This window comes from Periplaneta americana, chromosome 16 (genome assembly GCF_040183065.1).
Source record: "Periplaneta americana isolate PAMFEO1 chromosome 16, P.americana_PAMFEO1_priV1, whole genome shotgun sequence".
NCBI classification, from domain to species: Eukaryota; Metazoa; Arthropoda; class Insecta; order Blattodea; family Blattidae; genus Periplaneta; species Periplaneta americana.
The window spans coordinates 154729806-154793178 of NC_091132.1; the positions used below are offsets into that span (position 1 = coordinate 154729806).

At 36.2% G+C, this 63373-nt stretch overlaps 1 protein-coding gene across 3 annotated transcripts; it reads left to right on the forward strand.

The window, feature by feature from the left end:
- The first annotated feature begins 21061 nt into the window (after nt 1-21061).
- On the forward strand, nt 21062-54373 carry LOC138691483 (zinc finger protein 596-like). Of its 3 annotated transcripts, none has more exons than XM_069813450.1 (4): nt 21062-21132; nt 29666-29803; nt 41122-41204; nt 51590-54373. In XM_069813450.1, the coding sequence occupies exon 4, from the start codon at nt 51741-51743 to the stop codon at nt 52488-52490; it is 750 nt and encodes a 249-aa protein (XP_069669551.1). In that variant the 5' UTR covers nt 21062-21132; nt 29666-29803; nt 41122-41204; nt 51590-51740; the 3' UTR covers nt 52491-54373. The 3 variants fall into 3 exon arrangements, with proteins under 3 accessions (XP_069669551.1, XP_069669549.1, XP_069669548.1); XM_069813448.1 differs by lacking the exon at nt 21062-21132 and adding an exon at nt 21420-27087; XM_069813447.1 differs by lacking the exon at nt 21062-21132 and adding an exon at nt 27250-28250.
- The last annotated feature ends 9000 nt before the right edge of the window (nt 54374-63373 follow it).

Here is a 63373-nt window from a genome sequence, read left to right on the forward strand (position 1 = left end):
CAACGTCTGAATGAGATGAAGGTGATAATGCCATTGAGATGAATCTGGGGTCCAGCACCGAAAGTTACCCAGCATTTGCTCATATTGGGTTGAGGGAAAACCCCGGAAGTAACCTCTACTAGGTAACTTGCCCCGACCAGGAATCGAACCCGGGCCACCTGGTTTCACGGCCAGACGCGCTGAACGTTACTCCACAGGTGTGGACTGGAGTGTGGCATTGTATCGGGCAGAAACATTGACATAATAACGAAGTGAAAAGAAGCGACTAGAAGGATTTGAAATGTGGATATGGAGAAGAATGGAACATGTGAAGTGCACAGACATAATAAGACATGAAGCTGTGTAGGAAAGAGTTGGTGAAGAAAGAATGATGCTGAAGCTGATCAAGAAGAGGAAAAGAAATTGTTTGGGTCACCGGCTGAGAAGAAACTGCCTACTGAAGGATGCACTGGAATGAATGGTGAACAGGAGAAGAAGTAGAAGAAGATACCAGATGATAGACGACATTAAGATATATGTATCATATTATGAGGTTACAAAGAGGAAGGCAGAAAATAGGAAAGACTTAAGAAAGCTGGGTTTGTAGTGAAAGACCTGCCCTTGGGGAGAACACTAAATGAGTGAATCAATGATTGAATGAATGATCATAGCAAAGGAATCGTGTTGAAGCTTTAGTAATGTATACTTCATAACTTTACCCGGCAGTAATTATGAAGTTAAACTGGAATAAATTAGTGTGAGGACACAAGTACTGTCAAAAACAAACTGAACCAGTTCATTATACATCTAGTAATGTAAAAATTTGAGTCCATGCAATGACATAGTATTAGAAATTGTCAGAAAAGGGGCATTGTATCAATTTCGTCCAAAGACGTGGAGTTACAATTAGCATGTCTGTGAATCTAGTGAACCGGTGTCTAGATAAAAAGTTACCTGTTTGAAGTATTTCTGGGATTATTTCCCAAACCGTTGCGAGCAAATGTAGAGTAACGTTTTGGTTATTATTACCAATGGTGAACCCTCTTAAGGCTTAGCCTAACCGAAAAAATTTGAGTTATATCTAGTGATAGTAGGCCTTCCACATATGAAGTTCACTGTTCGCAGTTATTCCAGGATGGACTTCACTACGAGGCCTGTGTCTGAAGCATCTGCAGGTATGGCTAAGACTTTGACTGGCGTACTGGGGAGATGGTATCGATTCGGTATATCTCAGTACGAGATGCGACTAACCTCAACTTGCGCAATAATACTTTGCGCTATATTGGTGTTTTGTCAATTCACTGCGTTGTTGAGTGTTAGTTTAATCAAAAGTGCATGCGCGTCCGATCATGCGTGTTTGTGTGTGTGTGTGTGTGTGTGTGTGTGTGCGTGCGCGTGTGTGTGTGTGTGTCTGTGTGTGAGTGTGTGTGTGTGTGTGTGTGTGTGTCATTTTAATTTGTTTTAACTCTCTCATACCTAAAGAACATTGAGGTCATTATTTAAAGAATTAAAAGAAACCCATTTTCACGTTTGACGAATGAAACAATATGCTTACAAAGATAGGAGATTGATACCACATTTACATAATAAACAGTGGATGAAGACAAAATAGAAATTTTCGGTTGTTATGGTATACGAAATATCCTTGGTTAACAGAATGCTCTGATGAATGATGTGTGGAACAGAGAAAAATTCTCATCGGGACCGGGATTTGAACCCAGGTTTTCAACTCTACATGTTGACGCTTTACCCATTAAGTCACACTGCATTCCCATCGCGATGTTGGGTTGAATCCTCTCAGTTTAAGTTTCACCTCTTGGGTTCCCTATAGTGGCCTACCCTCATGCACTGCGTCATAGATGTATGACAGTGGCACAATGTCCGTACATGTGCAGGGGTGCATTCGTTATGAGTGACGAAGTGGCTGGGATCCTACAGAGTAAGCGCTGTCTTAAATCACTAAGTGATTATTTTTCGCATATCATATATTATTACAATGTACCGAAGTACATATAATATCTCCGTATAGAAATTCTGCGTCATCATATGATGAATGATGGGTGGAACAGAGAAAAATTCTCTCCGGCACCGGGATTTGAACCCGGGTTTTAGCTGTATGTATGGACATTGAGCCACTGCCATCACCTTCATTTCTGTCAGGCACTATATAACCATTGCAGTTTATAAAGTGTCGTAAAATGAGCCACTTAAAAATCCACCAAATTCGTGACTAGAAATTGAATTCTTCCTTCATAAATAATTTCTCCTCCAGTGCAGTAATTTACTATTAGTTGTTCCATTACAGCTATTTTCTGCTAGTGTGCTACGGCACACTCAAATGATCCACTGGTGAGCTTTGGAAGAATTAAAACAGTAAAGATTGTCGTGGCGAAAATTGGAAAAGTAAAAGTGAAAAGAGTGATGAAAACGTGAGTCCACAACAGTCAACTTTCAGGGAACGTGGCACACGTCAGCATTCATTAAACACAGAGTAGGTATTCAAGCAGCAGAGAAGAGACTGACATCCTCAGCTAGGGTTGCCAGATCAGTTAAGTTCGAATATCGTACCAACCTGAAAAATATGGTATTGTACTTGTCTCTATGAAAGTAAAAAGATCATGCATTAATAACTTAGCAAAACATAATAAGTTTTCGTACTTCCAAAATGAATTAAGAAATTTTTAATTATACAGTGTATCCTACACTCTATCGAACCCAGAATTTATTTTAATATTTCCGATACTAATGAAGACATTGCAATGAAATTTGAAGGCGACTTACCTCATTCTACGACAAATGTGGTGACATCATAGCAAATGCTGGAAGTGCCCGCCATTTGCATCCAGGCAAGAATGAATTCGCCGGACTGTATTATTGGATGTCTTCGCTAGGATGTCTGCGTTTATTGGCTGGTTCTCTGTGATGATGTTCTCTTTCAAAACGTCTATGGTTCGTGGGTTCTTATAAATTTGCCTTTTAGATGTCCCCACAAAAAAAAAAAAAAAAAATTAAGTGATGTCAGGTCGGGCGTGCACTGGCGACTAAGACCTTTCGAAATGACACGGTCGCCGAAAAAGGACTGATGTGTGGCATGTCACACCGTCTAGTTGGAAATTCCCATGCTGAGTTCATCGTCGTCCAGTTGATTTACAAATGTATTGAATATTTCAAGGTATTCATTTGTTGCTATGGTTACTTTGAAGGAGTTGAGACCAATTATTCGCCGCAGAGATATTGCACACCAAACACCAATCATTTCTGACTGAAGGGGCTCTTCGTGTATCTTATGGGGATTTTGATTTGCCCAAATACGGAAATTTTGATTATGAAACCACGACTCGTCCGTGAACCAAGTGTAGTCCAGAATGGTCGGATTATTTTGAAGAAATGTTTGAAACATTTGACGCTAACGTACTCATTTCACTTGTCAATTTCTTTTAATTTGTGCACGACAGTGAAACAGTAAGCGTGAAACTCTGCTCTTTTTCTTTTTTGCAGGATGCTGACGAGTGCTTCCGGACATTCCTATCTCTTGCGAAAGTCGGTGGAGTGATTTAGAGGGAGATGCCAGTAGCCTATCCTTCACATTTCACATTCTCAATCGGTTCCTGTGTCATTTGTTTTCTACCTCCTGCATGTATGTCCAGTAAAGTTTCTTGTGTTTCAAGTTTCTTCGATAAGGCCCAAATGATAGACTTACTTGGTGGATGTCGGTTGTCTCCAAATCTCTCTACGAACCGCTCATTACAGGCCTGTATTGAGTCTGTCTTCCAATACACTCGAATTACTAATAAACACAATCACCACTCAATGATTACACACGCAACGCAACAATCACAAATAAGCCAGTGGACAAGCGCATTGTTGCTACTCCAAGTTGCACCACGCAACAGTGATCAATATGTTCATTAGTATTGGAATTATTAAAAAGAAAAGTCCTAGGTTCGGTAGCGAGTAGTACACAATGTACCATAATTGAATGGCAATATTGAGAAACCCCACATGTCCACTTTTTTACGAAATTGAGTTACATGCCATTTTGTATCCTATTCACCAAGACGCATCATTCTGAAGAGAGACACTACATCTTTCGTCATACCCTATGCCAGGATTCAGTTCAACTCATTTCCAATATGAAGAGAAACCACACCTATTCAGGACTTGTGAGGTTCCTCAATATTTTAGATTCTTAGATTGGTAGTACATGCATAAGATTTATTATCAATTAATTAAAAATAATTATTGTTTATAGTTTTGTTACATTGTATATTACATACAATTTTTCCTAGCACAAGAAAGATTCGAAACAATCGCACAATACTTCCCCATAAGGGGCCATTCCTTCCTTTTCTGCGACCGTGATTTTGGCGTTATAAAAAGGAAATTGGAAAGGTTATGTAGTTCAAAATATAACTGTGACTTTACAGTTGCAGAAAGAACTGAAATATTGATTTTAAAGAATGGTGGTCTCACCATTATCCCAAGAAGACATAGTCTCTGGAAACTCAAGTGAGAGGAACAGCCCACATTCTCAGTAAGAACCATTTTCAATATATTGTGACGGCCACGTGAGATTCGATCTCACGACCGGCGGAGGAAGGGCTAGGTCGGCCGTGGTTCGGTCGGCCGTGGTTCGGTCGGGTTGCGTGCGCAACTGCTTCCTGGGGCATGTGCTGTGGCGGAGAGAGGAGAGAGAGCGACCGCAGCAGAGAGGGGAGATATCCAGATAATTCGAGAGTGGACACCCGTGGAAATTTCGAGCAATCGTACTTTCTCGTAACTATGGTGTGGTTATAAATTACGACACGCGAGTGAACTGGAGCAGTGTTGTAATCGTTGGATAGCAAGCCAGCCAGTCTTGTATAGCAGTGAAGCCAGCTTTGAGACCGAAGTTCGACTTGAGTTGTGTCCGTAACTGTGGAGCCGGCAGTCCTGAGTTTGAGTGCAGTGGACCGCAGTTGGGGGACCTGAGTTCGAAGTTCAGCGGATTGTCTCTGAAGGACTGTGGTTCGAGATGCTGTGAACTCGAGTGACTGAACTAGAAGAACTAGCCAAGGCAAACGAACTGTGAACTGGCAGTTCTGATTTGTAAATAGTGCTTTGTGAACATTAGTTAAAATTAGCAGTACATTGTTGTTCTCAATAATTCAAGTAAATTGTCATTGTCGTCTGTGGAGTGCAATAACGAATACTGGTTACTATGTGGAGTGGAAATTCCATTGTTGACGGGAGCAGAATTAAATTGTAGAAAGTAATTATTGTTGTGTTGAAATAAAAGTTACAATATGAATTTCACCAGTTTCATTACTCCAGTGAAAATCCCGGAGTTGTAAAAGCAAAAGTACACATAGAAAAATAATGGAACATACTTTTGTAATATCTGAACGTTCAATGATTCCTCAGTTCTCTAAAACCATATCATATAAAGGAAGTTTGCCAATCAACAAGAAAAAGACGGATGATCTGAAAAAGTCCCACAGATTCCTTCCAGAAAAGGAAGAGATGCAGCAAGTTTACAGTATGATTACACAGGAAAATGGTTATCATAATATGATATTGATGATCTGTGAAGGATTTGCAATATATACCCTTTGTTCTGAGGAATGCACACTGGTTCGAGTCCTCATTTGTGAAGAAATTTTCTCATGATATTTCGGCTAGTGTATGGAACCAGTGTCCACCCAGCATTGTGATGCACTTGCAGAGCTGCAATATGTAGCAGAAATCCTCTTTAGCAAACCAGCTATAAGGACTGGGCACATCATCGTGCTAACCACACTATACCTCCATTCTGGTTGGATGAACGTCTACCTCTCCTTCAGCTGGTCGGTCTTGGCCCTTCATTGGCTGTAGTGCCATGGACTTAATTTTTTTTTTACCGTTTGTTCTGAATAAGAATGTAATCTTATTGTTCTATTCCGACGTTTACTGTTTCCGTCCATATAAAAATAAATGATTATTGTATTATATTGATGATCTGTGAAGGTTTAGAAATAAGTTACAATTTCTTCCTGAATAAGAATATTATTTTAACGTTCTATTCTGAAGTTTAAAGATGGACTACAAATGAAAATGAATTAATATTTTATTGTATTGATGATCTGTGAAGGATTTGCAATCCTAAGTAACAATTTCTTCTGAATAGAAATTTAATTTTATTGTTCTGTTTTGAAATTTACAGTAATACTACACATGAAAATGATATACAGGTGTGTTCGTAATTTCTATCACATATTTCTAGGGGTTTTACAGGGGATTAAGTAGATAAAGTTTTGATTGGGAACTCATGTCTGAAAATGTATCGTTTCGATGCAAAATTAGTTTGAAGATCGATTCAATTTAAAATCTCCCACTTCACGGTACGCAAACACAATGGGCTGAGGGCGACTTCTGCAGTTCCTTGATATTTGTGTCTTCTGTTTACAAGCAGTTCTACGGAGTCCACTTTCACATCAGTTGTGATTCAGTCATTGAGCAGTACAGAACGAGAAAGACAGTATCAGAGGATTGTAGAAATGGCCCTCAGCCCATTTTGTTTGCGTACCTTGAAGCAGGGAGATATTAAATCGAATCGTTTTCCAAATTTATTTTGCATTGAAACAATACATTTCCGGACATGGGTTCCTAATCAATATTTTATCTACTTAGTCCCCTCTACAACCCCTAGAAGTTTGTAATAGGAATTGTGAAACACTCTGTATTGGGGTGAATATTCTGAAATGGGGAAATATGAATAACAAAACTGGAAAAAATATATTATATTACATTGTGTACATTTTTCTCACATCGGTTACATTTGCTCCTATTATTGAAGATTCTGGTATCAGTTGATCTTAAAAAATTTTTATGTGAGATTTTCTAATTTATAAAAAACCAAGTTATTGTTGTTATCTTTCCCTTACAGCCCATTGTTAAAGGTATCTTCTAAACTTCTGTACTTCAGATTTCACTTGTCTTCGATCATTTCTTTTTTCACGATCAGTCATATCTGCTATTTTCTTTCTTTTTTTTTTATATTCTTTGCCATGGTCCCTTTTTTTTCTGCAACTCCTCTTCACTCTTATTTGCCCTCTGCCTACGTATCTTCTCCCTTTCATATTTCCTACTTTCATCATCTTTCCTATAAACAATCACATGAAATAATATTCGAAGTTACTTTATCCACCAGTATTTAATATTTTGTATGTTACATGAAACCTCGGTCCCACAATAAAGGGACCGTTGTTACAGGGACCGTTGTTACAAATTAGTATAATTTCCGCATTAGTTCTGACAAAATAAATCGTTAAAAATATCATGGAGATTAGTTTTTTTAGTCGACAAATGTTGTAATGTTTTGCATATACTACGAAACTTTAATATATACAAACTATATTTAATGCCACCTGGGACCGGTCTTACCAATGGAAAACATAACATTCAGTCATCAGTGATGATTTTTGTATTTTCCAATAAAATAAATTACGACAATGGTCGAAAAGTTTTTTAACTGGCGCCATGTTGACCTGTCATCACTACCAACAGTTAAAATTTGCCACATGAAGCAAAATTGTCTTTTGTGTAGCTCTTTTATTTCGAGGGACCGGCTTTACGAAAATTTTGGGGACAAACTTTGTGTTTAAGTTATGTCCTTTCAGAATTAAACAAACAACAATTCCTGTCTTTCATAAGTATTTTAACTTTATTTTTTATAATCTTGGCAGAGGAAATAAAATCAAATGCAAACATTCCGAGAAAAACTCGGTAAAACAGAGTAAAATGTAGTTGGGAACATAGGCACCATAGTTCATTTTGACGTTTGGACGTTATTTTTTAATTCTAAATTTTAAAATTAATCCTTTTTTGCTTTGTTTCCAACTAAAACATGTGAGACTTTGTTAATTAGACGCAAAATTAATCAGTTAACATTTTCAAGAAAATCCTTAAATCAGCCGGGACATACATTTACCCATTTCACAATATTCACCCATTGATGATCTGTGACAGTTTTGCAAAGTAACCATTTGTTATGAGTAAAGACTTAATATTTTATTATATTCTGCTACTTAATATAGCTTATGTTCAAACTATTGAGAAACAACACATATCCAATGGTTGTTATATATTTTTTCTCGGAAAATAGAAGCCGCATAGGTATGAAAACTACTGAAAATCTGAGACTTGTACTTAACCGCATATATTTTTTTACGAGTTGAAAGTATTAAGTGAGAGTAGCTGTGGTTTTTTTGTTGTTGCTGAAAATTTTACTTTTTTGGACGTGTGGGTTTTGTTACTATTCCCATTCAATTACACATTTATATTGCATTGTAATTATTTTGTATCAATAAATTTTACATTTCTATCATAAACTTTAAATACAATTCTCTTACTTCAGTTAGTGAATAATATGTAATTTGTTTCTCTTAATTTTTTTCCAACATGCGCCATTTCACCATTCATCAAGTTGTCATTGCCCCTTATTTTGACTAAAAATAATGCATGTATAATTTTAAATATTTTACTTTATAGGTTAATGCATACACATTAATCTCATTTATTTGCATTTTATAGTACCCATTCCCTCCTAAAATATCCCGTGCCGTTTGGGAACTACACCTTTAGAATAATTGTAGTTTGAGACCGTAACAGGCCAATTGGCCTAATACTTGTTAGGAAGACGACAACGACGACGACGACCTTTAGATTATATGAGTGTGTCGCGGTAGTTTAAATTACACCTTTATTTTGCCACATGTTGAAAAAAGGTTGAAAAACGCTGTTCTATAAGGAAAAGAGTTACCCAATGAAATATCTGCCCCAGGAATAGTCATTTGTTACGTAAACTTCTACTGGCCTAATATGACTTATATGCACTTCTGTGGCATATAGAATCGTTGCACTTTTATTAATGTAAATTGTGCTATCTTTCTATTTTATTTGCTCTGCATTAGGAAGAGCAGAGTGACTTGGCCACAGTGAAGGAGGAGCCAAGGGTGGAAGGAACAGCAAAGGACAACGAGAGTTTCACGGAATGGTGAGTGTGGTGTGCGAGTTTATGTAAACATTTAATTGCGTTTGAATATTGCTTTTCATTATCTGGCTAGAAGCACCTTCAGAAGGGCTGTATCTATGAATTAGACCAACAGTTTGCATGCGTGTATGTATAGGAATGCGCTTTGCGTTTGCATTTGTTTTCCAGTATGTAATCATTGAGGATTTACGTAGTGTATTGATATTTTAAACGCTCTTAAAAATAGATTTATATGACAAATTATTGTTCTATTCCACTGTGTAGGCCTATTAACCAGGGAAAGCTTTTTACCTAGAATCAGTTTCCGAAAGATACTTACAGCTAGGTCAAACCTGGTGAAGTGTCTGTGCATTGTTGCGTAGTGCAAGGTCTCTAGATGTCGTAGGCGAACAGCTGTTTTCGACGGACCTTAGTGTAGTATTTTCACAGAGTGATTGGTATTAATAATGAGGACATTCCTGTCATATGTTGTTTAGTTTATGGTTCTCCGGTACTTAAACAAAATTAATTAAAATATTAAAACATGTTAATTAGAGCAATGTGGAAATGTATCAATGAAACGTGTATAGGTATTCGAAATGCTTTATACTCGTATTTCGTGTGTTATTATGGACTAAAAACTGCCGACGTTTCAAACTTCCAATCCATTTGTAGCAGTCAGTAATTTAATTCTAAGTAATGGTGAATTTCTTTGTGCAATATAATGATGTACATTCACAGTTTTTGGTTGTTTTACAGTTTTCATAATACACAGATTTTATTTGCGTCACGGCATAGTCATGTAGCAGATTGTGTTGGTATCAGTGGATTATATTTTCTTTGTTTGGGGACATTTTAATATTTACAGTGAATGAAAAAAGAAAATTAATTGAGGCCAGGTTCTTAAAATCTAAAAGCAGCGTGTTGAAAAAAAAAAAAAAAGAAATTTGCAAAAGTTCCGAATATTAGTAGGTATTTTCATTGTGGCTCACAAAAACAGCAGCATATTTTGAAGAACAATCGTCCATAACATCCGAAACTATTCGAAAGTAATGTTTCGCCCTAGTAATCTAGTAAAGGAATTATCGAAGAGCATTATAATATAAAATCGAAATGTCAAAACAAAGAGACAACGATATAAAAAGGCACATTCACAGACAGTGAGTGTCGCAAGGATGGCAAGTGTATTCCGAAAGCAGGGGTGCGGTGATTTGAGCGCCTTGTAGTGTAGTCGGTGAAAACAAGCCTCACTTTTGAAATTCCTGGTACATTGAATGGAAGACTGCAAATGTGCGTGTTAATCAGCACGAAAACTCATCTGCTCTAATTCCACTTAAATCTAGAGAGAGTCCACACCTGTGGAGTAACGGTTAGCTAATCTGGCCGCGAAACCAGGTGGCCCGGGTTCGATTCCTGGTCGGAGCAAGTTACCTGGTTGTGTTTTTTTTTTAGATTTTCACTTATCCCAATATGAGCAAATGCTGGATAAGTGCTGGTTCACAAACCGAGAATGGATTAACTAGTGTGAATGCTTACATTTATATACATTTATTTTAACATTTCTGTTCTCGTTCTCGTCGTTTCCGTTTGCAGTTTTTTGTGAACCGGCCTTAACTTTCGGTGCTGGACCCTGGACTCATTTCACCGGCATTATTACTTTCATCTCATTCAGACGCTAAATAACCTAAGATGTTGATAAAGCGTCGTAAAATAATTTACAAAGAAATTTATTGTGCAAACTGTAGAAAAGGTGGAGAGAAAACTCCTTAAATAGTTTCAGTCACGTAAAAATATTGGCGGAATATTCTTCAAAGAATTGTCGCCATAGTGCAATGTCGCGCAGTTCAGGCACATTCACTTCGTGCATCTGATGAACAATTTGATTCAGCAAATACTGGTAATTTCTTACATTCTTTGGAAATAATTTTGGATTTTGATGGTTTTTAGCTACACATGTTGTACTGCCTGGCAACAATGGAAAAATTAACCTTATTTGAAAGTGAAAAATAAACTAAATGAACTGTATATTAACGTTTTATATAGCATAAGAATAAACTACAACAGAAGTTAAACACCACTGAAAACTGATTTGGGAAGCAATCGCACAAACTACAAATTCATGTCCAAAAACGATAAAGCAAATGTAAATGATTTTTCTTTGTGGGATACTTTCGATTAATGGTAATACTCATAATATGCATACAAGGTACCGGCGTCCCTCAGTCGGTTAAGGCACTTCCCTGCCGGCCTGATGTTGCGCTCGGGCGCGGTTCGAGCCCCGCTTGGGCTGATTACCTGGTTGGGTTTTTTCCGAGGTTTTCCCCAACCGTAAGGTGAATGCCAGAAAATCTATGGCGAATCTTTGGCCTCATCTCGCCAAATACCAACTCGCTATCATCAGTTCCATCGACGCTAAATAACCTTGTAGTTGATACAGCGTCGTTGAATAAACAACTAAAATATACATACAAATGTTTCAATTGAGAAGGTAACTGTAACATGAAAACATAATTTCACTTTCATGTTGTTTTGATTTTCCGATAAGCTAACTATAATGTAATAAGTTTCAATTGGACCATCTATGCTTATCTTATGTTACAAATATAAATTTTTATTGATTTGTCACATTAACGTTTTCGGTACTATGGTGTACCATCTTCAGATGTATACTTGATAATAATTATGAACCAGGCCAATAGATGCATGTATCGTGAACTTGAATGATCTGTGTTTGTGTACGTAATATACTATACCCATGATCAATTACAATGCTTACATTAATACCATAAACACTTATATGCTATTAGATAGGTAAAACAAACAATTAAAATCAATTATTTAAAATAAATTGTTTAAAACAGTGGTCGTTTCTGTTATGACGTGATCTTGGTTACATGATATTGTTGATGTGTGTTACCGTGATAGTTTAATGGGACAACAAGTTGTTAAAATTTCACTATATTAGTTGCACTGTATATTGAATAAATATAAATTAAACCTTGAGATTTCTTATCTGATGGGTATTGTCACTTAATGTTCATTCTTGTGCACACCCTTAATGTTGAAGCACTTAAATTGGAACATAGCGTGGAGTATACCAATGTTAAGAATTTTTGCGCGTAAATAAACTAATTCACCTTACATATTTAAGTTACAATTTGTTTTCAGTTGGTTGTCACTCCCTGGATTCCAGTCAAGCCTTGCTTTCTGCGAACAATATAGATTAAGCTGTAAAATTTTGTTGATATTAATTGATGCACTGTAAATGATATGTGATGAATTTACGTTCTAAATGCTGGATGTGGTGTATTCTCGGTGACGGTTTGGCTTAGACTGGGATGCGGTTGATGCTCACAGCGCCTTAACCTAATGTACATCTCGTGGTATTTTCCAGATAAAATTTGTTGTATATGTTAAGAATGGAATGTTGAGACAATATTCAAATTTCCAACAAAACTCACAATTTATATGTGGTATTGTGTCTGTAATGGTAACGTTCCTTCTAGTGAAATAGGTTCGTTTAGGTTTGAAATCCATTCCTTTAATGTATATTTGTTGCGACTATTCTGTTGACTGATAGTATATTTTCGTCAGGATTGCAGCTAACAAAGAGAGGTGTGTATCATCAAAATTCGACGGTGTTTCACAGGAAGAGAACGAGACTGTGTGTCAGATTCCAAAGATTTCAGATTCCTCAGAAAAACAACCCTGTCCTCATGAAGATAAGAGGAAATTGCAATTGGAAATGTCTAAAGAATGTCTCTCCAATCCCGCAAAATCGACGACGTATTTACGTGAGCGAGTAGGGAAGAATGCTTACAAATGCGATATTCGTGATAGAAGTTTTTCGACGTCGTGTAATGTAAAAAAGCATGACTTCCTGAACACTGCAGAGAAACCTTTCAGGTGTAATGATTGTGGTAAGTCTTTCTCGCAGTTGCGTTATCTACGAAGACATGAAGGCCGGCACACAGGCGAGAAAGCTTTCAAATGTGATGTTTGTGGAAAATCTTTTACGGAGTCTCATCATCTACGAAACCATGAACGTCTTCACACAGGCGAGAAACCTTTCAAATGTGATGTCTGTGGTAAGTGTTTTTCCCAGTCATGTAGTTTAAAATATCATGAACGACTGCACACAGGCGAGAAACGTTTTGAATGCGATGTTTGTGGTAAGTGTTTTTTCCTATCGAGCACTCTAAAAGCTCATGAACGCCTGCACACGGGCGAGAAACGTTTCAAATGTGAAATTTGTGGTGAGTGTTTCTCGCAGTCGAGTAATCTAAGAATACATGAAGGCCGGCATACAGGCGAGAAAACTTTCAAATGTGATGTTTATGGCAAGTGTTTTCCCCAGTCTTGTAGTCTAAAATATCATGAACGTCTGCACCACACAGGCGAGAAACCTTTCCAATGCGAAATTTGTGGTAAGTGTTTTACCCTGAAGTCGTGTCTCTAATCTCATCAACGCCTGCACACAGGCGAGAGACCTTTCAAATGTGATGTTTGTGGTAAATACTTCTCGGCGTCGAGTAATCTTAGAACACATAAACGCTTACACATTGGTGAGAAACCTTTCAAATGCGATCTTTGTGGGAAGTGTTATTCGCGTTCGAGTCGTTTAAAAAGACATCAAGGCTTTCATACACGCGAGAAAACTTTCAAATGTGATGTTTTTTTGTTACTGTTTTTCGTTGTCGAGTAGTCTTAGAAGGCATGAACGTGTGCACATTGTTGATAAACCTTTCAGATGTAATGTTTGTGGAAAGAGTTTCACGCAGTCGAGTAGTCTTAGAAGGCATAAACTCATGCACATTAGTACGACACCTTCCAAATGTGAGGTGAGAAACGTTTCAAATGCGGCGATTGTTGTTTTTCCCTAAATCGAGTGGCCGAAAAAGACATGAACACACGGAGAGAGGCAAGATACCTTTCAAAGGCAGTGTATATGGCAAACTATCTCAGGTTCCATATCCCTAAAAAGCCTGCAATCCTGCACACATGCGTAAATGCGATGTTTTTGCTTCTCGCATTCGAATGATGTAACTGGACATGAACTCGTGCACAGAGGAGAGAAACCTTTGAAATCCGGCGTTTCTTGCAGTCTACTCCAAAAGCCGATGCACGTTTGCACAGACACAAGAAAGCTGCGAAACCTTATGTTTCTTTCAATCGAGTGGCCTGAAAAACTGGTGCACACAGACGAGGAACCTTTCAGATTTAGTTATTCTAGTCATTTTCGGTGATGAATTACGTAAAGAGCCATCAACACCTGCACACAATCGCGATGTCATTCAAATACGATGTTTGTGTGAAATGTTTTCTTTGTGTGTAATCTTAGAAGGCATGAACGCTTGCACATTGGTGAGAAACCTTGTCTAATGCGGTGTTTGTGGCAAGTATTTTTCGCAGTCGAGTCGTTTAAGAACCCATGAAGGCCTTCACACAGGCGAGAAAACTTTCAAATGTGATGTGTGTGGTAAGTGTTTCTTGGGTGTCGAGTAGTCTTAGAAGATATGAACGCATGCACATTGGTGGGAAACCTTTCAGAAGTGATGTTTGAGTTAAGTGTTTCTCGGTGTTGAGTAGTCTTACTTAGAAGGCATAAACTCGTGCACATTAGTTCGAAACCTTCCAAATGTGAAGCGAGAAACGTTTCAAATTCGGTTACTGTTGTCTATCCCTATATCGAGTGGCCTAAAAAAGACATGAACACCCGGACACAGGCAAGAAACCTTGTAAAGGATGTTTATGTGGCAAACTATCTAAGGCTCCAGATCCCTAAAAAGCATGGAATCCTGCACATATGCGAAAATGCGTTGTTTGTTCGATTTGTTTCTCCCATTCGCATGACTTAAGAAGACAATGCACAGAGTTGAGAAAACTCTCAAACGTGATGTGTTCCTTTCAAACGAATGGTCTGCAAAGAATCTCCAGCACACAGATGAGGAAAATTTCAAATGTAATTATTCTGGTCTTTCTCGGCGATGGTTAACTTAAAAGGCCATCAACACCTGCACACAATCGCGATATCATTCAAATGCGATGATCGTGGGATTTGTTTTTCGATGTGAGTTATAAATATAAGAAAGCATGAACAATTCCACTCAGGCGAGAAGCCTTTTAAATATAACTGTTGTCTAATTTAATTCCTCGTGTACATGGCAGGATGAATAGAGACTCGATTAATTGCAATTTCATAATTTATTTGTGAGAAATTGCCAACTACACGATTTTTGTAGCCGTATTGTTTTACCATTCGTTTGTTTTCTAATCAAAGACTATCATTCTTGTGAATTAGAAATCCAAGCAATGCAGAGCGATGAACACCAAAACAGATAACTGCAACTAGTACTGAACTGTGACTGGATTGTAGTAATTAATAGTATAAATTACTAAACTAAAGCTTTTATGAATGCAGCATTATGCGGCGATATTTGAAACGATAACTCGAGTAAGTCATCGTATATCGCAAGCCTTCTTCTTTCGAGCTCAAAGTCTGTTCATGCTGCTAAAGGCTGCAGGAGGAAATTCTGTTCAAGTTCACTTTCTTCCTGAAAACAACACTCTTTGACCAATATTCAAAATCATCGATGTTAGTGAAATTCATTTCTACGGATTATCCTTCGTTATTCTGATCGACTGAGCTTTCGAGATCTGAAGTTTAGTTGCTGCAAGAGTGTCTTGAAAAGAAGTTTTAAAGCTATAGAACAGAGATAAATGAGATACTTCCAACGTTAGGCTGGTCCTATTTTTTACACGTCTTGATTACTTACCTTTAATGTCACTATAACGATTTAGTAAATTTGTTATATGAACATTTTCCTGTATTAAATGAAACCATTATGGTATTTTATCTTATTGATTAGCAAGTGCTATTTGAAATTTTAACGAAATTAATAATTTTTGTATTTTTCTATTGAATCACACATCTTTTTCCCCGCCAGACTTCATATAATCTCTTCCATTCTTTGTTCTTTTTAATTGCTTATGTGCACTATCATTGATGTTGCAACAAAAACACGATTCCGGTACAAAAGACGTCATGTTTACAAAAATGTGACAGTAAGGATACTGTAAATAGTACAGACATTCACTGGTGTTAAAGCTGAAAACATTGCTTCCTAATGGCACTTCATTATATCTGAAAACAGTGATTTTCCTAGCCATGTCTTTTGATAAAATTTGGAAATATTTCCAGGTCCTGTGTTACTTGACCCATTCCGTGTTTACATAACGGTTGTTTCGTTTACTTCCACTGACTCGTAAAATTGATAATTATTAATAAATGTTCATATAATTTTTATATCTTTATTGTTGACTGTTTCCGTATTATTAGTTACTTGAAGTTTGGAGAGAACAAAATATTACACACTTTATTTCTTGTGTAATCCTGCATCATTTTTTGTTGTGTAAAATAGATAACCTGACTTTATAGTTGATGTCGCAAACGTTTTTGTAATCTATACGGTGGTTATGTTTGATTAATCTAATTTAATCGCCATTTTCGTAGGAACATTTATGAAAAGCTTTTCTCTGTCACCTATGGTTTTTTTATATTATGTTGTGATATATGATGTATGGAGATTTTATTGATAAAGTAATATTTTGGGACTTGGTGGGCCTAGCTCCCTAAAATAATGTAAATTTGTCTAGGTACAATTATATCATTCAACTCCCATAAAATTTCTTACAAAATGACGACTGTATTACATTAATCCAATAAGTTCGCTGTATAGCTTACGGAAACGTTAATGACGTCACGGTTCTTATTTTGATTCTCTAAAATTATGTAATATTTATTCCCATGTATGCACCCTATGCATTTATTCTCAATTTTTCCATAAGAACTCTTATGTCAATCAATAAGATGCCGTAACATACCTTCATGCCAGCCAGTGCTTTTATAATGTGTTTAAGATTTAGCAAGGAACAGAGGGCTACAAAATGCAATTACCTCCTAATTTATACATAATAAACTCTTTGCTTCCATATACATATGTTAAAGACAGTGGTGTAAAGATAATTTCGAACGCCTCACAAACAGCAAACGCTACCTTTCTGCTATAGTTCTTTTAGTTGTAATGGATGTGATAAGATGGAACCCAATTTGATCCATTAGCTGTACAATGGAGACAAGACTTTCACCAAATGTAAGTATGGCGAGACCATTGGTTTGAGTTCAACTTCAGCATATCTTCCATTTTATCTTTATTTCTAGTGGGCAGTGGTTAAGTTATACCCTTTTCATACCAGTACACTTTTAATGAATCTCTCGTATTTTGAAACCCACATTTCGTCTGTAGAAAGTAACAAGACTCGTCTTCAGTGAAGAGCAATTGCTATAACATTGTTATCACTATCAGAGCTCAGTCTAGTAACTTTCCTCATAATACAAGTCGTTGAATTTCGGTGTCCTGTGTGTAGAATCCATAAACAGTGTGAATGTTCATATATAGTGTGTTATAGGTAAGAATAGTCCTACAGTCCTACAGACTCGTGTGGTTATTGTTTCTTCCCTCTTAAAGTATTTAATTCTCGCTTTATCTAGAATGAAATGACGGTCAAATACTTCTGTGAGAAGCGATTTCTTCAAGATCACCCATGGAATGTAGAGGAAAATGATTGTTTTCTATATATATTTTTTTTAGCTTATTTTACGACGCTTTATCAACAGCTTAGGTTATTTAGCGTCTGAATGAGATGAAGGTGATAATGCTGGTGAAATGAGTCCGGGGTCCAACACCGAAAGTTACCCAGCATTTGCTCATATTGGGTTGAGGGAAAACCCCGGAAAAAACCTCAACCAGGTAACTTGCCCCGACCGGGATTCGAACCCGGGCCACCTGGTTTCGCGGCCAGACGCGCTGACCGTTACTCCACAGGTGTGGACTTGTTTTCTATATTGTGTATGAAAGGTATATACATATTGTAACTGCAATAGGTATTCTTATTTCACTAAATTAAAATTGTAACAACTAAAATAATTACTAGTATACATCAAACGTTAAAAGGGCCGAAGTCCAGAAAGACAAATTTTACACGAGAAACAAAAAAACTATTTGCTGCTTAATCGTTACAGTTTATTAATTTTTTTAATAATCCAAATTCAGGAATTACACCTAACTCACATTCGTGAGAAGTGTATTTGGAAATATAATCAACCATGCTCTTAGTAGGGGCACTTAAATTAGCTGGACATATGTCTTTTTAACAAATAATGTATTTTACCAGCGATTCTTTTGTTTTAATGTAATAAAAACGAGTTTTGTGTGAAAAACAAGATTTATTAATATGTATTACTATATACAAAACATTTCATCATGATTTAGAGCAATTTAAAATTTATTTTTTTACAATCTGATAATACAATACCATATTGATCTGTTTGATTTTTTTCACATCAGTGTTCGGTCCACTATTCAATCTGCTCATAAAAATATACTTCAACATTATCTTAAATGTATGATTTTACTTTATTTGCGTCATTAACTTTCGCCTTTCTCAGTCGAAGTTTTCCTTCTAGATATGCGATAACACTAGACCTGTGAAGTAATGGTTAGCGCATCTGGCCGCAAAACCAGGTGGCCCGGGCACGATTCCCGCTTGGGGCAAGTTACCTGGTTGAGGTTTTTTCCGGGGTTCTCCCTCAACCCAAATATGAGAAAATGCTGGGTAACTTTAGGTGCTGGACCACGGAATCATTTTACCGACATTATCACCTTCATTTCATTCAGACGCTAAATAAACTCAGATATTGATATAGCGTCCTAAAATAACCTTTTAAAATAAAAAAAAAATTACACTTGACAGTTCTATAGATGTATGTGAATTACTACGCAACACAAGGATGCGAATGGTAAACCCAATGATGAACTATAAAACATTAATAACTCCCGGACGATCCTTGTCATAAATAAAGTGGTATGAATCACCAATAGCAAAGCAATACCTTCTTATACCGCTCGGCATTAGCTTTCTGGACGGATATTTCTTGTAATATTTCTGCCACTATCTTTTAAAGCTATAAATTTGGACAGATTTTGTTGCACTTGGGCAACGGGAAATTTGAGCGAAGAACTGCTCAAAAATAATTATTTAAATCAGTTGCCATATGCTGTAAATTCGATCATGCTTTGTAGAGTTCGTTTTATAATCGCAAAATCCGTCGCAAGGCTCAAACTGTGGCCTCTGATAGATTTTACATCAGATTTGTCACTTCGTGACATGGATAGCTAGTTGTGTAGCTGCTGCTCTTTTGGAAGCATAATTTAGGTGTGTAGATGTCTGCATTTGCAAGCCCCTTCCCTTTTTTAATATTAATATTAACTATAGCGTCTACTTCACTATCAGAATTCAATAAATATAAAATATAACTACTACTACTAACAATATAAAAATAACTACTTACTGGTGTTGAACGGCAAACTCGTACCGGTATGTCAAAAAAGTCTGTTTTACAGGAGAGTCAAAAAACATGTGAATATCTTGAAAAGTAATAGAATATCCCACATAAAAAGATATTAAAATCATTCTTAAGATGTGTTTACAGAAATTTCAAGAAAATATCTGTGATACCAATCAAGTGAAGTTTTATTTCGTTCACATTAATTATTGACGTACGAGGTTGCCGTTCAATGCCATCTACTATATGCTAAAAGACTTCAGTTAATTTCGTGAGCCCTTAGGTTTAGACGTGAACGAATATCTTACGCAACACTCTCTTTCCTTTTTTTTTTTCTTTCTGCCTGTTTATATAATATTTTATTTCAGTAGGTTATTTTACGACGCTTTATCAACATCTGAGGTTATTTAGCGTCTGAATGAAATGAAGGTGATAATGCCGGTGAAATGAGTCCGGGGTCCAACACCGAAAGTTACCCAGCATTTGCTCTTATTGGGTTGAGGGGAAACCCCGGAAAAAACCTCAACCAGGTAACTTGCCCCGACTGGGAATCGAACCCGGGCCACCTGGCTTCGCGACCAGACGCGCTCACCGTTACTCCACAGGTGTGGACCTGTTTATAGAACAAGTGTTATAAATTCCATCTGTAACTGATATATATTCCAGATATAAATTAGTGCAAAATAAATATCCTTTCCCTAGTCATTTTAACCAGGTGCTGCCCAAAGGTGTATTTAGACAAAATTCACACCATAGCATATTGTTCAATTTTGTGTCTGAGGCTGCACATGTAATGAATGCATCTCTGTACATAGTGTTGGTCATTGTAACACTATCACATATTCTGTGGCACAGTGGAAGCGGGTAGGTCACCAAAGGGGGAACGGAGAAGTAGAACTTAAACTGATAAGTATTCAATATTGCAGTGGAACTAGAATCCGGTGTGGCTTAGTGGATAAAACGTCAGCACGTAGAGCTGAAAATCCGGGTTCGAGTCCTGGTTTCGGAAAGAATCTTTCTCCGTTCTACCCTTTCTTCACCGTTTGTTACCGGTAATGTAGAATTTATGCACGGGAATATCATATGTACTTCTGTAGATCACAGTTGTAATCAGGCATTATTCACCGGATGGGATTTGTACTATCCCTATATGGATGATGAGATGGAACCAACAGCAAAAGAAACAATAATAAAGATCTAAACACCAGAGGCGATGTATTTAAATGCGATTATGTACAGATGCGGTCAATTAAAGAAATAGCTTCCGTTTCTTTCTTTTTGTTTAAAATATTACTGGATTAATATTAATATAGGCATTAACTTAAAAATGTTAATACTGTTATGTTTAACATGGTGAATATGAATGGTAACAATCAGTGGCTCGTATCTATTGTGTGAAAAATTGTCAAAGACGGCGTGAATTATAATGGGGACATTATATTACTCAACTTTTGAAAGTCTGAAAAATCTAGTTGGGAGGTCCATCCCCGGTCCACTCACTGGAGAGGCCTACGACTCAACTGAAATCTTATTTCATTCACTTTAATATTTTACATACGAGATTGCTGTTTTTATTTTCGAGCGTACCTGCAACAACGGCTTCCTTAGTTACTGCGCACGGCCAGCTGGCTGTTACATGATATGTGTCTTAGACGGATTTCTCAGATGAAGCTGGATTGCTACAAGTATTATATCAGAAAACATACCTCAAGAATCTCCAGTTCTGATCGCTTTTCCTATAGTAAGGTGTGAAGCTGAGGTGAGGTGGTCTTTCCACACGAGAGAGTGTGATAACATAAGTGTTTACTTTTATATCTATTTGTTTAGTATGTTGTGTGTTTTGGCAACCCTTACCGAAGAGCACCTATCCTTGTGGGATTTATATATAATATTTTAGTTTCCTGATGATGATGATAATAATAATAATAATAATAATAATAATAATAATAATAGTGTATTTTGTGTGGGTGAAACCTAGGATCCTCCCGGGCTTCAAAATTCCACGCCCTCATTTCACATTAATAAATCCCTGAACTAACCCACTATCTTTGTCACATGCTTCCAGGTTGTAAGGTCTATAACAAAATGTCCACAAGTACAAAAGGTCCACATAAGAATGTCCACAAATTAAATAGTCCAAAATTTTTGGTCCTACGTATAATTTGTCAAAGAAGTGAAAATGCCCAACATCTACGTGGTCCACCATATTATAAAGCCCATCATACGAAACGTCAATACAAAAAGGTCCAACATACAAAGTTGTTCAACAGACATGAGTTACTAACAGTAATTATCTGTTGGGTGTAACAATAGTGTTTTGTTGCTATAGCACTGATCAATCAGAAAAAAATTTACAAATGATGTTAATGCAATGCCGAAAATAATTCATAGCCAGAAAAGAAACCCTCCTGGCTGTATTGTCAGACAGGTACTTGCTGGAGTTCATAACGAAGAAATTATTGTAAGTCTTCCACAAAGAAATGCAGTAATCAGAATGGTTTCTTATCAGCAGAAGCTAAATCGTCCTCCACTTCCTCAATCAATAAGACAAATTGACTTCGTTGAACCCTACGACAAACCATTGATCGGAGAAAATTTTTTCTTCTTTTATTCAGTTATTATTGATGTAGGATGAGTGTTAATGTTTGCCACCGATAGAAACTTAGAACTTCTGGCTACCAGTGACACGATTGTCAGTGACGGTATGTTCAAGACTGTACCAAATCACTTCTTTCAGCACTTTACAATGCATGGGATTGTTGGAGGTTTTGTATTTCCTTTATATATTGCCTAACTGCATATAAGACTGAAAATACTTACCGCACTATATATAATGAGATAAAACATTATTGAGCACATTTAAATCTCACTTGCAATCCTACCTACACAATGTGTGATTCTGAAATCGCCAAAATGAATGCTTGTCGACTGGCATTCCCTCAGCCAGTAGTGAATGGGTGTCTTTTCCACTTCAGTCAAGCAATATGGAGAAATGTAGTCGACAGGGGCCGGAGGGCACAATATTTGGATATTGAGAACCCTGAAGTAAGAAACCAAATACAGAAAATTATGGGACTGCCGTTTATTCCGCTAAATGACTTGCTATTTGTTTGGGATTTATTAAATGAAAAATTTGTGGACGATATCTTGGACTTAGCATCATACATTGAAATTACATTTATTACTGGTCATCCAGCAAGAGAGCAAGGGCGAGCAGTTCCTCCTAGATTTTCTCCTGAGATATGGAACGTCTATGAATTCGTAATTAATGGCAGACAGCTTACGAATAATGTGGTTGAAGGATTCCACTCTCAATTCCAACGACTTGTGGTGGCACATCACGTGAACATTTGGAGATTCATCAGCCATTTGGAACGACAGCAAGCGGAAACAGAACATTTAGTAACCCAGGTCCTTCCTTGGTGGGCACACAAATATTAAGCGGCCACTAAATAAACGGTATATCAATAATCAAAGGAGAATTTTCAACATTGTCGGTAATTACCAAGATTACAAAGATAGGAATGAAATTTTTCGATCTCTTACAGCGATATCATACCATATTAATTTACATAGTGATCCTCAAGATGAACAATAGATGTATCTTTTGTATTATGTAATATGTATAACATAATTGAAATGACAATAAATTTCTCGGCACTTTCTTGCAGTTTTCCTTGTCGGACATGTTAGGGAAATGGACGAATTTATTTGTGGACATTTTTAAGTGTAGGATATTTTCAAGAAGAGGACTTGCTGACAGTGGACCTTTTCAGGTAAGGACATTTTTATGGCATGGACGAATTTTCTATGTGGACATTTTCCTAGCGAGGACCTATTGCAAAGTGGACTATATCTCACTTAACTGTCACATACCTCGGATTAATGTCACTTAGCTATTCCCTCATTTAACCCATAAAGTAACTTAATCAGACCTCAGTCCCTTGTGTGGTGTGGTGCGATATCGAAGATTGGCATTTGTTTGCTGTACAACTAGATGTTAACTAATTTGTTTATTTTATTTTGAAATGAATTACCTATCAGTACCGTACTTTGTTCATATATAGGAAAAGTGGGTCTATATGACTATAGGATATCGGTAGTATGTTTATAAGAATATATGTTGGCTAAATTGGGGAATGGGGTGATGTAATAAGATTGACGTCATCAGTTAGTAGGTTTACATTTTGTGTTTGCGGTTAAATATAGAGGTGGCTGTTGATTCCGGTGGTTAGGTTGGTATAAGTGTAAATGTTATTGGAGGTTGTTACTGATGAGGTTTGAATGGCGTACCGGTAAAGCATGTGTTTGGATGGTGTGTAAATCATTCTATTATTTGTTCAATTCGTGAGCAGTTGTGCTACTGGTGATTTGTTTGGCTATGGAGTGCGTTGCTGGCCCAAGAGGAGTGGTACGGAGGGCTGAACAAGGTCAACGTATGTGAGAAGGTTAGAGGGTTAGTTGAGGTGATATTTCAGTGACATGAGGTCGACTTATATGAGAAGATTAGAGGGTTAGTTGAGGTGATATCTCAGTGACATGAGGTCGACGTATGTGAGAAGGTTAGAGGGTTAGTAGAGGTGATATCTCAGTGACATGAGGTCGAATACTGTGAATTCAATTATATAAGTGCGTTTTCTCTGCCGTGTGTAATGTCGAATTGCCGAAATTTCATCTATGGGATCGTGTTGATATCCTATTTTCAATAAGAACGGATGGGTTTTATCCCAGAATGGGATGTTGTGAAATTGTTTTGCTGATATCCTATTTTGACTAAGAGCGGATGGGCTCTGTTCCAGAATGGGATATCGTCAATTTATGATTATTGCTTTTTAGATAATGGGATCGTGTTGATGATATCCTATTTTGAGCGGTTGGGTTGTATTCCAGAATGGGATATTGTGAAATTGTTTTGTTGATATCTTATTTTGGATAAGAGCTGATGGGCTCTGTTCCAGAATGGGATATCGTCAATTTGTGTGATTATTCTTTTTAGATTGTTTTATTTACTCGTCGTGTTGGTTTACGTCGGCAATGTTGTGACGTCACTGTGTTGTGACGTAACTTCCGCCATGTGACGTCATCGTTTGTCAAACTTGACGAAAATTAAGCGATATCCTATAATAAAAAAATCCCGACTTGCTTTCTTTTTATTATAATTATATACTGCTTTACTCCCACATGAAAAACCCACTGATCGTCCTGACATTGCTACTTGCGTGTACGCGTTGAAACTCAAAAACTAATGTAGATAGGTTCAAGATAAAGTATTTGGCATAAAAAACATTCAGAAGGAGAATGTTTCATTATTATGAAAGCAGATAACTTTCAAAATGCTGGTATTCTTCAATGAAAATAAATCTGGAAAATTTTTATTTGAACGTCTAGCGAACTTAGTTTGCAGCATTTGCTGCACAAGCCACTAGTTATTTAATAATTACACCATTTTTGCTGTCTGCCTTTCTTTGGTTACACTGATGTAAAGATAGACTACAATCAAGATCTTCAAGGTAAGACCATCATTATTATTAGGTTAGGTTAGGTTGGCTTAGCTTACACGCAAACATTCTAATGGGGGCAGATAAAAAAGTTATCTTTCTTTCACCATGTTACTAATGTGAAAACAAGTGCTTATAAAAAGTTTGGTCACTCGACCACAATTACGAGGGCCGTAATAAAATGAGTTCACGGGGGCCGTTATTGAAACCGACACAGCAATTGCTGAGCTATTTTTCAAAATATTCCCCACAGGAATTAAGACATCATATATTAACGACAGAGATATGCAGACGGCTGTAAAATGCTGGTTCCGATCCCAGGCGGCTGACTTCTACACCAGGATGACACAGATATTGATCCCATGTTATGACAGATGACTCAGTTACAGTGGGGTATAAAGGTAAATGTATCCCCGTAACATGCCATGAAGGCACTTTGGGGGGGGGGGGCACGAAGGTAGAGACCCATGCTTTCCATGACCACGGCACTAGAATGAGGTGGTGTGGTCGGCACCACGCTCTGACCGCCTTTCACCCCCGGGAAAGACACGGTACTCAATTTTATAGGAGGCTGAGTGAACCTCAGGGACACTCGAAAAGTTTGGCAACGAGAAAAAAATTCTGTCACCACCTGGGATCGAACCCCGGACCTTCCAGTCCGTAGCCAGCTGCTCTACCAACTGAGCTACTCGGCCGCCACAGTGGAGAATATGTTGACAAATAGCGCAAAAATTGCTGTATCTGTTTCAATTAATCTTTCCATTAAATTGTCTTTTTTTTTTTTCCTGTAAACGAAAATCACTTTCTAGACGGCCTCGTAATTGCGGTCGAGTGGCCGAAATTTGGATAAACACTTCTTTTGACAATATTAATGATGGAAGGAAAAGAAACTTTATCTCTCTCCATGAGAATGTTTGCTTGTTGGCTTAGAAGGTGTCAAGGGCATTTATCGTGGCCTGAAGATGAATATGACAGCCATTGAGTGCAAGATTTTTAAGCAGTGTACTGGTAATTTTTTTTGTTAGCGACATTGTCAGTATTGGTGCATGAGAAGTTACTGTCACAGGGGAAGTATAAAGTAAGTTACATTACGAAATGTGTGCATTTTTTAATTATTATTTGTTCTCTTTTTTACAGTTTTTGAGTGCTTATTCCATTAACACAAGTTATGCGTTCTTCATATTATAGACCATCATTCTTTCTTATCCATCGTTTCTTTTTCCGACTACTCACCGCAACATATTCATCTCTATTACGACGCACCTCTCATTGCAATCGTAATTTACTATATATGTTCTAACAATTTTTCTACCTCCAAAATATATCGCTATAAAATCCTTTCATTTTTAACTCGAGCTCCACAAAAAAGTCCGTTACAAATTCAACGGTTTTCATTTCCAAAATCATCAGAAGTATGTGCGCGCTAGTTTCTCCATTTTTTCTGAAACCTTCGCAAAACATGGTGAGGAAAGAAAACGAATATTTGTCGACCATCCTCGAAGCCAGAAAATTTGGAAGACAATTTATAATCAGTAAATAAATACAAATGTGTTTATGCACTTTATATACCAGTATTTATTCGATAGTGGAATAATCTGCAGTCTACAATAAGAAATTTGATGTACCCAAGATGTTATACGAATAATTAATAATGTATTAGTTTTTAAAATGTCTTTCGCATTTCTTTTCAATTGATACCTTTGAATATGATTCACAAGTCTACTGGGAATGAATTCTGACTAGTTTAATAAAACACTGTTCTTAAACTGAAGACGACATTTACAATTACTGTACATCATATAGGTACATTGTGTTCTGCCCTTCTGTAGTAATTTTGGTCTTCCTGATACATTGTCAAAAAGTGCGTACCGTATCTGTTCTTTTTAAAAGGGGATAATATGTATTGTTTTCACGATAATTTTGTTTACATAATTGTTATGTCGTCTTTACATAGGCCGTGTTTTAAAGTCATTGCGGAAATGTTACGTCATCGTTTGTTAAACTTAACGAAAATAAAGAGATATCCTAATGTAAAAGTATCCCAAAGTGTTCAATTATGATACCTTGTTTTACTGCTGGAACAGAATCTTTTGGATGAGCATATGACTATTGTAGAGATGGAATATGTTGACCAGAGCCATGATCTCGCTTCTGATGTGAAATTTGAGGAAAATCCGGAGCCATTTTCTTTCCCTGTGGTGAAATATGAACCTGAGGTGAGTGGAGCTCAAGGAATGTGCTGTGTTCTTCTTCCAGTGTTTATGGTATATTTTGATTGGCTTATACGTTACTCTTTGGTCTAGAGACAGGAAAAGTATCATCACATTTTGTTATTAATGGTTATGTCTTGTTGCAGAGAAGTCTAATTTTGAACTGTTATCTCACTTTTTGTTTTAAATTTGAAAGCAAAATTGCTTGTTACACTTCCTCTTAATGGTTGCCAAGCTACACATTCCACAGTGAGTTTGGTATTATGTTGTACTTAAGGACACGACTTCTGTTTGCTGTGTCTGTGCCTTTGTCTAAAATTCTCAATACATTTACTGCTTCATATAGGTAATTATGTTCTATTTGTAGGTCTACGTACAGGTATTGGCGCCATTACTTCAAGAATTGGCCTATCTTTTAACATTTTCTTAAATTACAGTACCTAATACAGCGACCATAATAGAATGTTCGGAATATTTCATAACATGTACATGTTCCGATTAAATTGTACATTTTCTATTTTCTGTGTGTGCTTGCATGTGTTTTTTTACTTGAATGTTGTATATGTGTTTGTGTGTATTGTCTGTGCGTGTCTATCCACGCTAGCTATGTTAAGCTGCTGTTATGGTAATTGTCGAGTAATCAGAATGCATTATTTTAAATTTAGCATCACCCACTTGACCATATAGCCTCTGTCCATATGACCGGATTCCCTTCAGAATTCTGACCATAAAATTCTAAATGAATTTCTGTACGGTCTGAGATCAAATTAGAAAATATCATAGCCATGTCATGGCAAAAATATCGACTGCAAGACCTTCAATCCCACTAATATCGATATTATAATGAAATGGATGACGCGAAGCTTATCTTATTAAGTCGTGCTGTATGAAGAGCTTTTTAATTTACGACATTAGAATTATAGCAACGTAATATGGAGAAAGAAATATGAGATGAAATTGGGAAAATGTTAAACTAATCAGGTATGTCCTTCATAATTTATTTAATTTACAAAGATATTCATTTTAATTTCAGGTTCAGTTCAGAACACTGCAATGAAATAATGCGCTTTAGCGGTAAATTACAATACAATTTGGTGATTCATTCGGAAATTCGGACAAGTGAGCAATACTATAATAAAAATCCGAACACAGCGACCAAATTATTTCATGTAAGTGAGCGCCTATCTTTATCGTCTGCTTCCCGTTATTTAAACATTGAATTTTTCTTACCTGTGATATAAATGCTGCAAGTAATAAACTGGGTACCGACTAGATGGAAGCAGAGAACAACCAGTGAAACTTGAAATCACATTCAAAACTGCAAATAGGTATAAATATATTATTACGTGTATGCGATTTCTAGGAAGTTACTCTATTGGAACTACTCTTGAATGAGGTAAGGATGGAATGCATTTTTCTTTTCTAATCTTGCAATGCTCTCTATGATTTCCCTCTAAAAAATTAGTTTTTTTTTTTTTTTTTTTTTTTTTTTTTTTTTTTTTTTTTTTTTTTTTTTGTGGGAACTTCGTTCAAGATTCTTCTCTTGTCTACTGAAAACAGTATTTATGATACAAAGTTGCCTTACATTTGAAAGTAAGTTCCATTGGAAGAAGAAATCGATCTGGGTTCATTTCACCAACTATTAAGATTTCCTGAGAACTAATTATATAAGAGAAGTGTAATGTGTGAGGAATTAAATATGCGAAACTGTTAATGTACACTCAAGGAAAACAAATATGACTGATTTAGCAATGCAGTACAGCTTATACAAAAATGTTGGGTTAGGCCTATACCATCTTCATGATTCTGCATACTATTTTCTCTCTCACACCTCTAAATGCAACATAACCCTTTTGTGACGTAATCTCTTTCTAATTTAGATAGTGGTACAATTCACGAATTCGACAGTGAATAATTTCCATGTCCCACATGCTCCCCACTCAAACTTGTCGAAAGGACATTGCCAAAAGCTTCTTGTCGAACTGTATGGTAACTGAATGGTATAATGTTTGAGTACTTGTCGATACGAATCAAAATACACCTAGTGCAACAACTCAGAATAAGTTAAACATAGAAAATGAGGGTAGGGATATTTGGCAATGTTTCCATTTGTGCAGCAGTTCAATGGAACAAAAGTAGGCAATGGTGGTTTTTCCACAGTTTCCCTTCATATACAACGAATTTCTAGCCAATGAGTACAGTCATCCAAAAAGTATTATGTGCTGGCAACAGAGCAATCAAGTGTTTTGTTTTTGTTTTTTTTTTACAAATTTATGCAAATATGGTTGTTAATCTATTACCGTGTTGAAGATATGCCACAATATAATGCACATTAGTATATTATATATAGGATAATGCACTGAATATTTAAAAAATGTGAACAGTTAGCTTTGCGTTTTCATCATCACAGACTTTAATAACATGTATACCAAAGGTTTTTGCATGAAAATATGCATTTGCATATGCTGTGGGTTGTGATCAAGTTGTGACATGTGGACACATAGAGAACAACTAGTAAAGTTAGAAGTCGTCTTGTAACAACCTGTAATAAATTGCTCATTTTAGACGTCTCTTTGTATTGCAGGAACGGAATTTTTGGGATCAGTGTGTGACTAGTATAAAGGTGGAATATGAGGACCACAGCCAAGATCTCACAACTGAGATAAAATTTGAGGAAGATCCGGTGCCAATTTCGTTTCCTGTGGTGAAACGTGTACCTGAGGTGAGTACAAAACACAGAATTCATGTTCTGATTCATCTGGATAGATACAGCATACATCAAAATATTATACAGTTTACTTCCATTTTTCTGTCAGTGAAGTGCATTCAGTTTTAATTTAGGCAGGAAATGAATAGTGGGAAAGCAACAGGAGTTGTTGGAGTCCCCATTGAATTAGTAAAATGCTTGGGTGAACACAAGCAGCAAATTCTCTCATTATGCAACGAAATATATGAGATAGACGCGGGGCCTGAAGATTTTACGGAGACATTGTTGATTCCAATACCAAAGAAAACGATGCCAACAAATGTAAGGAGTTCAAGACTATGAATCTAATATCGCACTCGGCGAAAATTCTCTTGCAAATACTAAATGGACGTTTATATTATATTCTAACGTGGAAGAATAGTTGGAAAGAGCAGTTCGGCTTCGGGAAAGGAAAAGGTAAGAGAGATTCAATTGCACTGCTACGGACAATCAGTCAAAGATACCTGGAGAAGAATAAAGAAGTGTATATAGTATTTGTGGATCTAAAAAAGGCTTTTAACAGAATATACTGATGGGGATGCTAAAGAAAATTGGTGTGGATTAGGAAGAAGGCTCTAAGATATTGATAAAAAACGTTGTAAAATAACCTACTAAACAGAAAAAAAGAAGAGAAGACTGTTCAGTAATGTTTATATGAAACGAGTGAAAGTCAGGATAAGAGAAGAAATGTCAGAAGAAAGTGAAATAGGGATAGGAGTACGTCAAGGATAACCTTTATCACCTATCCTGTTCAACATCTACTTGGAGGTTTTAGTAAAGAACTGTTTTCAGATCATGAGAGGAGAGATAGTAGAGGGAAGAAGAATAAATTGCGTAAAATTTGTTGATGATATGGCGTTGCTAGATGAAGAGGAAATGATACTAAAGAATACTGTATGCTATTGGAGCTAAATGACAGCTGTGAGCAGTATGGGATGAAGTTAAATGCAAATAAGACGAAGGGCATGGTCATAGAAAGAAAAATAGAGATGATGAACTTGCGAATTCCAAGTGAGGCAGTAGAGCAAGTGGACATCTTCAAATACTTGTTGTGAACTGTAAGCAGTAACATCAGCTGTTGCCAGGAATTCAAAAGGAGGATAGCAATGACGAAGGAAACTTTATTGAGGAGACTAGTGAAGTACTTAGTATGGAGTGTGGCATTGTATGGGGCAGAAACATTGACATTACAACGATGTGAAAAGAAGCTACTAGAAGCATTTGAAATGTGGATATGGAGAAGAATGGAACATGTGAAGTGGACAGACATAATAAGAAATGAAGCTGTGTTCGAAAGAGTGGGTGAAGAAAGAAAGATTCTGAAACTGATCAGGGAGAGGAAAAGAAATTTTTTGGGTCACTGGCTGAGAAGAAACTGCCTACTGAAGGATGCACTGGAATGAATGGTGAACAGGAGAAGAGGTAGAAGAAGATACCAGATGATAGACGACATTAAGATAATATGTATTATATGAGGCAACAAAGTGGAAGCAGAAAATCTGAAGAAAGCTGGGTTTGTAGTGAAAGACCTGCCCTTGGGCAGAACACTAAATGACTGAATGAATGATCCTAGCAAAGGAATCGTGTTGAATCTTTAGTATTGTATACTTCATAATTTTGCCTGGCAGTAATTATGGAGTTACACTGGAATGAATTAGTGTGAGCACACAAGTACTGTCAAAAACAAACTGAAGGATTTCATTATATACCTGGTAATGTAAAAATGTGAGTCCATTCAATGACATAGTATTAGTCATTGTCAGAAAAAGGGGCATTGTATCTATATCGTCCAAAGACGTGGAGTTAGAATTAGCATATCTGACTGTGAATGTAGCGAACCGGTGTCTAGATAAAAACTTACCTGTTTGAAGTTTTTCTGGGATTATTTCTTAAACCGTTGCGAGCGAATGTAGAGTAACTTTTGGCATTATTACCAGTGGCGAAACTCTTAAGACTTAGCCTACCCGAAAAAATTTGAGTTATATCTAGTGATAGTAGACCTTCCATATATATGAAGTTCATTGTTCGTATTTATTCCACGATGGACTTCACTACGAGGCCTATGTCTGAAGCTTCTGAAGGTATGGCTAATACCTTGACTGGGGTACTGGGGAGATGGTATCGATTCGGTATATCTCAGTATGAGATGCGGCTAACCTCAACTTTCACAATAATACTTTGCGCTATATTGGTGTTGTGTCAATTCACTGCGTTGTTGAGTGTTAGTTTAATCAAAGTGCATGCGCTGGCGTTCATGTGTGTTTGTGTGTGTGTATCACATATTAATTTGCATAAAATCTCTTATACCGAGAGAACATGGAGGTCATTATATAAAGAATTAAAAGAAAATCATTTTCAAGTGTGACAAATGAAACAATATGCTTACATAGATAGGAGATTGATACCACATTTACATAATAAAACAGCGGATGAAGACAAAATAGAAATTTTCGGTTGTCATGGTATACGAAATATCCTTGGTTAAAAGGATGCCCTGATGAATGATGAGTGGAACAGAGAAAAATTCTCTCAGGCACCTGGATTTGAACACAGGTTTTCAGGTCTGTGTGCTGACGCTCTACCCACTAAGTCACACCGGATTCCCATCCTGATGTCGGGTCGAATCCTCTCAGTTTAAGTTTCACCTCTTGGGTTCCCTATAGTGGCCTACCCTCATGCACTGCGTCATAGATGTATGACAGTGGCACAATGTCCATGCATGTGTAGGGGTGCACTCATTATGAGTGACTAAGTGGCCAGGATCTGACAGAGTAAACGCTGTCTTAAATGACTAAGTGATTATTTTTCACATATATATTATTACGATGTACCGAAGTACGTATGATATTTCCATGTAAAAATTTTGCGTCATATGATGAATGTTGGGTGGAATAGAGAAAAATTCTCTCCGGCACCGGGATTTGAACCCGGGTTTTCAGCTGTATGTATGGACATTGTGCCATTGCCATCACCTTCATTTCTGTCAGCTGCTATATAACCATTGCAGTTTATAAAGTGTCCTAAAATAAGCCACTTAAAAATCCACAAAATTGAATTCTTCCTTCATAAATAATTTCTCCTGCTGTACAGTAGTTTACTATTAGTTGTTCGATAACAGCTATTTTCTACCAGTGTGCTACGGCACACTCGAATGATCTGCTGGTAAGCCGCAAAAAAATTAAAACAGTAGAGAATGTCGTTGCGAAAATGGGAAAAGTAAAAGTGAAAACAATTTATTTTAATAATTCCGAAAGTGATGAAGACAGTCGAATAAAATTTTAAGGCGACTTACCTCATTCTGCGGCAAATATGGTAACATCATAACATGTTGGAAGTGCTGCCATTTGCATCCATGCAACATTGAATTCGCCGGACTATATTATTATCGGATGTCTTTGCTAGAAGTACACGTTTATTGGCTGGATCTCTGTGATGATGTTCTCTTTCAAAACGTCTATGGTTCGTGGTTTGTTTGTATAAATTATGCCTTTTAGATGTCCCCACAAAAATAAATTAGGTGGTGTCAGGTCGGGTGAGCGCGGTGCCCAAAGACCTTTTCAAATGACGCGGTCGCCGAAAAAGGACCATTTTGGCCATGCTGGCGATTGATGTGTGGCATGTCGCACAGTCTTCTTGGAAATTCCCATGATGAGTTTCTGGTCGTCCAACTGATTTACAAATGTATTGAATATTTCAAGGTATTCATTTGTTGCGATGGTTACATTGAAGGAGATGAGACCAATTATTCGCCGCAGAGATATAGCACACCAAACACCAATCGTTTCTGACTGGAGAGGCTCTTCGTGTATCTTATGGGGATTTTCACTTGCCCAAATACGGAAATTTTGATTATGTATGAAACCACACATCGTCCGTGAACCAAGTGTAGTCCAGAATGGTCTGATTATTTTGAAGAAATGTTTGAAACATTTGACACTAACGTACTCGTTTCACTTGTCAATTTCTTTTAAATTCGTGCACCACAGTGAAACAGTAAGCGTGAAACTATGGTCTTTTTTTTTTTTGCAGCATGCTGACGAGTGCTTCTGGACATTCCTGTTTCTTGCGAAAGTCGGTGGAGTGATTTAGAGGGAGATGCCAGTAGCCTATCCATCACATTTCACATTCTCGATCGGTTCTTGTTTCATTTGTTCTCTACCTCCTTCATGTCTGTTCAGTAAAGTTCCTTGTGTTTCAAGTTTCTTCGATATGGCCCAAATGGTGGACTTACTTAGTGGATGTCGGTTGTCTCCTAATCTCTTTACGAACTGTTCTTGACATGCCTCTATTGAGTCTGTTTTCCAATACACTCTAATTACGAATAAACACAATCACCACTCAATGATTACGCACGCAACGCAACAATCACAAATCAGCCAGTTTACAAGGGCATTGCTGCTACTCCAAGTTGCACCACACAACAATGATCAGTATCCTCATTGGTATTGGAATTATTAAAAAGAAGAATCCCAGGTTCGGTAGTGAATGCGACACACTGTACCATAATTGAATGCTAATATTTTTTACAAAATTGAGTTACATGCCATTTTGTATTCTACAAACCAAGACGCATTATTCTGAAGAGAGACACTACATCCTCCATTATACCCTATGCCAGAATCCAGTTTAACTTATTTCCGATATGAAGAGAAACCACACCTATTCAGGACTTGTGAGGTTCCTCAGTATTTTAGGTTCTTAGATTGGTAGTACATGGATTAGGGTTACTATCAATTAATTAAAATTAATTATTATTTATAGTTTTGTTACTTTGTGTATTACATACAATTTTCCCTAGCACACGGGAGGTTTGAAACAATCACACAATACTTCCCCATAAGGGGCCATTCCTTCCTCCTCTGCGACCGTGATTTTGGCGTTATAAAAAGGAATTGAAAAGGATATCTAGTTCAAAATATAACTGTGACTTTACAGTTGCAGAAAGAACTGAAATATTGATTTTAAAGAATGGTGGTCTCTCCATTATCCCAAGAATACATAGTCTCTGGGAACTCAAGTGAGAAGAACAGCCCACATTCTCAGTAAGAACCATTTTCAATACATGAATTTCACCTGTTTCATTACTCCAGTGAAAATCCCGGAGTTGTAAAAGCAAAAGTACACATAGATGGAAAAATAATAGAACATACTTTTGTATTATCAGAACGTTCATTGATTCCTCAGAGCTCTATAACCATATCATATGAAGGAAGTTTGCCAATCAACAAGAAAAAGACGGATGATCTGAAAAAGTCCCACAGATTCCTGCCAGAAAACGAAGAGGTGCAGCAAGTTTACAGTCCTGATTACATATGAAAATGATTGAATATCATAATATGATATTGATGATCTATTAAGGATTTGCAGTATGTAGCCTTTGTTCTGAGGAATGCATGCTGGTTCGAGTCCTCACGTGGGAAGTAATTTTCTCATGAAATTTCGGCTAGTGTATGGCACAGATGTCCACCCAGCATTGTGATGTGCTTGTGGAGCTGAGATATCTAGCAAAAAGTGTGTCGCACAAACCAGCTATAAGTGGTGGGCACATCATCATGCTAACCACACGATACCTCCATTCTGGTTGGATGAACGTCTACCTCTCCTTCAACTGGTCGGTCTTGGTCCTTCATGGGCTGTAGCGCCACGGATTTACTTTTTACTTTTACCTTTTGTTCTGAATAAGAATGTAATCATATTGTTCTATTCTGACATTTACTGTTTCCGTACTTATAAAAGTTAATGAATATTGTATTATATTGATGATCTGTGAAGGTTTCGAAATAAGTAACAATTTTTCCCTGAATAAGGATATGATTTTAACGTTCTATTCTGAAGTTTAAAGTTTGACTACAAATAAAAATGAATGAATATTTTATTGTATTGATAATCTGTGAAGGATTTGCAATCTTAAGTAACAAATTCTTTTCAATATAAATTTAATTTTATTGTTCTGTTTTGAAGTTTACAGTAATACTACACATGAAAATGATATACATGGTGTGTTCGTAATTTCTATCACATATTTCTAGGGGTTGTACAGGGGTCTAAGTAGGTAAAGTTTGATTGGGAACTCATGTCCGAAAATGTATCATTTCGATGCAAAATAAGTTTGAAGATTGATTTGAATCTATTTAAAATCTCCCACTTCATGGCACGCAAACAAAATGGGCTGAGGGCGACTTCTGCAATTCCCTGAGATCGTGTGTCTTCTGTTTACAAGCAGTTCTACAGAGTCCACTTTCACATCAGTTGTGATTCAGTCATTAAGGAGTACAGAACGAGACAGACGATATCAGAGGACTGCAGAAATGACCCTCAGCCCATTTTGTTTGCGAACCTTGAAGTGGGAGATTTTAAAACGTTTCGATCTTCAAACTTATTTTCCTTCGAAACGATACATTTCTGAACATGGGTTCCTAATCAAAACTTTGTCTACTTAGTCCCGTCTACAACCCCAGAAGTTTGTAATAGGAATTCTGAAACACTCTGTATTGATGATCTGTGACAGTTTTGCAAAGCAACCATTCGTTGTGGGTAAAGATGTAATATTTTATTGTATTCTGCTAATTAATATAGCCTATGTTCAGAATATTGAGAAACAACACATATCCAACGGCTGTTATATATTTTTTCGCATAGGGATGATATCTACTGAAAATCTGAGACTAGTTGTACTTAACCACATATATATTTTTTTTTACGGGTTCAAAGTATTAAGTAAGAGTAGCTCTGATTTTTTGTTGTTGCTGAAAATTTTACTTTTATGGACGTGTGGGTTTTCTCAATATTCCCATTCAATTACTCATTTACATTGCATAGTAATTATTTTGTATCAATAAATTTTACATTTCTATCATAAACTTTAAATACAATTCTGTTACTTCAATTAGTAAATAATATGTCATTTGTTTCTCTTCTCAATCTTTTTGCAACATGCGCCATTTCACCATTCATCAACTTGTCATTGCCCCATATTTTGACTAAAAATAATGCATATATAATTGAGGGGCGTTTTCACAAAACTCGTTATCTACATTTTTTTCGATTTTGAGGTTTTAACGTATGCTATTTTTTGGGTCAGGAGAATCCAATGGTGCTATCAGAATTAAGCTAAAGTTGGTAAATATATCAGTAAATTGATGTTGAAATAAAAGAGATTTTTCAAAACTCGGTATCTACATTTAGTGAATTTTTACAAAACTTGTTATCTACAAGAGTTGGTATTAAATAAATGTTATATTAGTTATTTTTCACTTGGTGGCCACGCTGGCTAAATAATACTTTGTATACAGTTTTCTTTCACTGTTAGACCAGTTTGTACTGCTTTAGGACGCATTTAAATCTCAACATTCTGTAGACTGTTGCTCAGCAGAACAAGGTTAAATAATATTCAAGAAAAATGAGTGAGTGTGTGTCACCCAGTGCAAGAGATTCCAAGAGGCGCAAGAGGCATTGATGTGAACAAGAAATTCTACCTAAATATTAAAGGAATGTTGATTCCGGTGATTTACCGAATGTCACGTGTGTTCACAATCTTGACATCGAGAGCAAAAAGGTAAATAAGCTTTGCCCCGCGTGTGATTTATGTTAAAATGACTTGATACACATCAGACAAAATTTTTATAACAATGATACAAAGTTGAAGCAGGATATGTTTCCAAACAAGTACATGACAGTTGCAAACCCTGCAAGGCGAACTATCACTAAAGAGGAGAAGAAGAGAAACAGATCTGTGACGATTTGCTACCATGTAACAGATGAAGATGTATCATGAGTTGAGGACAGATTACAACGTCTGGCTAGAAAATATGTAATCACAGGACAAATTCCAAAAGAAAATCGTGGTGGTCGGCGAAAGAATGAAAGGGTTGAAGAGAGACAGATCAGATTAAAAGAAACATTTTGAAATACAAATGTAGCGAGGCACACTATTCCCAACGAGATACCTGCTGTTCTTTTTTGTCACCTGAACTGAACTTGATTATGTGAGAACGATACGACAAGTGCATTTGGTTTGGTGGTTTGAGATGTTCTTTGTCTAAATACAAGTATTTCAATCTAGGATTTGGTTATCTTGAGAGGTCACAGACATCTGTTCTACATGTGCACATTTCTTATTGAAAATTAAAGCTTCCTCTGTTACATTAAAAAGAATGGGAACAGTATTATAGGCTTCACAAAATGAATGCCAAAATTTTTTTTTTTTGTTTCAAATATTAAAATCGACTATCAGTTTTGACTGCAAGCAAAACCAGACACTTCCCAAAAGTCCTGATATACAGTGTTTTTCATAATTCCTATTACAAACTTCTAGGGGTTGTAGAGGGCACTAAGTAGATAAAGTTTTGATTAGGAACCCATGTCCGGAAATGTATCGTTTGGATGAAAAATAAGTTTGAAGACTGAATCGATTTCACATCGCCTACTTCACTAGAAACAATGAAGATCTTCCTCCGACTCTACAGCTGTCTCATAAACAAGGTTCTTCATGTGGTCCCAAAGGAAAAAAGTCGAGAGGAGTTAAATCTGGCGACCGTGATATCATGTTGGGACCATATTTACTGACGTAGTGGCAGTGGCAAATCTTCACATAACTCTTCCAGTACCTCTTACAGGATGGTCAAGTACCTGAGACCCGTTAGGCGGTGCGTGGAACTACTCTTGTAGTGCACACTGGCAAGAGTTCATTGTCTCTAGTGAAGAGGGAGATGTGAAATCGATTCGATCTTCAAACTTATTTTGGATCGAAACAATACATTTCCGGACATGGGTTAATAATCAAAATTTTATCTACTTAGTTCCCTCTACAACCCGTAGATGTATGTAATAGGAATTATGAAACACCCTGTATAAAGAAGCCAATAAAATACTTTGACAAAAATTGATAAAAGTAAAGTGTTATACTAGGATGTGTTGAAATGGTACACACAGAATGACAATGACAACATCGATGCAGAATATCAGGAAGGAGCTCCATACTAGCTACATACTTCATAGTCAGTATTTGTGTCATCCTGTGAAAATAAGTATTTTTTGTGATTGTTTCACAAAAAATTTGGACATCATTATCTAGCAATAAAATGTGTGTATACTGTGAATAATATAATATTATTGAGAAACACTGTAGAAAAACATTTATGCTTATTCTTGGCTAAAGTGGAAATATTAATATGAAATGTAACATTTTCCAAAATTTTCAACTTCATTGTGTAATGACAAAGCGTTTGTGTTACAATAAATATCAGTGTCACACATAATAGAACAAACATTTTGGATAAAATGATATACACCTCATATTAAGGGATGCAGATAACGAGTTTTGTAAAAATTCAATAAATTTATTAATATATTCTAGGAAAATACAAATTCACAATTTTGTTTGAAATGTGTTTACCTATTCTACTCTAAGATTGCAATATATTATATTTTTTACGCATTAAATTTTCATCACGATATAGGTGTATTTTAAAAAACAGCTCTCCTGAAAAAACAGGATTTTGTAGATAACGAATTTTGTGAAAACGCCCCTCAATTGTAAATGTTTTACTTGATATGTTAATAATGCATACACATTAATCTCAGTTGTTTGTATTTTATAGTACTCATTCCCTCCTAAAACTTCCCGTGCTGTTTGGGAACTACTCCATTAGATTATCTGAGTGCAAGGCTGCCAGACAAAATTTATGGGCCCCTATGCAGTACTGTACTCAGACCCCCTTGAAAAAGTAACAATTACAAGTTACCAGTTATTCTAACCATAATAATTATTTTCAAAATAAATAAAAGATAGTCTCATACACAGATACAAACCTAAAAATATACACTTTTATTATATGAAACCTTTTAGCAAAACTTCACATTAGTACAATATAATATTATATTCATAAGACATTATTCCTAAACACTAGTAATTTCTAATTTGCAGTCCAACATCAGTAAACAACTCTCCTTGACTTCATTGATGCAAAATCATCAATTATATAATCAAAATTTAAAGACCTAGCAAGATCGCTACCCAGACTAAGGAGGCCAAGGTTACTCAGTCGTTCTTGATACATTGTTTATCTGAATACATTTTTTATTTTCTTCATTTTGCTGAAGGGTATTTTAGCATCAGCAATTGTCACAGGAATTGTTTAGAATATTCTAATGGCTATGCAAATATTTGGAAATAAACTGACCAGTTTTAAATCCCTCAGACTACTTAGGAGATTCGTATGTTACAGTGGGGTTGGTCCTAAATAAAATGTATTCATTTTAAATATTTCGGCTCATCACTGATCTCTTTTTTAATGTCTTTATAATATTTTTCAAGATTAAATGTTAAGCACAGAAACGCCATTTCGTAATTTCAATTATGAAACACGCCAAACAAAGCCAGAAGTCTTGCTAAAGCACTATGAAATGGCGTTCCTGTGCTTATCGAATACATTTTCAAGCAGTCTACCACCCATATTAATATCTTATAATTTTTTCTGTCTCTCCTTGTGCTTCTCAGCTCCCGACTTAGGTCTGTACTTGTCCATTGTGCAGTTAAACTGTAATTGGTAACACTAATGAACAGAATTTACTACACAAACTACAACGAAAAAACGAAAGTTTCGACACGAAACATACAATGTACTGAAAAAGAAACGTGATCCTGTGACTTCGGTTTGGAAGAGTCGACTAGCATATTGTGGTGGCTAGCCAATAAATAATAATTATTGAACATGTTCGGTATAAGTGACGGGAACATAGTTCAGGCAAAAGCCGGGCCCTCAAGTGTTGTATAGGTGAAGGTTAATGCGGGAAACCGATATTCTATTATATAAAAGTCAAATATATTCATATGAAGTGGTAATTTGTATTAATACTACTGTTGTTGAGTTAATATGTCAAATTTATGTAACAAATATTCTTACAAAATTTTATAGTACCTGTATGTATCTACGAATAATCATTTATAATAATAAAAAGTAATCAGACTCACTTAATCTGACGGGCCCTTATTGCTCACGGGCCCATATGCACTCGCCCCATTTGCCCCCCCCCCCTTCTCGGCGGCCCTGTATGAGTGTGTCGCAGTATTTTAAATTACACCTTTATTTTGCCACATGTTGAAAAAAGGTTGAAAAACGCTGTTCTACAAGGAAAGAATTACCCCATGAAATATCTGCCCCAAGAATAGTCATCTGTTAACTAAACTAATACTGGCCTAATACGACTTATATGCACTTCTGTGGCATATAGAATAGTTGCACTCTTGTTAATGTAAATTGTGCTATCTTTCTGTTTTATTTACTCTGTGTTAGGAAGAGCAGAGTGACTTGGCCACAGTGAATGAGGAGCCAAGGGTAGAAGGAACAGCAGAGGACAACGAGATTTTCACGGAATGGTGAGTGTGATATGCGAGTTTATGTAAACATTTACAGTAATTGCGTTTGAAAATTTCTTTTCGTTAACTGACTAGAAGCACCTTCACAAGGGCTGTATCTCTGAACTAGACCAACAGATTGCGTGCGTGTATGTATAGGAATGCGCTTTGCGTTAGCATTTATTTTCCAGTATATAATCATTGAGGATTTACGTTGTATATTAATATTTTAAACGCTCTTAAAAATAGCTTTATATGACAAATTATTGTTGTATTCCACTGTGTAGGCCTATTAACCAGGGAAAGCTTTTTACCTTGAATCAGTTTCCGAAAGATACTTACAGTTAGGTAAAACCTGGCGAAGTGTCTGTGCATTGTTGTGTAGTGCAAGGTCTCTATATGTCACTGTCGAACAGCTGTTTTCGACGGACCTTGGTGTAGTGTTCTGACAAAGTGATTGGTATTAATAATTAGGACATTCGTGTCACATGTTCTTTAGTTTATTATTCTCAGCTATTTAAAAAAATTAATCAAAATATTTAAACCATATTAATTAGAGCAGTATGGAAATGTATCAATGAAACGTGTATATGTATTCGAATTACTTTAGGCCCGTAACACACTTGAGGTTTCGCTAGCGAGAAATGTGTTGCGAGAAAGAGGCGAAGAGCATTCTTCCGCACACTTGGCGAGTTCTCGCTATGACAAATCACACCCTCGCTATGATAATTTATGCACTGCCTTCATGCAGAAAGCATTTTTCTAATAATAGTAAACACTCGTTGGGGTAAATATTATAGGTTATGTATTTACGTATATTGTCGTACTTAAATATATAACCAGTAAGTATATTGCCGTACTTTACAAATTACGTAGGAACGCTATATTGAATCTGAGTATTCTGATGATGACGAAATGGAGTTACATGAACATATTTTGTTAATAAGAAGAAAAAGTAGGCCTAAAATTAAAGCCTAAAATCACATATCTTACGGAAATAAGGGCGAGTTTTGGACACTGGTTTCGACTTGAATGATACGTTTAGGTGTTATTTCAGGTTGAATGGACCTCAGTTTTTTGCCATTCATGATATGATGGAGGATTCTTTGCTATGCTGTGATTGAAATAAAAATATGTAAACTGTTAAGACATATAGATACATTATTTCAAAATTGTAATTAATACCATTAAATCTCATCAAAATAAAATGTAGCCCTATTTATTTTCAGATAATCTGATATCTGTCTCCAGATTTCTTCTTTAAGTTTCGTGTTTTTATAATTCTCATCCCGCGCATCATATAAATAGGCCTACGGGTGCCATTGTACAAGTTCAATAAGTTTCTGACTGCTATTATAAGCCATCTTTCCTCATTTTCAAATATAAACAATAGAATTCATAGCCACATCACAGTCTACTATATACAGTCGCGAAGCTCAATATGTAGTAAAAATGCAAACATGGGTAGTTGCCCACCACTAGGATCGCTACTATCGCCTCATCATCGCAGATCTCTCTCCTAGCAGACGAGAAAATATATTACACTTTCGTTGTCGTGTTCTTTTCGAAAAATTAACACCTTCCTTCCATTATTGAAATATTAAATGCATAAAGTTAATTTATTATTTTAATTAAGTATATTAAATTCCACCATAAACTCGAAGATACCAGCAAGAAATAGGTTAATATTATTTTTGTTTGTGCAAAACGAACTGATATTTACTATAATCGCTTCACTCATTCAAGATCAAAGACGTTGTTCAAGATTATAGCGATAATTAACTATGAAACCAATAAATATTAATTTGCATTTCCCTTTACTACAATAATAATGGAAATATGAATTAATGGAATAACTTACGTGCACCGGTACTTGTAGTGTACGCTTACGTAGTTAACAAAGTGAGATGAGGTTAAGCAATAATAATCACACCAGAATTGGAAATAAAACGTGATCAATACATTTTATTGTAACAGACTTTTTATTCGTCTCTAGTAAAGTAACAAATAAAAATAACAAAATTAACAGCTATAATTAAAAACATATCCTTTGAAAAAAAAGTATGCCTAAGCAATAATAATCCCACCAGAATTGAAAATAAAACGTGTTCAATAAATTTCATTAAAACAAACTTAATTTTTCTACGTCTCTAGTAAAATATTATTATTCCAATTATTGTATTTTAGCCATTAACATTTTCATTACAATCAATAACGAACATTTCACAAGCATCAATGTAAAATACGCAACGAGCTAGCACTCGATGGAAATACGACCAGTCCAAAGTCGACCGTGGACAGTCTATTGTTCCTAGTTGCTAACCGCTTGGAGCACCTTATCATGAGATTTGCAAAAAATCACCTCAAGCTTCGCGACTGTATATAGTAGACTGTGGCCACATGTGATATCTTTTTCTACATTCAATCGTCATAAAGAGGATAAATGTCAAACATCATGGATAAATGTGTCAAGAAAATTCGCTGAGCTATCGATTCCAGCAAAAAACTCGCGCGAGGTTTTTGCCTTGAGCGATAATCACTTCCAGTGTGTGCACGTCCATTTGAATTCATTTTATCAATTTTTTTAATTTTCTCGCAGCACATTTTTCGCTGGCGAAAACTCTGCAAGTGTGTTACGGGCCTTGTGCTCGTATTTCGTGTGTTATTGTGGACTAAAAACTGCCGATGTTTCCAACTTCCAATCCATTTGTAGCAGTCTGTAATTTAATTCTTAAGTAATGATGAATTTCTTTGTGCAATGCAGCGATGTACATTCACAGTTCATGAGTGTTGTACAGTTTTTATTTGCTTCACGGCATAGTCGTGTATCAGGTTGTGTTGGTATCAGTGGATTGTATTTTCTTTGTTTCGGGACATTTTAATATTTACAATGAATAAAAAAAGAAAATTAAATGAGGCAAGGTTCTTAAAAAAGAAAAGCAGCCTGTTGAAAGAAAAAAAGAGAAATTTGCAAAAGTACCAAACATTAGGACATATTTTCATTGTCACTCTCAAAAACAGCAAAATATTTTGAAGAACCGTCGTCCATAACATCCCAAACTATTCGAAAGTAATGTTTCGTCAAAGCAATCTAGTAAAGGAATTATCGAAGAGCAGGATAATATAAAATCTAAATGTCAAAACGAAGAGACAAAGATATAAAAAGTCACATTCACAGACGATGAGTGTCGCGAGGATGGCTTGTGTATTCCGAAAGCAGGGGTGGGGTGACTGAGTGCCTTGTACTCTAGTCGGTGACAACAAGCCTCACTTTTCAAATTCCGGGTACATTGAATGGAAGTCTGCAAATGTGCGTGTTAATCAGCACGAAAACTCATCTCAACATAGAACTGACCTAATTCCACTTATATCTAAAGCTAGTCCACACCTATCGAGTAAAGGTTAGCACATCTGGCCGCGAAACTAGGTGGCCCGGGTTCAATTCCTGTTCGGAGCAAGTTACCTGGTTGAGTTTTATTTTGAAATTTCCACTTAACCTAATATGAGGAAATGCTCGTTAAGGCTGGTTCACAAAGGGGGAACGGAAACGACAACGAGAACGAGAATGGAAATATTGTGAATGCTTACATTTAAATATATTTATTTTAATATTATTCTGTTCTCGTTCTCGTTGTCCATTCCGATTCCGGTTTATTGTGAACCAGCCTTAACTTTCGCTGCTGGACCTCATACTAGAGTCGGGCAGACTGCCTCATATTATGGCGCGTTCTCGGTTGCGTAATCATCGCAGTCTCGCTCGGTGCGCGAGTACCTAACGTAGCCAAATGACTCATTGATAGAGAACACGAGATTCTCTTGGTCCCGAGATTACCGATACTAGGTCATTCCCGACAGTCTCGGACGTCTAGGCGGGACTGTAGTACTGATAAGCAAGCAATATCACTCGGGCCGTGCTCCTATAGGAAGCATTGGCTTATACATTTCCCGGTTCTTTAAATATACGTATATCGTGTCGTAGCTTCTATAATACTTAATCAATAGCGCTGTAATTTTTTGGATTGATAGCTTAATGTCTAAGGAAAACATAGGAAAAAAATCGAACTGAAAATATTTTTTTGGAAAGTGAGAAAAAAATATTAACTTCGATGGAGATTGATGTGTTCAAAATAGACATTTGCAACTTCACCTTTGTAAGCTGAAAACTTTTTTGTTTTTCACTTTAGATGGGGGGTCAAAGTGAGAGAAATGTTGAGAAAGGATGGAAATTACTTTTAAAAGTGATGGCCACTCAAAATCTTTACTGGTTCTCGAATAATGGCGAGTTAACCAAAGAGCTGTTTGCGAATGACTCATGACTCAAACGTTTGTTCCTTAAAATTTGTACGGAACCTTTCAACGCATGAAAAGCCGTTATTGTACGGATGGTATTAAATGATATTTTAATATAGGTTGTTGAAAATGAGGCTATATAGTCCAAGATACACTTTACAGTAATTAGGCTATCTTTTATAGCAACTAAATAAAAAAATAGTTTGTAACAAAATGATATGAAACATGAAAATATTAAAAGCTGGTTCACAATAAACCGGGAACGGAAACGGCAACGAGAACAAGAACGGAAATATTATTAAAATAAATGTATTTAAATGTAAGCATTCACAATTAATTATTCTGAATGCTCACATTTAAATACTGTAGGCTACATTTATTTTAACGTTATTTCCGTTCTCGTTTCTGTTCCCGGTTTATTGTGAACCAGCCTATACTATGGAAAACTACACTTTATACTGGTGTGCACGTTATAAATTATTGTTACAGAAAAATCCTTATTGTATTGCAGCCATGTTGCAATATAAAATTATACAGGCCTATATGGTTTACAATAATTATCCTATAAGTTATAGGAACGAGAATAACAAATTAAGAATTAATAAGATTTCTAATTCGTTGTACCTAATGGTAACTTACAAGACAATAATAAATAATAACTATCATAATAATCCTGATAATCATAATCTTGATCATCCTAATGATTACGATAATGATAATGATGATAACAGTGATACTAATAATAATAATAATAATAATAATAATAATAATAATAATGATATATAATAATAATAATAATAATAATAATAATAATAATCCATCACTGTAGAGTAACGGTTAGCACACCTGACTGTAAAACGATCCGGTTCTGGTTCGAATCTTGGTTGGGACAAGTTAACACTGGTTCACAATAAACCGGGAACGGAAACGACAACGATAACGTTAATATTCTTAAAATAAATGCATTTAAATGTGAGCATTCACAATTAACTTTCACGTTCCCGTTCCCGGGCTCCGGAAATCTTCTCGTTAATTGTGAATGCTCACATTTAAATACATTTATTTTAACATTGTTTCTCGTTGTCGTTTCCGTTCCCGGTTTATTGTGAACCAGCCTTTACCTGGCTGAGGCTTCTCGCCTCAGCCCATTGAGAGCAAATGCTGGGTAACTTTCGGCACTGGACCCTGGACTCATTTCACTGGCATTACCATCATCCCATTCAGATGCTAGATAGCTATAGCAGTTGATAAAGCGTCGTAAAGTAACTAATTTAATAATAATAATAATAATAATAATAATAATAATAATAATAATAATAATAATAATAATAACCAGGGAACGGATTTATATGGACTAAAAATATATGAAATATGTAAATATATATGTAGTTATTTTTACCAAAATATGGAATTAAATATGGATTTTTACCAAAATATGGAATTAAATATGGACTTAAAATTATAAAAAAATGACTATGTACGTTAAATATTGGTACATTTTAATCAAACTAAACAAAAAATATAATGGACGTACCTTATCTTCCAATGTAGTTTCAACAAAACACAATTTTTATTGTCTGTTACCATAACAATAGGTTACAAACATTTCTTTCAAGTGCTGAAAAGTGAATCTTCTTCTATTGTCTCTGAGGATAGATTTATACTGACTAAAAGAGCGTTCGACGTCACAAGAAGTAACTGGTACATAATTCAATTTCACAATGTCTGCTGGGGATAAGTCCAAGTTAATCTTCACTGTTGATTCACCACTCATCACAGCAACAACCTTTTGTAGTTCTTCATATCCAGGGTTTTTTGAAAGTACAGTGTCCACCTTAGCTCTTACTGCATCTGCAACTTTACCTCTACCACGATTCAGTTGTTCCACAGTACTATTTATAATTTCAAAACTTTCAGATAGTGAAAGGTGCCTATTTTGGAGACTTTTGAGCGTTTTTATGATGCATGAAAATGTATGCTGAATGTGAGCTAAGTCATTCTTCACACTTATGTCACAGGTAACTGTTTTCGCAGTATCAATTGAGACTGCATCTTCAGAGTCCAATGCAAGGAGAACATTGTTAATAGAGTCTATATGTTCGGCATAATATTCAACTGCTTCTAGCCATGTACCCCATCTAGTTAAAATTGGCTTTGGTGGCAATGGAATTTCAGGGTACATTTCTTTCAACACGTTAACTCTACTGGGAGCTTTGAGAAATACTTTTTTCACTGATGAAATCAACAAATCTACTTTAGGGAAATTGTCTCTGACCACTTCTGCCACACGATGAAATGCATGCGCCACACAAGTAAAATGAGTCAATTTAGGATATACAACAGATAATGCTTGTCCAGCTTTGACCATATAAGGGGCAGCATCGCTAATAAAGAATAACACATTATCGTACATAATACCCTTTGGCCACAGGATACCCATAGCTTCGTTGAACAGTTTAACTATAGTTTTGTTATTGCACTTTTCTAGAACATCACAATGTAAAAGAATTCGTTCAGAATATTGTTCACTTAACAAACCGATAACTACATTACCAACAAGTCTACCTTCTTTGTCGGGAGTCTCATCAATGGAAACCCAAATTGAACTATCTTTAATTTCATCTCTTATCTTCTGTATTGTCTCATCGTAGATGGATGGAGCATACGTCTTCCTAAGTGTTGACTCATCCGGGATTGTATGTTGAGTATATTTTTCAAGGAATTCCCTGAAGACCTTATTCTTTAGTTTGTAGAGAGGAATATCAGCAGAGATGAGAGAACGGCACAGGTCGATGTTAAACTCAGATCTTACATTCGATGTTGTTGGTTGTGTTAAAAACAATTGTCTCTGCTTGGAATTTAGTTGTTTGTTGGCCTGATGTTTACTAGTTGTAATGTGTTGTTGCACCAGGAACTTTTGTGTAGATGATACTGCACACTGACACAAATTACAAAATAATATTTTATTGTCAGTTGATAAACCATCTTCTTTAAATTCTGAAATGTAACTTGTTAGTTTTGATTTTAAATTGACTGAATGACGTACTTTTGGCATATTTACCGTCTTTATAGTATGATTTACAAAACTGAACCTATGTGTACTCTGACTGGCATTTAACTGTTGAGCTGCACAACTGAAGTCTGTTAAAAATTTTAAATTAAATTAATACAGTTTTGTAACTTACTTTCCCATTGTTGATAGGACTGCTAATTTTCAAATAACTCTGATGTTAAAGGGATTACTGAACATGTGTTTAAATCTCTATTGTTGAAATGTATTTTTAAAAGTTAATGGAATTTTGTTTTGTTTTATTGTTAAACCTAATATAATATGGACTGTTTATATGAAATATGGAAAATATATGGAAATTAACGAAAATATGTACTAAACTCTAAAATATGGAAAAATATGGAAAATAAAAGTAGGATTTTTCAACCCTACACATTGTGAAACATAAAGATAATGCAAAATATAAATTATATTAGCTTTATAAGTAAATATGTATTTACATATAAATCCTTTCCCTGATAATAACCGTTCCCTCTTTTATTCTCTGTTATGATATAGCAAATATAAACGCAGGAAGGAAACGCAGAATAAGTATGAGGAGAAATGCCTGTTATTATTCGGTCGAGAAGCTTTTGTCATCCACCCTACTCTCAAAAAACTTGAAAGTTAGAATTTATAAAACAGTTATATTACCGGTTGTTCTGTATGGTTGTGAAATTTGGACTCTCACTTTGAGAGAGGAACAGAGGTTAAGGCTGTTCGAGAATAAGATCCTTAGGAAGATTTTGGGGCTAAGAGGGATAGAGAATGGAGGAAGTTGCACAACGTAGAACTACACGCATTGTACTCCTCACTTGACATTATTAGGAATATTAAATTCAGAGGTTTGAGATGGGCAGAACATCTAGCAGGTATGCGCGAATCCAGAAATGCATATAGAGTGTTAGTTGGATAGTCGGAGGGAAAAGACGTTTGGAGAGGCAGAGACGTAGATGGAAAGATAATATCAAAATGGATATGATGGTAGAGATTGGATTAATCTTGCTCAGGGTAGATACCGATGGCGGGCTTATGTGAGAGCGGCAATGAACCTCCGAGTTCCTTAAAACGCGTTTGTAAGTAATTATGATCAATTTGTGAAAGGGTCTACTCTATTTAGGTATTCTGTCCTTCCTCTTGCAAAAGTGTTTCCATTTCACATTCAGCATTTTATCAGTTGGGAAACAAAAATATCTTTTGTCAGAGTCTTTGGTCCTTTATAATAATATAAATAAGTATTAATTATTTTATTTCGTCCTTACACAGCGCAATAATTACCCATGCTGATGAAGATGCCCTTGCATAACAACGAAACATCCAGATGTGAACGCGTAATGTAATAATACAGTCGTGTGATATCCATTACTATAGCGTATACAAAACACTATCGAATGATTGTCAACGAAATGCTGATAGCGAGAAAGTATATCATAGCGCCAACCATAACTTGTTATTGTTTTAGACTAGCTTAGGATTAGGTAACGACTGAAAGTGCTGCATTATTTTGCTTCTCCAGAAAGGCAATAAATAGTTCATTAAATTAGTGTGACTTCTGTAAGAATGTCGACAATCATAATGTGCTGTATTATTGCATACCACACTGCTGTGCCTTCTTAAATTACTTTATGAACATTAATATTTCAGAAAGAGTCACGAATTGCAGTGATGAGCGGCAATTAAGCCGGCAGTCAGTGTACGCATTTCATAACGATAAGTGGTCGTGCGATAACAGGCCAGGACCCGGTATTCCTCGTTCCTGAGAGTGCCAATCTCGAGAATGCGATTCTCGGAACAGGCATTATCGGCCAGCTAGTCTCGCCTACGAGAACGAGCGGGAGTAAGAGGCTGTTTGCCCGACTCTACCTCATACTCATTTCACCGGCATTATCACTTTCATCTCATTAAGACGCTAAAAATAACCTAAGATGTTGATAAAGCGTCGTAAAATAATTTACAAAGAAAATTAGAGTGCCAACTGTAGAAAAGGAGGAGAGAAAGCAGCTTAAATATTTTCAGTCACGTAAAATATTGGCGGAATATTCTTCAAAAAAAGTCGCCATAATGCAATGTCGCGCAGTTCAAGCACTTTCACTGCGTGCATCTGATGAACAATTTGATTCAGCAAATATAGGTAATTTCTTATATACTTTGGAAATAAATGCGGAATTTGATGGCTTTTAGCTACACATGATGTACTGCTTGGCAACAATGGAAAAATTAACCTAATTTGAAAGTGCGAAAATAAACTATATATTAACGTTTTATATAGCATAAGAATGAACTACAACAGAAGTTATACATAATTGAAATCCGAATTGGGAAGCATTTGTAGGATACATTCGATTAATGGTAATACTCATAATATACATACAAGCCACCGGCGTAGCTCAGTCGTTTAAGGCGCTTGCCTGCCGGTCTGAAGTTGCGCTCGAGCACGGATTGGATCCCCGCTTGGGCTGATTGACTGGTTGGCTTTTTTCGGAGGTTTTCCCCAACCTTAAGGTGATTTCCAGAAAATCTATGGCGAATCTTTGGCCTCATCTCGCCAAATACCAACTCGCTATCACCAGTTTCATCGACTCTAAATAACCTTGTAGCTGATACAGCGTCGTTGAATAAACAACTAATATATACATTCAATTGTTTCAGTTTAGAAGGTAACTGTAACATGAAAACATAATTCCACTTGCTTTTAAGGACATGGAAACATTAATTTGTTACGTTTAATTATATACATAATAATAGTGTTTTTACTCGTAAAACAATAATTGTGTCCAAAGTAACCGCAACCGGCAGGCGACTCTAGACAGAGGAACTTCTCAATAGAAAGGCAACCAACTAAGAGTCGGCAAACATGGTATTTTCCACATAAAATTTGTTGTATATTTTAGAATGGAATGTTGAGTCAATTTTGATATTTCCAACAAAACCCAGAATTTATTTATGCCATTGTATCTGTAATAGTAACGTTCCTTCTGGTGAAATAGGTTCGTTTAGGTTTGAAATTCCCTCCTTTAATGTATATTTGTTGCGACTATTCTGTTGACTGATAGTATATTTTCATCAGGATTGCAGCTAACAAAGAGAGGTGTGTATCATCAAAATTCGACGGTATTGCACAGGAAGAGAACGAGACTGTGTGTGAGATTCCGAAGAATTCAGATTCCTCAGAAAAACGAATTCGAACTCGTGAAGACAAGAAGCAATTGCAATTGGAAATGTCTAAAGAATATCTCTCCAATCTGGCAAAATCGACGACGCATTTACGTGAACGAGTAGTCAAGAATGCTTACAAATGCGATATTTGTGGTAGAAGTTTTTCGACGTCGTGTAATGTAAAAAAGCATGAACTCCTGCACGCAGGAGAGAAACTTTTGAGGTGTGATGTTTGTGGTAAGTGTTACTCGCAGTCGCGTTATCTAAGAAAACATGAAGACCGGCACACAGGCGACAAAACTTTTAAGTGTGATATTTGTGGGAAGTGGTTCTGGGAGTTGTCTGCTCTAGGTCGCCATGAACGCGTCCACACGCGTGACAAACCTTTCAAATGCGATGTTTGTGGCAAGTGTTTTTCGCAGTCTAATCATCTAAGAACGCATGAACGTCTTCACACAGGCGACAAACCCTTCAAATGTGATGCTTGTGGCAAGTGTTTCTCGGATTCGAGTAATCTAAGAAAACATGTAGGCCGGCACTCAGGCGAGAAGATTTTCAAGTGTCATATTTGTGGCAAGTGCTTCTCGGGGTTGTCCGCTTTAGGTCGCCATGAACGCGTGCATACACGAGACAAACCTTTCAAATGCGATGTTTCTGGCAGGTGTTTTTCGCAGTCCGATCATCTACGAACACATGAACGTCTTCACACAGGCGAGAAACCCTTCAAATGTGATGTTTGTGGTAAATGTTTTTCGCGGTCTGATCATCCACGAAACCATGCACGTCTTCAAACACGCGAGAAACCTTTCTAATCTGATGTTTGTGGTAAGTTTTTTCCCAGAAGTGTAGTCTGAAATCTCATGAACTCCAGCACACAGGCGAGAAACCTTTCAAATGCGATGTTTGTGGAAAGTTTTTTTCGCAGTTGAGTATTCTAAAATGTAACGCCTGCACAGACGTGAGAAACCTTTCAAATGCGATGTTTCTGGTAAGTGTTTTTTCCAGTCCGGTGATCTAAATATACATGAACGCCTGCACACACAGGCGAGAAACCTTTCAAATGTGATGTTTGTGGTAATTGTTTCTCGGTGACGAGTAGTCTTAGAATGCATCAAGTCGTGCACATTAGTGCGAAACTTTTGAAAGCGAAAAACGTTTGAAATGCGGTGTTTGTTGTGTTTCACTAAATCGAGTGTCCTGAAAAGACATGAACACCCGGACACAGGTAAGAAACCTTTCAAAGTCTGTGTATGTGGCAAACTGTCTCACGTTGCAGATCCCTAAAATGCCTGGAATTCTCCACACATGCGAAAATGCGATGTTTGTTCGATTTGTTTCTGGCATTCGAATGATGTAAGAGGACAAGAACTCGTTTACAGAGGAGAGAAACTTTTGAAATCCGATGTTTCTTGGAGTCTACTCTAAATGGCGATGCACGCATGCACAGAGACGAGAAAGCTGTCAAACTGTGGCACAGCAGAAGATGGTAGGTCAACAAAGGGAGAACAGAGAAGTAGAAGTTAAACTGATAAGTATTCAATACAGCAGTGGAGCTAGAATCTGTGTGGCTTAGTGGATAATACGTAGAGCTGTAAACCCTGGTTCGAGTCCTGGTGCCGGAGAGAATTTTTCTTCATTCTACCCACACTTCACCGTTTGTCACCGGTAATGCAGAATTTATGCACGGGAATATCACATGTACTTCGGTAGATCACAGTAATACTGTGAAATAGGCTAAGCTTGCTATTGTATAAGTGTGGGCGCTGTTGAAATCAGGCATTATTCTCCGGATGGGATTTGTACTATGGCTATATGGATGATGGGATGGAACCAACAGCAAAAGAAACAATAATAAAGACCTTAACACCAGAGAGGGCGTATTTAAATAGGAAGATGTACAGATGATGTGAATTAAAGAAATAGCTACCGTTTCTTTCTTTTTGTTTTAAATATTACTGGATTAATATTAATATAGGCATTAACATAATACTGTTAAGTTTAACATAATGAATATGAATTGGTAACTATCAATGCCTCGTAACTACACTTCTGTGTAAAATTGTTAAAGCCGGCGTCATTTATAATGTGTAAATTATATTACTCAACTTCTTATAGTCTGAAAAATCTGGCTGGAAGATACATCCCCGGTCTACTCACTGGATAGGCCTATTAAACAGGTGGAGTCTTATTTCGTTCATTCTACTTTTTTACATACGAGGTAAACTGTTTTATATTCGAGCGTACCTTTACCAGCGAAGATACCACGGCTTCCTTAGTTCCTGCTCATGCTGGGTTGCCATACGTCCGACTATAGTCGTACGCATGGCTACCCTGTTCTCGTTGTTATGTATGTTGTGCTTGGAACAATTTGGAACTTTGAACTCTCACGTGGATGGATGAGGACGTATGGAACTTTAAATACTTGTAGTGTGATCATAAGTATTGACACAAACCGTGGTGATGCGAAGTTTAAATTACTACGCTCTGGTACAGATGTGTTTCTAACATTTTACTAAGCTAGTGTGGAGTTTCAGATTTCAATACTGCGAATATATACATATAAAGACCTACAGTAGTTGTATATTTTTATAATTTATGATATTATGATGTAATTATTATTATTATTATTATTATTATTATTATTATTATTATAACTAAACTTTAAGAAAAATAAAAATAAAAATTGTGAATCTTATTAATTGCGAAGCTTGGGAATGCCATTTCGAATTGCTCTGAAAATTCACCAGGACTTAAGACAACCATTATACACTACCTTCACAGCACACAAAGCACTTATAACACTTCTTATATTATTGAAGAAGATATTTTTTTTTCCATTACGTCTATGAATTTTATGACTAATAAACATAACAAAGGGGATTTTGGATATTACACATAATGTTGAGTAATTGGATCGAATCTGCAGACAACCATATTGTAAGCGATTGTCATCTTCACACGAGTTCCAAAATTTTACACTAGGATACCATACCAGTGATGGCAACATATGAAAGGCTTAAAGAGGGAAATTGCTCATGATGTAACTATAATAATCCGTGTAGGGCTGTAGGCCTGTATGGATTAGGGCATTGTTGCATAAATCCACGGACGATTGTGTAATGCCTAAACGCATATCCTCGGCATACGTTTGCATTAAAAATACGAAAGTACTTTCGTAAAAGACGAATTTCCAACTACGAAAGTATTTTCATAAACGAAGAGAATTTTCCTACACAATAAATACGGAACTACTTTCTTAAAAGACTAGTATTTTCTTTGCACTATAAACAACATTCGTACAGAGAAAGTTATTTCGTAAAAGACGAGTTTTAGACTTTCGTAAAAAAATATTTTCGTGCACTAAAAATACGGAAGTGCTTTCTTGAAAGACGAGTACTTTCGTTGTAGGATATATTATTTATCATATATGCTACAATATGCTACATTATTGCAGCGAGAGTGATTTCGTAGCAGACGAGTTGTAGATCAAGTAAAATGCGAAAGAAGTCTCTTAAAAAAGTATTCGCTATACTTCAGAATACCGCGTAAGTACTTATGTACAAAAAATATTGAAATTAAAAATAATTAAAACGCATGTTCTTTTTTTTACTGGAGGCACAAGGGTAGATAAATAAATAAAGGACAAGGTAGAGTGTGCACACTTTTATCACTGCCAGTGTGGCTCTATAAACCTATTTTCAATACTTTTATCACAGCCACGACACATGTTAGATTAAGTATATATTGTGTGACAGGTTAGGTTACATTAGGTGTTAGTGTACTATGTGACAGGACAGGTTAGGTTAGATTAGGTGTATATTACGTGACAGGTTAGGTTAGGTTTATTAGGTGTGTATATTATGTGACAGGTTAGGTTAGATTTGATTAGGTGTATAGTATTATGTGAGTGGTTAGGTTTGATTAGGTGTGTAGTATTATGTGAGAGGTTAAGTTAGGTTTCACTAGGTGTGTAGTGTTATGTGAGAGGTTAGGTTAGGTTAGATTAGGTGTGTATTATTTGACAGGCGAGATTAGGTTTGATTAGGTGTGTAGTATTATGTGAGAAGTTAGGTTAGGTATGATTAGGTATGAAGCATTATGTGACAGGTTAGGTTAGGTTTATTAGGTGTGTAGTATTATGTGACAGGTTACGTTAGGTTTGATTAGGTGTGTAGTATTATATGACTGGTTAGGTTAGGTTTATTAGGTGTGTAGTATTATGTGACAGGTTAGGTTAGATTTGATTAGGTGTGTAGTATTATGTGACAGGTTAGGATAGGTTTGATTAGGTGTGTAGTGTTATGTGAGAGGTTAGGTTAGGTTTTATTAGGTGTGTAGTATTATGTTAGAGGTTAGGTTGGGTTTGATTAGGTGTGTAGTATTATGTGACAGGTTAGGTTAGGTATATTAGGTGTGTAGTATTATGTGACAGGTTAGGTTAGGTTTGATTAGGTGTGTAGTATTATGTGACAGGTTAGGTTAGGTTTGATTAGGCGTGTAGTATTATGTGACAGGTTAGGTTAGGTTTGATTAGGTGTGTAGTATTATGTGACAGGTTAGGATAGGTTTGATTAGGTGTGTAGTGTTATGTGAGAGGTTAGGTTAGGTTAGATTAGGTGTGTAGTATTATGTTAGAAGTTAGGTTGGGTTTGATTAGGTGTGTAGTATTATGTGACAGGTTAGGTTAGGTTTATTAGGTGTGTAGTATTATGTGACAGGTTAGGTTAAGTTTGATTAGTTGTTTAGTATTATATGACAGGTTTGGTTAGGTTTGATTAGGTGTGTAGTATTATGTGACAGGTTAGCTTAGGTTTGATTAGGTGTGTTGTATTATGTGACAGGTTAGGTTAGATTTATTAGGTTTGTAGTATTATGTGACAGGTTAGGTTATATTTATTAGGTGTGTAGTATTATATGACTGGTTAGGTTAGGTTTGATTAGGTGTGTAGTATTATGTGACAGGTTAGCTTAGGTTTGATTAGGTGTGTAGTATTATGTGACAGGTTAGGTTAGATTTGTTAGGTGTGTAGTATTATGTGACAGGTTAGGTTATGTTTGATTAGGTGTGTAGTATTATATGACCAGGTTATGTTAGGTTTGATTAGGTGTGTAGTATTATGTGACAGGTTAGCTTAGGTTTGATTAGGTGTGTAGTATTATGCGACAGGTTAGGTTAGATTTATTAAGTGTGTAGTATTATGTGACAGGTTAGGTTAGGTTTGATTAGGTGTGTAGTATTACGTGACAGGTTAGGTTACGTCTATTAGATGTGTAGTACTATGTGACAGGTTAGGTTAGGTTTGATTAGGTGTGTAGTATTATGTTACAGCTTAGGTTAGGTTTGATTAGGTGTGTAGTATTATGTGACTGGTTAGGTTAGGTTTATTAGGTGTGTAGTATTATGTGACAGGTTAGGTTAGGTTTGATTAGGTGATTAGTATTATGTGACAGGTTAGGATAGCTTTGATTAGGTGTGTAGTGTTATGTGAGAGGATAGGTTAGGTTTGATTAGGGGTGTAGTATTATGTTAGAAGTTAGGTTGGGTTTGATTAGGTGTGTAGTATTATGTGACAGGTTAGGTTAGGTTTGATTAAGTGTGTAGTATTATGTGAGAGGTTAGGTTAGTTTTGATTAGGTGAGTAGTATTATGTGACAGGTTTGGTTAAGTTTGATTAGGTGTGTAGTATTATGTGACAGGTTAGGTTAGGTTTGATCAGGTGTGTAGTATTATGTGAGAGGTTAGGTTAGGTTTGATTAGGTGTGTAGTATTATGTGACAGGTTTGGTTAAGTTTGATTAGGTGTGTAGTATTATGTGACAGGTTAGGTTAGGTTTGATTAGGTGTGTAATATTATGTGACAGATTAGGTTACGTCTATTAGATGTGTAGTACTATGTGACAGGTTAGGTTAAGTTTGATTAGGTGTGTAGTATTGTGACAGGTTAGGTTAGATTTGATTAGGTGTGTAGTATTATGTGACAGGTTAGGATAGGTTTGATTAGGTGTGTAGTGTTATGTGAGAGGTTAGGTTAGGTTTGATTAGGTGTGCAGTATTATGTTAGAGTTTAGGTTGGGTTTGATTAGTTGTGTAGTATTATGTGGCAGGTTAGGTTAGGTATATTAGGTGTGTAGTATTATGTGACAAGTTAGGTTAGGTTTGATTAGATGTGTAGTATTATGTGACAGGTTAGGTTAGGTTTGATTAAGCGTGTAGTATTATATGACAGGTTAGGTTAGGTTTGTTTAGGTGTGTAGTATTATGTGACAGGTTAGCTTAGGTTTGATTAGGTTTGTAGTATTATGTGGCAGGTTAGGTTAGATTTACTAGGTGTGTAGTATTATGTGACAGGTTAGGTTAGGTTTGATTAGGTGTGTAGTATTATGTGACAGGTTAGGTTAGGTTTGATTAGGTGTGTAATATTATGTGACAGGTTAGGTTACGTCTATTAGATGTGTAGTACTATGTGACAGGTTAGGTTGGGTTTGATTAGGTGTGTAGTATTATGTGACAGGTTAGGTTAGGTTTGATTAGGTGTGTAGTATTATGTGACTGGTTAGGTTAGGTTTATTAGGTGTGTAGTATTATGTGACAGGTTAGGTTAGGTTTGATCACGTGTGTAGTATTATGTGACAGGTTTTGTTAGGTTTGATTAGGTGTGTAGTATTATGTGACTGGTTAGCTTAGGTTTATTAGGTGTGTAGTATTATGTGATAGGTTAGGTTAGGTTTGATTAGGTGAGTAGTGTTATGTGAGAGGATAGGTTAGGTTTGATTAGGTGTGTAGTATTATGATAGAGGTTAGGTTGGGTTTGTTTTGGTGTGTAGTATTATGTGACAGGTTAGGTTAGGTTTGATTAGGTGTGTAGTATTATATGACAGGTTAGGTTAGATTTATTGGGTGTGTAGTATTATGTGACAGATTAGGTTAGGTTTGATTAGGTGTGTAGTATTATGTGACAGGTTAGGTTACGTCTATTAGATGTGTAGTACTATGTGACAGGTAAGGTTAGGTTTGATTAGGTGTGTACTATTATGTGACAGGTTAGGTTAGGTTTGATTAGGTGTGTAGTATTATGTGACTGGTTAGGTTAGGTGTATTAGGTGTGTAGTATTATGTGACAGGTTAGGTTAGGTTTGATTAGGTGAGTAGTATTATGTGACAGGTTAGGATAGGTTTGATTAGGTGTGTAGTATTATGTTAGAGGTTAGGTTGGGTTTGATTAGGTGTGTAATATTATGTGACAGGTTAGGTTAGGTTTGATTAGGTGTGTAGTATTATGTGAGAGGTTAGGTTAGGTTTGATTAGGTGTGTAGTATTAAGTGATAGGTTTGGTTAAGTTTGATTAGGTGTGTAGTATTATGTGACAGGTTAGGTTAGGTTTGATCAGGTGTGTAGTATTATGTGGGGGGTTAGGTTAGGTTTGATTAGGTGTGTAGTATTATGTGACAGGTTAGATTAGGTTTGATTAGGTGTGTAGTATTATTACTATGTTTGCGACACTGAAACCGTTTGTCACATTAACGAAATATGGGAGTATTGTTCATTCACGCATGGCGATTTTCGTACATAAGGTACGCATTTAGGGCGGAATAGGTGGGCATCTAACTCTGTCAATGATCACTAATCAGTACTATAAATACAAAGCATTTTCAAGGTATTTTAGCAAATACCTATAGGAGCTGGGACATAAGTATCCTTCACTTAAATAAATAAGTACATTATAAGATATTTCCCCTGGACCAATAATAAATAATTGAATAACACAAAAACGACATATGTACTTACGCTGTATTCTGAAGTCTGTCCAGAGTATTTTCCTGCACCAAAAATAAGTGCTTTCTTAAAAGATGGGTATTTTCGCATAAATAACATATAATTTACAATATACTACATTATTGCAGCGAAAGTGATTTCGTAGAAGACGAGTGTTTGAGATGAAATAAAAATACGAAATTACTTTGGTAAAGAGGATTTTCCAGGACTAAAAAGTATGGAAGTCTTTATTAAAATACTAGTATTTCCCTTGCACCAATAATACAAAACAATGGAATGCAAGAGCGAAAATAGTTTCGTGTAAGACGAGTAAAAATACTAAAGTACTTTCGTAAAAAAATATTTTTATGGACTGAAAATATGGAAGTACTTTCTTAAAATACGAGTATTTCTCTTGCACCAAAAACAAAACACAAAAGGCGTTACTGTGGTTTTCATATAACTAAGTGGTTTATTTTTTGTAAAATAATTCCACATTGAAAGCATGTAATTACTCTTCAGTTACATTATGACTGGGAACCAATGCTACGCATTCAATTAGCTGCAACAATAGTATAACACAACTCGAGACAAAATAGAAGAAAAAGATGCAGTACTGTACGTTTGTGGATATGCTTGTTACACATTCATACTGCACAATACAAACATAAATGAGGTTTTTAATTCATTATTTAGCATTTAATCTCTGTCTAAGTCTACTTTTTCAAATGAGATATTTCGAACCGTGATTTCAACTTTTTTTAAGTAGGCTGGAAGTCAGCAAATTACTGTGGAGGTGGGTACAGCAGAGCGGCTCTCTTGAAGAATTCGCATATGAGACGAGAACGGGAAAAGTTGGACTTGAATATGTTCTCCGCAAAATAATCCTCCAAGTGTTGTTTCCGGCGTCCGAAGGCTGGAATAGAGTACTTCACAGAGCGCCACTTCCTCTCGATATTTTGCGTGTGTATAGTTACATGTTCGCCAGCAAGTCTTCTGAGATCTTCTATGTGGATTTCTCCACTATCTGCTGTATCCACAAAGTCCACCGAGTGGTTTACCCGCAGATGGAGAAAGCCTTGATTGTGTAGAGTCTTGTACGCCTACCAGCAATCGGATACAATTGTAGTACCTGGGAGAATCCACTCCTATATTAAATTGACTAGAGTTTCTGCGTCTCTGTTTTGTACTGGTACCATAAAAAAATTCGTCGGGTTACCACGTTCCACCCCACCAAATACACATTGGCCCTGAATGAGACGTCCGCGGTTGTATTTTCGCCGCCCGAACTTGCTTTCATCGATCTCCACAATTGTCCCTGGACCACCAATTACTTGCTTGCCTGTGTTCATACACCCAGTCTATGCAAACTTCACGACAAAAGTTGGACCTATTATTACAACCGTGTGGCGTGATACTGAAAAATTGACTTCAAACCAGACAAGATGGCAATGGAGTCTCTCTCGTTTTGCAAAATTATGCTATAAAAGGAAGATAATTATTTGGGTGGGTTGGGTGGGCATATCGCCAACACAGCGTTTACATCGCGTTTTAAAATGTGCTCTTTCATTTTATAGGTTATTTGAGTGATTTTCAAAAAGGTAAGAAGTGGCGTTCCTGTAATTCACAATTACCTGAATCTTTACTACTGTACAGGCAGTATAGGAACTTAAAAACAGACACTGAAAATACCTTAGTTTTGTAGTGTGTAGTAGTAGAAACTCGATGTGATCACTGGGAGAGCTGTGGTGCCACCCAACCCGCCTTAAATAGGTTCCTTACTTATATAGGAAATTCGTCGTACTTTAAGGAAGAAGGCGGCCATATACCAGAGTTGTGACGTTATTTGAGGTGGAGTGGGAGAATGATAGCAGTGTCGCCAACTGTGGTAACCATTCATATTATCTTACACACCAAACAAAACCTAATCTAACCTAACCTAACGTGCTACACACCTATTGTAACATCCTAACGTTTAGCACACCTGTTGTAACCAAAGATTTTGTAATACTTACTAGAGACACATACCCGTGAGTGGCAGGCAAGAAAAATGTCACAAATTGAATCGGCTAGCATCCGCCATTAAAGGGAGTGTTTGCGGCGCGAAATTGGAAAACAGTACCACAATGCATTGATGTAGCCTGGTGATAGACACTGTTTCAAACATCTTTTACAAAGGATGAGTCGCGATGAAATAAACATGAATGGCAGAGGAGCACTATATTTATTAGAATATTATAATGATTGATCTTTGGCGATATTCTAAAAAATAAATTAAATCACCCATATACACTCGGGATAAGTATGTGAAATATTGAATAATGGCAATGTCAACATTAATTTTCAGTATTACTAGTATTGTTTTAAGGACATAGTAATGGATATTTACTGTAATATTTAAAATGCTCTAAATTTCAGTCCTTTCATGCAAAGGAAGAGGAAGGTATATTAGGCTTAGAAAATATTCAGTGGTGAAATACGAGATCATAAAAATTCTGGAAACTGATTTTAAATATAATGAGAATAAATTTTATCACAAAACAATCTATTGTGTAGTTGATGACCACCAAGTTAGAAGTCAGTACCGACTTTTTAATACAATTATTAGCGGTAATAGCAGGCCTAGTAGTAGTGGTGGTAATAGTAGACCTAGTAGTAGTGGTAATAGTAGGCCTAGTAGTAGTGGTGGTAATAGCAGGTCTAGTAGTAGTGGTAATAGTAGGTCTAGTAGTAGTGGTAGTAGGCTTAGTTTTTGTGGTAATAGTAGGCAAAGTAGTAGTGGTAATAGTAGACCTAGTAGTAGTGGTAATAGTAGGTGTAGTAGTACTGGTAGTAGTACGTCTAGTTTTTGGGCAATATTAGGCCTACTAGTAGTGGCAATAGTATGCCTAGTAGTAGTGGTAATAGTAGACCTAGTAGTAGTGGTAATAGTAGGCCTAGTATTAGTGGTAGTAGGCCTTTTTTGTGGTAGTAGGCCTAGTTTTTGTGGTAATAGTAGGTCTAGTAGTGGTGGTAATAATAAGCCTAATAGTAGTGGTAATAGTAGGTCTAGTTTTGGTGGTATTAGTAGGCCTAGTAGTAGTGAGACATAGTTAGTAGTAGTGATAATAATAAACGTAGTAGTAGTGGTAATAGTAGGCCTAGTAGTAGTGGTCATAGACCTAGTAGTAGTGGTAATAATGGGCCTAGCTAGGCCATCAGCTATATTTTCATTAATTTCTTTGCATTTAATACAACCAAAAACTAGAAGTACATACTGTACAAAACGAAAATTATATGATTAATTCATTTATTGTGAAACAAAATAGTTTTAGACAGATATAGTATGAGCATTTTCTTACGTACTTTGCTATTATAATCCACTGTATTGTGATGGCACCTAACCCTTACATACATTGTTGAAATCAACCTTATAAACCTGATTAATGTGTTTCTGGAAAAACTTTATCCAAGAAATATTCCGACATTCTCTAAACACATTCAAAGGAGGAACTGCGTTTGGAACATTCTTCCAAATATTAAGATATGCATGCTTTCCTGGCATCCTACAATAGTTACTGTGTTCGAACAATTATTTGCGGCGCAGTATTTCACCATTTTCTTATTATTTCCCTTCAAGTGTACTTATATTTATTCGTACTCCTCAATAACTCAGTCATAACCAATAATCCACGTTGTAGGTAGCCTACGTATTCTGTTCTATAAAACATTTATTAGTTATCAGTTACCTATTTGTATGTCAGGAATGAGAGTTTAAATGAAAATAAAGTAAATACCTGTTACAGTATATTATTTTTTTGCAGCGATCATATGTGTAAATGCGTAAGCATTCCGATTTTGGATAATCGATCTACAGTTTTTAATGCAAGTAATTTCATAATTTTTGTATTAGTGTTTTTTTCTCTCTATATTTTTCAAAAGTTGAATGTTATATAGCATTCAA

Coding starts and splice junctions, on each gene's coding strand:
- LOC138691483 (XM_069813447.1), top strand. CDS start 28,065: ATGTCCTTCATAATTTATTTAATTTACAAAGATATTCATTTTAATTTC. Junction 28,251..29,665: donor CAGCGACCAAATTATTTCAT/GTAAGTGAGCGC, acceptor TTTGTATTGCAG/GAACGGAATTTTTGGGATCA. Junction 29,804..41,121: donor TGGTGAAACGTGTACCTGAG/GTGAGTACAAAA, acceptor ACTCTGTGTTAG/GAAGAGCAGAGTGACTTGGC.